Raw genomic sequence first — 72,089 nt, 5'->3', positions numbered from 1 at the left:
CGGAATGTAAGGCTTTCGGGACAGGAAATTTTGGGATCATGGAGTGCATTCAAATGTGTGACCATATAGCTTCCTACTCGATGGTTGATGAGTTTACAAGCAAAACAAATGCTAATTGTGAATTCAAAAACGAGGATGGATGTTTTTATTACTTTCAAGTTAAACTCATGGGAGAACAAGGGCTACCGGAAGTGATATTAAAAAACGGACAAAAGTGTCCCGAGCCTGAACCCGAAATTGTCCCGGAAACGACTGTCAAAGTTGGTGTTGTGGTCATGGAAGAAACATATGAATATACGTCAGAGCCAAAGCTAAAACAGCAAAGTCAACACAAATCATCATCACCATCAGCAGCATCTAGATTGACTCTCTGTGTCCTTCATGCATTATCTATACTTGCCATACCGTACACCTTGATTGTATGACCATACTCTTCAGTTCGAGATATAGACGAGTTTGTAAAATGAAAATATATAATATAAGAGTAGCAATTCTTGCTGGTATTCACACTAAGAATATACAAATTGTTTTTTCTTCATGCAAAATATATATCAACTTCGAGAAAAATATGAATGAAATGATGGGGCTTTCACCTCCGTGTTGGTGATTGTATTGTTAATCTGAAAATGAGATTCTCAACAGGAATGAACATTTTCGTAATAGTTCTTAATGCCGTACCAAAGGCTCCTTAATGTAAATCAGAGAAATCAAATGACCAACCCGTTTATCATCCTAAAGAGAGATCCTCCAGATAACTGTTTGCCATGAACTTTATTGACCGTTTTCCATCCTGTCATCAAACGATCTAGTGCAGTATGTGTTAGGGTATTTTATTGCAAACAACCTAGTGTAATATGAGTTAGGGTAATTTATTGCAAACAACCTAGTGTAATATGTGTTAGAGTAATTTATTGCGGAGTTATTAACAAGGGCCAAATGGTTCGCCTACGTATTGATTGATACAAGGTGGGCACATGAGAGATGCCGCAAGGTTATACCGGCTGATTGAAGTGTTGCGGTTGAAAGAAAATTGTGAAAGAAAACCATTTGCTGTTGATTAGCATTAATTTGCAGATGTTTGATCGACGCGCACAGCATCCTGTTTCCACATGGAATAACAATAAACAAAGCGTGACCATAGGTTTTCATACAGGATGACACGTTTGTTAGCAAGAAAGTAGTCAAATTTGTGCCTCAAACTATCAAATTAAGTTTAACAAGAAACTGAATAGTTTTAAATTAATCTGACAGCTTGCTAAAACTTTCTGTTATAACTGAATCCCTTTATAAGGGATTAAGTTTCTCAAGTCCCGAGAAACTGTCCATGGTACATAATGACGATGAAGTTATTAATGGTACAGTATAAAACACTTACAGTGCTGTGCACTAGATGAACCCTAACAAGTTTGTTCAGTTGTTGAATATTTTATTTCAAACACTTTGGAAGGTAAATTTAGATAATTGTGTTACGGGCACTGATGTCTGCCATATGAAAATAGCATCATATTTGTTTTATAGATTTCTTCATAGGGTGTAAAAAGTTTTGACCAATGTGTCACGTGACAAAAGATTATCTTTAAGTTGCCCAAATTCATCTTAGCTGGCCAAGGTTCAGATATGCTCGGCTTACCTACAGATGGGGTTAACATATTGGAATCATAGCTACCTACAGATGGGTTTAACATATCGGAACCATAGCTAGCTAAGATGGCCAAAATTATTTTTGTAAATAATTAACATTTGAAATGCCAAATGTTTTAATCTTTTTTCTTCTTTCAATTTTTCAATATGATATTTTTTATATGGATCATACTAATTTTATGGTTAGCTGGTACAACTGGTTACACATTTTGACACATTTCAAATAAATGAACCTTACAACAGGTCGTATTTGTTCAAGTTCAGGCCGATAGTGGTCACCAACTTGCATGTTTATCTCAAGTCGTTGAAAAGGAGAGCGTCTAGCTTCATTTTTAGACAATCGGAAGGACAACAATTAATGCGTACAAGCTGATTTATATAACCATTGGTTAAATATGAACAGTTGTACAAATCTTTCACTTAATTTAGTAAAATTGATATTTAAAATGTTTGTTGCAGCGTACTTTTTCTTGCGAGTCACAATATATATTTTATGACATATTCCGTGATGAATTCACTTTGTGAAATAAACTTGTATCATCATTTTGAATAGGACTTGTCATGTTTAAATAAACTTGTATCATCGTTTTGAATAGGACTTGTCATGTTTAAACAAATTTGTATCATCATTTTGAATAGGACATGTCATGTTTAAATAAACTTGTATCATCGTTTTGAATAGGACTTGTCATGTTTAAACAAACTTGTATCATCATTTTGAATAGGACATGTCATGTTTAAATAAACTTGTATCATCGTTTTGAATAGGACTTGTCATGTTTAAACAAACTTGTATCATCATTTTGAATAGGACATGTCATGTTTAAATAAACTTGTATCATCATTTTGAATAGGACTTGTCATGTTTATATAGTGTTGTAGTCGAGAAAGAAAAACGTTTTCTGTGGGTATTAATTACACTGGGAGTATTGCACCATGGATATTGCACAAGGGGTATTACACTGTGGGTATGCAAAACATACACTACCTCAATTCTAAAGCTAGCACCATCCTTAATACATGTATATCAGTCGACATGTTTGTCATATGATTATTTTTTCTAGCTAAATATATGTATTTTTTGCAAATAAAATTTAAAAAATTCAGATTCTTGATTTTGTAATATTTTGCGTAAATAACAAGAACATGTAGTTAAACTGTGTCCGAGGATAACTTGTAATCTTGCAATACGCGGATCTGTTAGGATCTTATACATGGTAGTGGTCTGACTGTATAATTCAATTCAGCTTTGATGATATGAAATTGAATCATCAACCCGACAGGTACGAGGATGGAAGTCTTGATAATTTTTTTTGTAGCTCTATAGGCCAGAGTTTATTCTGGCTTCAACCTCGCAGAGCTAATAAAAGTATATGACTTCCAATCGTATTACTGGTTAAATCTTGCCCGACAGGATATAAAAGAAAAAGCCAATCACCTCAAGGTGCTGTATTGACCATAAACAAGAAATAAACATCTACCATTTTGGTATTCGACCGTATCAGGTGACATCTATTTCGCGGTCTACCGAGATGGCAACAGCTGCATATGACATTCGAAACTGGACCCACTGTTATCGCAGTTAACAGGTGACGTGTTTGACCGAGTCGAATAGCATGCAACCGAGAGCTGCGTGCCACTCAATTGCATGCGCCACAGAGTCGAATAGCATGCAACCGAGAGCTGCGTGCCACTCAATTGCATGCGCCACATAGCATCCTTTCGGTCGAACGTAAAACAACACCTACAATCATGGTCGAATTTGATCAGTCTTATCTGTCTCAATCAGATGGGAAAATCGGAAAATGATATTTCCCACGTGATACTGTGATAAACAGAACGATTCAAACGTATATCGGAAACCACCTAGCTTAGTTACATACTATCTAGCCTGCCTGACGATACGGGTCCATCATTGAATTCCATCCATCCCCCTTTTCTTTTATGTGATGTTATTAAATCAGAGAAAATCATTTCAATATCTCCAGTTGAGATTTAGTTGTGAGAAAACGAAGCATTAAACTTACCTACCGTACAAAAAAAATATTTTTACTTTAACCTTAAGAGAGCCATTGAAATAAAAAAAATAAATTATAATGCTGGCATTTACTGGTCATAGACGCAAAGAGTGAGAGTGCCAGTTTAAACAAAGTACAGACGGAACGTGTTTGAAATCAAACATGTTTATAAATGTTTCTTTGGAATTCCAGTATTATATACGGCGGAAGGGTTTACAAACAAAAGAAAGACGGAGGCACTGAACTGTACACAGTGTATATATAGGACTTCCTGTACCAGATTACTTAGCGCGGCTGCTTTATATATATCGAACTCGAGATTACGCAAATCAAAAGCGACTTTGATTATTGTTAAATATTTCTGCTAATTATACAGCGACGCAAAATAGCTCACTTTAAGATCGTTTTTCACTTATTTCTTCACATGCCGATAACGTTTTAAATTCTTGTATTCGGCTCTTTTATGGAAACGGTTCACTTTAATTTTCGGACACTTTGTTCAGACTATCAAGATTTTCAGTAACTGTAATGCTTATTCGATTAATCAAAAGACCGATCCCGGACAAAATCGATGTTCCCAACAGGTCTAAACAATCAGCATACTGACACAAAATTGAAAAAAAAACGTCGAGTACAAAATATGTGAGCATTTGGCTTGCATTCCCAGTTTCTTTCTTTTAAATATCTTGGGAATCCGCTGCCTATCAAAGCTTAAGGCATTGATTATTTGTTTCTTATGAAAAGTAATGGTGACGTCACAATTCCAAAACGGTTTCCCAACATTTCCAGCCAATCCAACTCTTTTAATGGGAAGAATGAACGTACATCCACAAAACTAAACACAAAAGGCGACAAATTAAAACCTGGACTATTGCATGCTTGAATGCAAGGGTGAAACTTAAAATAGGAGTTACACTAATGCCAAAAGAAGGAAGAAATAACCGAAACTGACTCGAAGTGTGTAAACTACGTGTCTGTTTTGTATTTTTATTTTGCTTTGTAATTACATCCTAGTCTTACGGAGAACCAATTGTACTTCCAGGCCTTGGACTAAAGCGTGCCAATTGTACTTCCAGGCCTTGGACAAATGCGTGCTTATGGAGAACCAATTTTACTTCCAGGCCTTGGACTAAAGCGTGCCAATTGTTCTTCCAGGCCTTGGACAAAAGCGTGCTTAGGAAGAACCAATTGTAGTTCCAGGCCTTAGACAAAAGCGTGCCAATTGTACTTCCAGGCCTTGGACTAAAGCGTGCCAATTGTACTTCCAGGCCTTGGACTAAAGCGTGCCAATTGTACTTCCAGGCCTTGGACTAAAGCGTGCCAATTGTACTTCCAGGCCTTTTACTAAAGCGTGCCAATTGTACTTCCAGGCCATGGACAAAAGCGTGCTTACGGAGAACCAATTGTACTTCCAGGCCTTGGACAAAAACGTGCCAATTGTACTTCCAGGCTTTGGACAAATGCGTGCTTACGGAGAACCAATTGTACTTCCAGGCCTTGGACTAAAGCGTGCCAATTGTTCTTCCAGGCCATGGACAAAAGCGTGCTTAGGAAGAACCAATTGTAGTTCCAGGCCTTGGACAAAAGAGTGCCAATTGTACTTCCAGTCCTTGGACTAAAGCGTGCCAATTGTACTTCCAGGCCTTGGACAAAAGCGTGCTAATTGTACTTCCAGGCCTTGGACTAAAGCGTGCCAATTGTACTTCCAGGCCTTGGACAAAAGCGTGCCAATTGTACTTCCAGGCCTTGGACAAAAGCGTGCTTACGAGGAACCAATTGTAGTTCCAGGCCTTGGACTAAAGCGTGCCAATGGTACTTCCAGGCCTTGGACAAAAGCGTGCCAATTGTACTTCCAGGCCTTGGACTAAAGCGTGCTTACGGAGAACCAACTGTAGTTCCAGGCCTTGGACAAAAGCGTGCCAATTGTAGTTCAGGCCTTGGACTAAAGCGTGCCAATTGTACTTCCAGGCCTTGGACAAAAGCGTGCCAATTGTACTTCCAGGCCTTGGACAAAAGCGTGCCAATTGTACTTCCAGGCCTTGGACAAAAGCGTGCGCGGCGAAAATTCACCGTGTTAGACGAGATGCTACAGTATGTACAAAATAAAGTATATTCTGGTGAAGCTATTCGTGGAGAAGGTATGAAAGGAAACGTGTCAAGCGGGATATAGAACAAACAATACTACTACTACTACTACTGCTACTACTACTACTAATAATAATAATATAAAGAGCAGAGGGATATTTCCTTGGTGAAAATACAGTCGTAAAAATTTCTTACGTTAAACTGATGTTCTGTACAATTTTGATAACACTGCAATGGAAAGGTTAAAATTTATATATATTTATTTATGAATCCAAGTTCTCCTGAGGTTTCACAGTAACATATATCGTTTCCTTCACGTTTTCTCCATAGCAGCTCAAGGGACTGTACTGCATGTCCAGTTGAGAGGCAGTGGTTGACGTGTAGCGTTCGGAAATCAACGATTCCGCCAAAACTGTGGTTATATTAATTGCAATTTTGGTTTACACACACACACACACACACACACACGCGCGCGCGAGGAAAAGAATTACACTACATCTGTTGAAAACACCAATGAAGTGTACATATACACAGAACAAATCATTTACGTTATACGTCATCTTGACCTTTAGGATGCATTATGCGCTTGGATTATTTTGTACTGATCAGCAGATGTAGTTGTCTCATTATCTTAGTACAGGGCTCCGGAGGAGGATTCTTTTACGTCACAACTTAGCATTGGGCTCCGGAGGAGGATTCTTTTACGTCAAATCTAATTGAATGAAAGAGCACATAATCTATCTTTTATATTCGGAGATGTAATCCTTATCATATTCTGATATATATATATATATATATATATATATATATATATATATATATATATATATATATATATATATATATTCCTTAAATATACGCGCAGACCCAATACGTTTAATGTGAGAATTTATCATTTTGGAATCAATTTTTTTCCTTTTATCTTGTAATTATAACACCATCACTAATCAATACAAACACCTGATTACACAAATCTGATCTGCATCTTTACAAAGTCGTAGCTAACGTTTCTCATGTATTACTAGTTTGTTCTAGGAGAGAGAGAGAGAGAGAGAGAGAACGTTTTTATGGCATTTATCAAATCAATGAGCTTTCTCTTATCTATACGAGGTATTTATGACAACTTTATCCGTTACTTTAAAAACATGATTCATTTCATAGGTGATGATGTATACACTTACATTCAAAATGCACAGCTCAAACATTACAATAAAATCTGTAATTTGTTTGGGACTGCCGTATTCGCACACCCTCGTATTTGTTTTGTACCCCTCCCCCAACCAATTTTAAAAATAAAAGGCATCAAGGATATTTAAAAACAATGCACAAAACGTAGTCACTTGATTCATTAATTTATAATTTCTAACCTAATTGTTGCCAGGGGGTCCCAAACATTGTCAGCTTGTTAGAGTTTCGGATCAAACAAAAGTTTCTTTTGTAACACAGTTCTCATTGCAAGGGCCAGTTTATGTTTTCAAGTAACATATGTGACGTAGTTAACCGGCTTTGATAATCTCAATAATTCCGTAAAGTTTGGAGTCACATCTCTTTGAATACATGTATACGGGACTTCTTCCTTTTTATTTTTTCAATTTGTTTTAAAAATATTAAAACTATACATTGCAAATATTGGACTGTTCTCTCAAGCAGAAAAGGACATTGAGCAGTCTGTCTAGGCTTAAGTCCCTGGACAGTGAACAGTCTGTCTAGGCTTAAGTGTTAGGACAGTGAGCAGTCTGTCTTGGCTTAAGTGTTAGGACAGTAAGAAGTCTGTCTAGGCTTAAGTGTTAGTGCAGTAAGCAGTCTGTCTAGGCTTAAGTGTTAGGACAGTGAGCAGTCTGTCTAGGCTTAAGTGTTAGGGCAGTAAGCAGTCTGTCTAGGCTTAAGTGTTAGGACAGTAAGCAGTCTGTCTAGGCTTAAGTGTTAGGACAGTGAGCAGTCTGTCTAGGCTTAAGTCTCAACAGGAATAATAATAATAATAATAATGATAAACACCCAACTTATAACTTACTTGACACATCTTGAACTTATTTGGATTAGTCTATTTTCAATTAGGGATTTATAGTCGTTTCAATAACTCGTTCTATGTTGTATAGTAAAGTAATATGTTGATAAAATTACAGTGCTTGTGCATGCCATGTGGTGTTCTATTAATGTCTGGTACATACGTGAATTAACAGTTGTTCTCTATTCTTATTGTCATGAACTCGCCCTTCTTTATTAACTTAGACCATATCAGTGAGTGTTGTCTACCTGTACTGTCCTGCATACATCTAGTGGCATAATGTTAAATAATATGGACGAGTTCAAGAATTGCACAACAGGGAACTCTGGATGCCAACCAAATGCAAACTGAAATTCTCACGCATTCGTGAGCAACACGAGTGCATTACGAGATGTTCGTATACTTTCTAGATTTGGGATCCATGTGCATGCACCGCCTATAGACACACGGTACTACTTATATGGAAAAATGGGAACCAGTCTGGAAATGGGTGAACATAAAATAAAGTATAAATGGATTTGGCTGGCCAGGATTGGTTAATAATATAAGTTATGTTTTAGGAAAACGACCCTTTTGAGAGCTTATCCTAGTTGTAAATGAAGAAAATAGAGACATTGTTTTACTGATGGAATTTCAGTCCTTTATCAGTCTTGGGTTTGGAACAGTCGTTATTAAAAGTAGCACCTGACTTTTTGGTGCGGAATTGAATTGAAATGCCGGAGACCCCTCCCCCGTTTCTGTTTTTAGTCCGTAGTTCATGTCAATACTTACATTTGTGCAGAACTAGATTGCTCCAGAGAACCCTGCGTAGCTGTTGTCTAACCGGTCGGTTTAAAATCTTCGCTCGCTGAGCATTTATTACCATAGTATATTTGATACTAGATGTAAAACTACAATTTTCATTAGTATCTTGAATACTAGAACTTGGGGCCCCGAGTGGCCTAGTGGTCTAAAGCGCTCTCCGTTACGGATCACTGCCATCTCACCTCTGTATGCGTGGGTTCTAGTCTTGGATTCGGCCAATGTTGGTATGTGAGAAAGCTTGCCAGTAGCTTCTCGTGGGTCGGTGGTTCTTTCCGGGGTTTTCTCGGGTTCTTCCTCCACCATTAATAGCCTATCGTGTGCTGAAAAATGGCGTCAAACCCAGCAACAACAACAAAGATGTAGAACTTCAATCTTCAATAGTATATTGAATACTAGAAGAAGAATTAAAATTTTAATTAGTAAATTGGATAATAGATGTAGAATTACTATTTTCATTAGTATATTGGATAATAGATGTAGAATTACAATTTTCATTAGTATATTGGAATACTATAAGCAGAATTACTATTTTCATTAGTATATTGGATAATAGATGTAGATTTACTATTTTCATTAGTAAATTGGATAATAGATGTAGAATTATAATTTTCATTAGTATATTGGATAATTGATGTAGAATTACAATTTTCATTAGTATATTGGATAATAGATGTAGAATTACAATTTTCATTAGTATATTGGATAATAGATGTAGAATTACAATTTTCATTAGTATATTGGATAATAGATGTAGAATTACAATTTTCATTAGTGTACTGGATAATAGATGTAGAATTACAATTTTGATTATTATATTGGATAATAGATGTAGAATTACAATTTTCATTAGCATATTGGATAATAGATGTAGAATTACAATTTTCATTAGTGTACTGGATAATAGATGTAGAATTACAATTTTGATTATTATATTGGATAATAGATGTAGAATTACAATTTTCATTAGTATATTGGATAATAGATGTAGAATTACAATTTTCATTAGTATATTGGATAATAGATGTAGAATTACAATTTTCATTAGCATATTGGATAATAGATGGAGAATTACAATTTTCATTAGTATATTGGATAATAGATGTAGAATTATAATTTTCATTAGTATATTGGATAATTGATGTAGAATTACAATTTTCATTAGTATATTGGATAATAGATGTAGAATTACAATTTTCATTAGTATATTGGATAATAGATGTAGAATTACAATTTTCATTAGCATATTGGATAATAGATGGAGAATTACAATTTTCATTAGTATATTGGATAATAGATGTAGAATTATAATTTTCATTAGTATATTGGATAATTGATGTAGAATTACAATTTTCATTAGTATATTGGATAATAGATGTAGAATTACAATTTTCATTAGTATATTGGATAATAGATGTAGAATTACAATTTTCATTAGTAAATTGGATAATAGATGTAGAATTACAATTTTCATTAGTAAGTTGGATAATAGATGTAGAATTACAATTTTGATTATTATATTGGATAATAGATGTAGAATTACAATTTTCATTAGTGTACTGGATAATAGATGTAGAATTACAATTTTGATTATTATATTGGATAATAGATGTAGAATTACAATTTTCATTAGTATATTGGATAATAGATGTAGAATTACAATTTTCATTAGTATATTGGATAATAGATGTAGAATTACAATTTTCATTAGCATATTGGATAATAGATGGAGAATTACAATTTTCATTAGTATATTGGATAATAGATGTAGAATTATAATTTTCATTAGTATATTGGATAATTGATGTAGAATTACAATTTTCATTAGTATATTGGATAATAGATGTAGAATTACAATTTTCATTAGTATATTGGATAATAGATGTAGAATTACAATTTTCATTAGTAAATTGGATAATAGATGTAGAATTACAATTTTCATTAGTAAGTTGGATAATAGATGTAGAATTACAATTTTGATTATTATATTGGATAATAGATGTAGAATTACAATTTTCATTAGTATATTGGATAATAGATGTAGAATTACAATTTTCATTAGTATATTGGATAATAGATGTAGAATTACAATTTTCATTAGTGTACTGGATAATAGATGTAGAATTACAATTTTGATTATTATATTGGATAATAGATGTAGAATTACAATTTTCATTAGTATATTGGAATACTCTTTGTAGAAGAAAAAGTTTCTTTATGTTGGTAAATTATGTAAAGAAATGGGAGGGATGAAGAGTGGTAAGGTAAATATATATGTTACCATGAAAGTGGTTTATGTACATGAATAGTTTAGTAGTCGAGTATTGTAAATATCATATAGTACCATATTTGAAGGACAAAACGGGTACAATTGATAGATACAGCCTTGTCAAGAAAATTAAACATCTTAATTTACCCTACTAATAAGATTGAACGAAATTTAATCATTCTGAAGCTCAATATTTGTTTGATCCATTAAACTGAATCTTCCGCTAGAAGAACAAGATAGTTTTGAGCGAGAGCGATGCGAGTTTGAACCTTTGTGGCGACGGGTTGTTTCGACCATCTTTGGGCAATGTACATCAGTTCAGCTTTATAGATCGGTTGTTGTGGCAAAAAGTTAATTGAAACAAAAGTGCGTAAAATTATTAATAATTAAAATATTAATTAATTAATTAACGTACCAGACCTCATCGTGTAATATAAATAAATCGAGAAGGATAGATGGTTTTTCATTTTCATTGTAATATAAATAAATCGAGAAGGATAGATGGTTTTTCATTTTCTCTAATAGTGCAATACTTTCGTAATGGGATGGGGGCTTAGACTATATCATGCACCTTCAAAATTTAAAGTGACACTATAACACAAACTAAATGGTATACATAGTGCTTTATCTGTTGAAGATTTGCTTTATTTTTTTAGTGTATTGTTCCTGACCAACAAATCGTAGTCATACTATTATATGCACATATCTCTAAATACTGGAGAAATTTCAGTTGGAGACCCACCTTTGTCTTCTTCAAAACGATATTGAATAAGCCTGGAAAATGATAAAACTCAGTTTTAAGTTTGAGATTAAGTTTCCGCTATCAGCCAGTCAGAAACGACCTTGGGCATATGTGAAGTGCAAACACACTGCAGGCATGGAGCTGTACAGAAACGCTTTCTTATTTTACATGCCCCATCTGGATTTTATTTAACTTCAAATTGAAATCAGTGAGGGAATGGGAATGCAAACCGAGTACGTTGCTGTTGCTATAAGCAATCTTACTTGATAGTAATAATAATAATAATAATAATAAAGGCGCTCTTAACCCAGAGCTACCGTAAAATCATTGCCTTATCCAAAGTTTTAACTTGAGATTAGGTTTCCGCTATCAGCCATTCAGAAACGACATTGGACATATGTTAAGTGCAGACACACTGCAGGCATGGATCTGTACGGAAACGCATTAAAGGGGCAGGGGCCAGTTTTTATGTACAAACTTAATGCCGCAATCAGCGACCTAGTATAAAAATCATAAAAAATCAAAAACACAAGTAAGGTCAAAAAGGTCAGTATTTTTGCATACCTATATTAAAACAAAGCATAAGAATATTATCCACTTGACCAAAGAAATCAATGGCAGTTCATAGCAGAAGAAGTTTATGCACCCCAATCCCAAATTTCTACCTGCAATTTTCATGTCCGTAGGCCATTTTTGACACCATGTTATGCTCACAATGCAAACACAAGCCTTTTTCCTAGATGACAGTTCTGCAAAACAGTGTGTACTAAACAGGCTGATGCAAATGAAAATAGTTGTCATCCAAGCCGATTATTTTAGATATTCTACTTGCCCCAAACCCATGTGTTTGCTGCTATGGGAGACTAGCTCTTCTTCCTAGCCGACTATTGGTATTTCACTATCAACATACTGCAGAGTAACTATGGAGGACTCACGGTACTAATTCCACTCCAATGGTAAACATATGGAAACACTATCATATTCAAAATTCAATAACTTAAAATTTATGGGTGCTGATAATGACACCTATAATTTTTCGTGCACATCTAACCTTGGTGCAAGCTTATGTGTGGAGAACACCATATGACCCGCGGCAATTTGTTTACATACATGTGCATGAAACACGTGTTATTGATTCTGCACCAAATGAATCAGGTGCTACTTTCAGTATTGAGTACTCCTGAGTCAAGCCTGTAAAAATGCTAAAATTGCATCAGTAGAAATTTGTCAATATTTTTGTTACATTACATATAGGATAAGCTCTCAAAAGATATTTTTCCTAAAATTTTAATTTTCATTATTAACCAATTATGGACCACCAAACCTGTAAATACTCTATTATTTCTTCACCCATTTCTAGACTGGTTCACAGTTCTTCCGTATAATTAGTACCGTGTGTCCTGGAAGGTGTACATGCCTGACATGAATTTCAAGAACAACACAAACCCAAAAACACCCAGTTCGAAAATATATCCATATCGTTAAATAGTAAACAATAGTAGCTGAAAAAGTCACACCATAACCTTAAGTTACGAAACTGTACCCTGCCACCTAAAGGCTTTCTTATTTTACTTGCCCCATCTTGATTTTATTTAACTTCATATTGAAATCAGTGAGGGAATGGGAATGCAGACCGAGTACGTTGCTGTTGCTATAAGCAATCTTACTTAATAATAATAATAATAATAATAATAACGGCGCTCGTAACCCAGAGCTACCGTAAAATCCCTGCCTTATCCAGGTAAGTATGACCCAGAAGGAGAAGCCCGTGCTAAGTACCAAAGACTTTTTCGGAGATAGTGTGATTCGTATGCAGGCAATCACAGCTCTGTAAAGAAACTCGTGAACACAGTCAATAAACGATAATAACCATGGCTCCCTTAGAGGTAGCCTTGATTTACTTGAACTAGAACGATCAAGGGAAAAGACTTAAAATCTCCTCCAAGACCACATGAAATAACTATATGAGACATCGTCTCAAAAGAAGGTCATGCTGAATTACTAACCAAACTATTCAATATCTGGTTCGTTTGAGGTCGAGTACCCCAGAAAACGAAAGGCTTTAGGAGTATTCTCCTCCCGAAAACAAAAGAAGGGTTAGAAGACATCAATAACTGGCGCCCTCTAACAATCTCGGGCGCAGTACTGAGGCTCTACACCGCGAGTTCGGCCAAGAGAATACCAGACGAAGTAGCCCTGAACAAACGGCAAAGAGGATTCATCCCGGCGATAGGATGTATCGAAAATATATTCCTCTTAGAACAAGCCATATCGCAAGCGAAGAGCCAAGGGAAGATATGCGTATCACTGTTAGACCTCGCAAGAGCGTTTGACACGATGTCCCATCGGCACTTGGTGGCAGGATTGCAGCGACACATAGTTAACCAACACTGGGTTGACATCGCTACAGATCTGTATACAGAGTGTACAACCTCTTTCAAAGTGAATGGCAATCTCATCTCGGAGATTCTCCCTCCTCAATGGAGGTCCGAAAGAACTGCAATCCATCCTAGACCTGTTCGCCGGATTCGGCCGAGACAACGGTATCGCCGTCAATGCCAAGAAATCTTGTGCCTTCTCCATTACCCGACACGGTAAAAAAACATACGTGGTTAACAAAGGTAAACCATTCACGATAAATGGCGTACAAATACCATGGGTTGCACCGGGAGAGAGCACAATATGCCTTGGCGGCATGTTCTATCCGTGGACAGGGTTGGTGAGAGCAAATCCCGAGAATTTGCTTGATGACTGGTGTGGAAAATCTCAAAAGTAGCACTGAAACCGAGACAGAAAGGTGTTATCCTGACTCAAAACCTGATCCCGAAATTGCTCTTCGGTCTATCACTAGACACTACGGTCAAGGCTACGTTGAAGAAGGTGGATAGCACGGTACGGTCGTGGGTTAAGGGTTGTCTCCACCTTCCTGACCACGTCGACACACTTCATGTATACGGCTTCTTGTGACGGTGGCTTAGGCCTGCCAAAGTTTGAAAGCATCATCCCACTGCTGATTGCTAAAAAATGGAACAAGATATTGAACAGCAAAGAGACAATAAGAGATATAGCAGTCGCGGTCGGACTAAGGGAAGCGTTACAGAAATGTGTTTTTGACTTCGGTGTGGTCGACACAGACTAGCGATGCAAGGAGCAAAAGAAATGGTCTGCTCAACCCATCCAAAGACTGGTGCGGAAAACAATAGGAAAAAGACCATCTGGTCTGCTCAGCCCACCCAAGGACTGGGTACGGATAACAATAGGAAAAAGACCATCAAAGTGCCAGTATCCAACAAATGGATCAAAAGACAAAGCGCCTTAACTGAGTGGGAGTACTCAGACGCCATCAGAATACGTACCAGCACTTTCCCCACCAGAGTTACAGCAAGCAGGGGTATTCGTAAACGGGCTAGGAATGTGAGGTGCCGACAATGCAAAGTGCCCGGAGAGACCATATGCCATGTCCTATGTGCCTGCCCGTGGACACTATGGCTAAGAGTTCAGAGACATGATAAGGTAGTGCAACTGACAGCAGCCAGGTTACGACTCAAAGGCTTTGTTGTGTACGAGGAGCCTCACTACCATGTCAATGGATCATTGCTAAAACCAGATCTTGTGTTTATGAAGGAAGGCCGCTCATGGATCGTTGACCCAACGGTCATCTGGGAAGGGAACAACTTCCAAGAAAGAGCAAATCATGCGAAAACAGAGAAGAGTAGAAAGTATCATTGGCTCAGAGACGTGGTAGAAAGATAAACCGACTGGTTGTGTTGGGGCGTTTGGCTTGGTCCTTGGCGTTCGTGGCACAGCGAACGGCATCGATGACTTCAAAGAATGCATGATTGGCGAGGAGATCTTCATTGCAGAACTATGCGAATGGGTAATAAAATACTCTATCCGCACTCTAAAGGCATTTGCAGGGCTTAGCCGCAAAGACCAAGTCCTGGATATTGGAGGGGAAGACCATAACTCAGAATCAGACCAAGAGACCGAGGTCATCGATCTGGACGGAACAAGAAGCGACTATACATAGTTATGGGGGTTGGGCATGCAGCTCCAACTGTAACCGAGCGTACTGACACCCGTACTGAATCAGACGCTGAGGAACAGCGCATGCCCCCAGACCTAGCAAGCGAGGAAAATGACAGAATGACAGACTAGTGTCGATTGTAGGCTCCACTCCAAACACTCCAAAGTGACAAAGCATGGATTGCTAGCCTAAGTGCAGCACGATGGGGGGGGGGGGGGGGGGGGAGAGCAATCACACTGTCTCAAAAACGCCGGAATGACAATGTATCGATTAATGGAACACATACACCGAAAAGACACATTCCCGATTAGACAAGGAACCGGTCACGGAACAATAGCTTACCACTGGAGGGTTATGTCTTTTCAGAAGACACGACCCTCGTTAAAACTGGTACAATATATCTGATATCAGAAATGCACCATACACTAAACTGGTATATACGGCTATTGTGCAATTCCTAGCCAGAACACTGACTAGGTACCCGCCGGCTGTGCCAACCACGGCCTTGCCATGGCCTAGCCGAAAGTGTCCATGGAAGATGAGTAAGATATCCGGACTAACTATACACGTTATCGGACGTAAACCGAACACGGAACGCAAGCTCCCTTTTAATAGCCTTGTTTTACCTGAACTAGAACAAATTAGCACCAACCCTTGCAGCTAATTAGAACTGAATGTCGCTGATTCACTGCTTGACATAATGGAAGTGTGATCACATCTGGATAAAGGCAGACAAGTCACAAAACTTTGCGCAAAAGTGGCCTTTAAATGATCACTGATGTACTTAAATTTTGTTGAATATCTCCTTTACGGTAATATAAATTACGAGTCGCTAAAAGACCGATGGTAAAAGAAATGAAGCAAAAAATCGGTAAGGATTCTTATTTGTGACCGCGCACGTTAGTCACATTGTGTTGATATGGAGAAGGGAAGGCAGGTTATAAGTAGTTTTCACCTTTTTCTGACAGATACGAGTTCCCGTGAAACTTAAGGTGTCATAATTCTTCGATCACAGATAATTATGTTAGTCAGCAGAGAGAATCGCTACCCTGACTGAGTGTATTTTCCCCAGCCCACCTACCCTGATAAAAAAATCCGTACATTTATGGTCTCGCCCATGATACTCTTTTGTTTGTTTGGTTTTGGTGGGTCTTTTTTCGGGTTTAACGCGAGTTTTCAGTACATGATAGGGTAGACATGGCGGCTAACATATTTGGTGGAGGAAGAACCCGGGAAAACACCGAGAAGATCCAATGACTTACTGGCATCTACTGGCAAGCATTCTCACATACTCACGTTGGCAGAGCCGAGACTCGAATCCACGCGGAGAAGTGTGAGAGAACTGTAAAGGCGAGTGGTCAGTCCACTCGCTCCTATAGTGCTTCAGCAACCCTAGTGACGCATGGCTAATCAAGCCATGTGACCTTGAGCTCCGACCTTTCAATCACTCCATTCGTATAATATATGAAAAAACTGATAACAATACATGTATAGAAAGAAAGGATATGGCTTCGTACAGCTCTTAACAATTTATGCTGGAAAAATTAAACAATTCACCCTTCACCTTTACCTTTGACACCTGGGCTCATCATCCCCAAGGATACGTCATGTACACTAATGATTCTGGCTGGAAGTCTAATGCCTATCCACAGACACATGATATACTTTTTCCTTACAAATATACAAATCTGACCACAGTGACACTGGCCATTGTGACGTTGTCTGATGTCAATTAATCCTTGATAATGCTATATATTACACCCATTTCCAAACACTTTAGCTATTGATCACCCATATGAAACTTAAATAATTGATCCCACTGTCATTGACCTTCTAACTCCTTATCCACCAGTCTCAATGACTATTCTTCCCCTGTAATGCATTAGCGGTCAAATTCTGATGATTGTCCCTTCATAGAAATAGATTATATTGTACTTAAAAGACATAAACAAAACCATTCTTCAACACAAGCGTTTACGCCAGACGGACGTACATTGTGGCCGCCATATCTCGCTTTGAGCTTAATCTGACGCATACGAGACTTAAATGAAAAGTCCCTCACCATCTTTATTTCCATGACGTTTGACATTACTCCTTCAGGGAGATTTTATGTCATGCGTAATTATTTTGTCCGTGGCCTTACTGTCAGAACATCTCAACGGATCGCTGAAAATTACGGTATCTTCATTTCAGTCAATCAGGATATTACTATCCAGTGATCGCTGGATACATGTCTAAATATAAACGAGAGAAGTTTTAGTTTGCACATTTTTGGTTGTTGATGATGGTGTAGTCGCTTTAACAGCCCTTCACCTCTATTCTTTCGTGTTCACTCTTCTTCTTTCCTATGTCCCCCACCTCCCCAAACATAAAAAATAACCTGTTATAGTCGTTGTTTTCATCATTTTAATTATCAGCAGCCTGTTTATTTTCATCATTAATATTTACATTGCTCTCACTGTATGTCTGTGTGACTCTCTGAACCATAGACTTAAAAGTGCTCTCATCCGGACATGTACATTAACATTTATAAATGGATAATGCATTAAAAATAGCTTAGCCGATGAGTAATACCGTCTGTTTTAGTCTGAGTAACTTCTGTTTCCGTTGTTTTAAATTCTCTTCTATGAAATAGTGATGGAATTTTCCCTTGCGTCTAAAATTGGCACTCGAAACACAGCAGGTACTGATCTGTTCATGTGAACATTAAAGGCTTCCGTATTTCTGATGACTCATCTGGATTATATTTAACTTCAAGGCAAGATTTGTGAGGGACGGGGAGAGGCTGACCGAGTATGATACTATTGCTAGAATAAATCTTTCATGAAAGCAATGACAACAACAACAATGATGATGATGATGATGATGACGATGACGATGACGATGACGATGATGATGATACTAATAATAATAATTTCTGTCATTGCTAGGTCAATATTTAATGTGCAAGCTGTGATCACCAGCAGCCACATATGTTCCTAAAAACGCTGATATCACGTGTAATGATTACATCACACTATTATATTTGGCTTTTTCACAGGAGTGAGCTATAACGTACTCCGTGTCGGCAAAAGCAGTGTGATAAAATTCCTGTTGAAATTAAAAACAACAATATCATTCTACTTTGGAAAAGTACCAAAAGAGGACGCGAGTGAAATATTGGATGAAACAAAAATTAAAACCAGATGCAAACTTTATCTCGGTTTTTACACTCATGACTAGATACAAATTTCAAGGTGTGTTAAGAACGAAACAGCAGGAAATTATGTTGATTGTTGTTTCTTTATCTTGGTAACACACTGAGTTATACCACCATTGCACTATAAATTACTGGCTTTATCTATTGTGCTATAGAAATCCTAGAAATCCCTTAGAAAATGCATTCTGTGTCTTAACATGATTTAATCCCATCGGCGACATCATTAACAAGTTTTTATTGTCGCAGAAATTAATTCCATTTGAAGTAAATTCTAGTAAGTTTCCTCTTGGACCATGCAATGCTCCTTAAAACTGAAAGTTCTTTTACGTTTCCACCGATTCCATCTACCCCATTTGCATGCATGGGTAGCTAATAGGGACATGATATCATCGATAAAAGACATGGTGCACGCTACCTTTCATTATTGTTTGAGACGGGCACACCAGTTGTTTATAAAATAACTTTGTCTTGCATCAAGCTAAGAAGGACAGTCTAATACTGTCAGGCACACCAATCTATTTACACGGTACGTGCTTGACACACCATTCAGCCAATAAGGTTTACTTTTCTTCTTGAAGGTGAAAAACAGAGTCCAAATATGGAATTTCTCTTTGCGTTGGGAAATAAAATAGCTCAAGGATTCCTGTATGCAACCCCCGCCAAAAAACAACAAGAAGCAACTAAAAAAAATATTTAATTTTTTAATATAAAAACCAGTCAAATAAAGAGATTGCACAAGCGTCCTCTAATCAGCAATGTCATCGATCTGTATGTGAATGTTACATTTTTTAATGTATTCTGCATTCGTCTTTCACTGGATATAATGAACAAGCAAAAGAACTTCATAAAAAGTTGCTATCTGAAAGGACAGATGAGGTTTTATTTTTCTTCCTGCTTACGGGATCGCAAATTGAACCAACCAAGGTTTCCATATGCAGCACGGTTTATTAGGAACAAGCGTCAGATAAATAATTATGCATTAATGTCACAACGCCGATGATCCCTACACGTGTTATTAAAAGAATTCTTGTACTGATATATATATATATATATATATATATATATATATATATATATATATATATATATATATATATATATATATGTGTGTGTGTGTGTGTGTGTGTGTGTGTGTGTGTGTTTCAGTTTGCAATGAATTAATTGCATAATTCACTAGCTTCTTTCAGGACATACTCAAAATATTGGCCTCACCCCCATCCCATCCGATCTACAGCACTATATTTCGTAATTCTCGAGCGAGATTTGCATCTATTTGCTAATCAGCCGGAAAGTTCTATCATCACTCTTATCGTGCTACCATACAGCAATGCCAACACAAAATTCAATTCAAACAGGGGTTATACACTCTAAAGAAAATGTTTATAATAAAATCAATTCTACAAGGTAATCCAAACTTGTTAGCAATGAGAAGGGGAGGCATGGTCAATTTAACACATCCTTTAGAGGCCAAACATTAGGTCTCACTGGACAGCTTATCTGGTGAATTTTCATCATACAATGACCTACTGCAGAAAAATGAGAATAATTTTACACTGAAGATACAAATAAAAACAAACTAATGATTTTTGTACAAGGCATACATTTTAAATTCTGACTGCGGCAATCAGGTTAATTCCTGATGCAACTGGTGGCTTTTATATTGAACCAACACTACGACCAATCCCATAATTTTACATTCATTTTTGACAGCAAAGAGCTATTTTTAATAATTTCATGTGACAAGGCAGCTAAAGGAATCAGTATATGCCTTATGCATGAATAAAGTTCACTAGTACTATAACAAATTAGCATACTTTTCATCACCCCTCAACCATCTTGATTATTTTAATAGATATTTACTTCTGTAGCAGACACGCGTAAATACGTAAGCCATATCGGCTGCTCATTTGCAGCCAAAGTTACGCATTTGATCTCCAATGCTCGTCTAACTATGACAGGCAGTCACCAACAAGCAACCTCATTTCCAAGACTAACTCAAAGTAAATCTGAACTACGTTACAGACTTAGCTTATGTGTGAATTTATAAATGCTAGGCTTGTGATAATTAGGTTTATGCCTTCTACCTTAAAATTAGGGAGGTGTCAAAATAAATAGGTTGGAGACCCAGTCAGACCTGTAATGTGGCATGGAAGACTATTGTCTCCCACCTGCATTAGATTCAGCAAGTGATGATCAATCATTACATTAGCTTGACTTTCAACTTCAAGTCGAAATCATTACATGATATATTGTAACGTGTCAGGGGTCATGGTCAAATAAAACAGAATAGATGGACAGCTCAAACTTTTATGATTGACTAGATCTCTCCGGTGTACTGTAGTGCCAAGGAAACGATAATTTCACTGCAAAAGTCCTGAGTTAGATGGTTAGATGATAATAGCACAAAACAAAACAAATGAACAGTCAACATAATTTATTCTTTTGCTTCCAGGATTGTGCATGTTTTCTCACACATTTTAGTGTTCAGAATGGCAAAACATGAAATTTCCAACTTTGTAGAATGATTATATAAAAGAGGCGTGATAACAAAGCATGTTAAAATGAAGAAGAAAAAAAATGATGGAAATATTAAATAGCAGATGAAAAGCAGTCTAAATGTTTAATTAATCATAATTCACATAATCATTTGTTTAAAAATAATAATTTAAAAATCAGTCGAAAGTACAGTAGATTCTATTATCCGAAATATTCGTCCAGCCGTGGCTAAATTTGTTCTGTGTTTATATCTTTTTGCATCACGTTCCCTAACATAGATTATTTGAGTATACTCCTTAATCGAAGTAATTTAGCGGTTTGAAATCTTCTAAAACTATTGAAATCACGTCGCATTATCTGAAGTGTGAAAACCGTTATGAGCACCATGTTTGAGTTCTTGAATTCAAACTGTGAGCACTGGTTAATCAAAAGCTTGTTGTGTTGTTGTTTGTTTTGTCACTAATCCAATAATCCACTCTTCTTTTGATAATTCCGTCATTACTTCAATCAATGACAGTAATTTTACGTAAATTAGGTTTGAAAAAAGAAAGTCGGAATATAATAAAAATCCTTTGACGTACATGTATTTTAAAAAAATCAAAAGGAAGTCAATTTGCTGATTACAATGTATCTGAATGTAGAAAGTCATGGAAACTGGAAGAGGTACAAAGCAGACGACAGGGCCTAAATGTATATAAATGGAATACAACTCAGTCTTTAAATAGAACGGGGTCTGAAAAGCAAAGCCGAGATCGCTAAAAATCAGTACAACATCCCGGCGAACATATTATTATCATGGCTGAAAAACAAGGACACGGTTAAATATAACTCCAAGAAAAGAAATGTCTTCAACTTCACGTACACTTACACCTCACTGACCTTCAAACCACGGTATTATCCGAATGTTTCTTCTTGTCACCCAGACTTTGGATAATCGAGATTCTACGTTAGTTAATGTGAAGTACTAAAGTGATACCGGATTGAAATCAAGGTCTGGAGCTAGACCTTTGTTTGTTTTTGTAATTGATAAATTGTGCAATGGACCGTTTTTATTATCAAATTTGATACCGATACAACGTGACTAATACACGAAATCATACAAAATATAGTACATTCGTTAGGTCACAAAGTTCAACACGAGAATATCATTCATTTCCCATGGCAAGATAATGGAAACTCAGAATAAAATAGTTTACTTGTCTCAGGCCACACATTTACACATGCAAGTTGATGTTACACCTCAGTCCCCATATTCACACATTACAAATTTCATGTTGTACCCAGTCCCCACATTCACACATTGCAAATTTCATGTTGTACCCAGTCCCCACATTCACACGTTGCAAATTTCATGTTGTACCTAGTCCCCACAATCATACATGAACATTTCAGAAGTCGTTTCTGACGTATGGTGAGGTGATTTTGTCTCACTAGAGCGCATCCCATTTAAGCGCCGCTCAGTGAGGCGCTGAATTTTTTTCTTCTCATTAGCCGCTAATCCCATTAGGGCGCAAAAAATCTCACTGGAGCGCATTCACGATAGGGCGCGGAGAAAAAAAAGTAAGTTCAACAAGATTGAATTGCCATCACGTTTGATGTTATATATATATATATATATATTATAACATGTACAAAAACGGCGGTCTTGTCACTATTAGAAATAAATACTAGATAGAAACCAGAGAACCATCAATACACATAATTTTATACAACTATTATACCTTACACCGGTTTATTCTTTTTTGTACGCAAATAAATAAATAAAAAATGTAATGCAAATTAAAATATATAAAGTGGTCATTCCTAGCACAAACACGATATTACATGAATTATACAATATAGATATATATATAACACAAACACAATACTGTAATAGATTGATCCTTGGTCAAGATCACTATAATTTAGGGACCATGATATAGAAACCAGCCACAAGACCTAGTGTCTGAAGAAGGAAGTAGATGTCATAAAGAAATATACCGGGAAGGAAAACAAAGAGACCAGGTCCAGGGACAGTATGAGTACGACACATCGTAAAATAATAAAATGCAAAGATCAATGAATCAACCCATTTAAAATAAATATAAAGTTACAGTTAACACATGTGTTTTTAATTGTTCGCGCTCTAGTGATACTAGTTCTTCGCGCTCTAATGGGATGCGCCCTAATAAGATTAGCTCTAGTAGGACAAAAATATTTTTTGCGCTCTAGTGTGATAAGCTCTAATGGTTTGCGCTCTGATGAGACGTTACCGGTGAGGTTCACGGTGCAGATACAAATCCCTATCCTATGTGATAATTTTGGAAAGCATTGTATGCTAAACAAATTAATGCAATTCAAAATAGTTGTCATCCGTACTCTTTATAGATGTTCTTATTGCCTTGAACCTTTACCGACCAGTTCCGTCCCACCTCTGTCCGCATGGATCCAAGTATCAGGCTCGTCCAATGTGGGCATGTGAGAAAGCTATTGTCCAGTGTGGGAAGGTGAGAAAGCTATTGTCCAATGTGGGCATGTCAGAAAGCTATTGTCCAATGTGGGCATGTGATAAAGCTATCCAGTAGCTTCACATGGTGAGTGGTTCTTACCGGGATTTTCCCGGGTACTTCCTCCAATAGTTGAATTGGTCGCCATATATTGTCGTGTGTTGAAAAATGGCGTTAAACCCACAATAAAAATAACAACAACAGCGATGTACTTAGAGAAACCAATATATCTTCAAACAGGAATTTTTTTTTTCAATAGAGAGTTGAGAAGATAACCTATCTTAAGTGAACGATTGTGAGAGTGGAAATATTTTCGAGTAATTAAAAAAGGTATGCACAGCAGTTAAGAAAGACAACTGTTTTTTGGTATGTTTAAATTGCACTGGGAATACTTCGAATTTTTCAAATGATGGCAGAAAACGCAGATGAATTGCGGTCGTGTATTCGTCAAATGACACATTGATTTGGTCTTGGGGCCTTCCGTTTTTCCCAAAAATGTATGTACAACCAACAAATAATTACAAATAACTGTGAACAATGATAAAATACGGAGAGCGTGGTTAAAATTAATTGCCACACCTTTTCAAGCGACTAATATATGAGCAAAACAAGTCGCACAGTGAAAAGCACTCGAAAAGTGAAAGTTTTCACAGTCACATGATTCACAATAAATGCATTCTATTTAACCTCTTTAAAATCCACTTTCCTTAAGATCAAGCAATTTTTTTTAGAACACTGTAATACTTTATGTTATTCAGAATCCTGTGACCTTAGACTTGTGGAAAACTAAAAAATAAATAAAAATAAATAAAGGATGGGCAAGTGAATTCTTGGCCCCAAAACATATAAAATACTTACCTAAGGACAAGAGAGTTATTCATTCTGTAGAACTATATAACATAAGTTGTATGTCTTGATGAAAAGCATGAATGGGCGTGTCATTGGACGCATGCCACAAAGGACATCCTTCCTCCGGAAAACAAACAGAATGACTACTTTTGAAGTGTGCGGTGATTGTATTAATCGCAGTTTTTTTTTGTCTTCTCTCTCTTTTGATTATGATGATGCTGATGATGTAGACGGATATTTTTTGAAACAACTGAAGGTCTGTATCACGGACTAATAGCTGGAACACGTGCTTTCATAAATACAAATTCAATTCAAGATAAAACTGTGAGAAGGAGATGGAGATCAAACACTGAGAAAACAGATGGTCCCAATGTTTGTTGTATACTCTCTCTCTCTCTCTCTCTCTCTCTCTCTCTCTCTGTATGTATATATATATATATATATATATATATATATATATATATATATATATATATATATATATATATATATATATATATATATATATAGTTACGAGTCTATGCTCTTAAAGTAAGGGACAGAAAAGAATGAAGACAACAAGCTTTGTAAAATTTCACAAATAACTTATTTCCCTAGAATACAAAGTGAAAAATGAGAAGAAGAAAAAACTTACGGTATTGCGAATGAAATCCAAAAATAATCCAAGAATTAAAGACACAAGTCCTAGTAATAAAAAGTCCTGAATAAAACTTAGTTCAAGTCCCGAAGAGATCCAGAATTGAAGGCGATGACGTGTCTGTTATGGCCTGCGAAGTACTGATGTCTCAACAGTCGCTTGTTGAATCACATAAATAGTATTCCTGGTTTGAATTCAGTATAAATTCCAATGAATGTCTTTATCGAAGAATTTTATCAGAGCACTTTTGTATTTCCAGAGAAAATAATCATATGAATTCAATAATTTGAAGAAAATAAAATTCAGCACAAAATGGTCACAACATAATACAACTTAGAGTGCTAGATGTTACAGCACGACTGGTAAAATCCTCAGTCATAAGATAATATAGTTCTTAGCTTGACTTCAGGTCACAATTAACATTTTCTAAAAACAACCATTACCTAATGGAAAATAACATTCTTGAATGATCTAATGAGTCTTGTTTATTCACAACACAATAGCCTATAAAATTCACTTAGGAATCTCCAAAAACCTGATATTGATCAACATATTTACTCCTTCTTTGTTTACCTGAATAATAATTATGATAATAAGCTCATACATATAGAGAATAATGAAGCTATTACTAGCTGTTTACATAATGAAATAAATAAAAAAATAAACAATCAGGTCAAGCAGAATTGAACTCAGTTTTGGACAACGTCAAACCCAGCATACAATGTTAAATTACAATAATATGTTATAGAATTTAAAAAAATAATTAAAACAATTAAATTAAATATACATAGCAGTACACACACACACACACACACACACACACACACGCCAAGTTAACAATTTTAATTTCCTTAAGTTTCGAGCTAAACAATGTCATCAGAATAGCATGATGAACATACACGCATTGTGTTACAAAGCAGCAAAACTATTCAAACTAGTGAAAAAATGAAAATTAAGGAAAAGGATAAAACAACAGAAAAACCAGCTACATGTCTAAACCGTGGAACGCAGCGTCTATACAGAAGATGAACAGAGAAAACTTGTTGGGATATATACTTTTTCTTAAAATTTAGTTTTACAGTGTCCAGATATTACCGACTGCGTCTAACCAGGGGTAGACAGATAATAATAATAATAATGAGGACTTTATATAGCGCCTCGTCTTTGGAAGCTCTAAGCACTTTACAACATTAGACAACACCTATAAGATAAAAAACATATAATGATATGATTACAAAAACAAACACCATGAAATTAGAAAACATTTTTAAAAAAACATGCTGAGAATATTTAAGGTAGGAAACATTATTAGGTCTCTAAGTTTGTTCTTGCAGTCGAAATAAGTGAGTTTTGAGAGCACTCTTAAATGGGATCACTGTGTCTTTGTGTCTAAGTTCAGTGGGCAATTCATTCCACGTTGCTGGGCCCTGGTATGCAAAAGAACGCTGTCCATTTGACTTTGTTTTCATAGTGGGAATAATGAGTATACGATTGTCAGAAGAGGAGCACAAGTATCTTGCTGGTGTATACACATGGGTGAGGTCAGATAGGTATGTTGGACTAGAGTCCGACAGTGAAACGTAGCACAGAGAACAAATTTTGTGTTTGATTCTGGATCGAATGGATAGCCAGTTTAGGGTACAGAGCAGCGGGGAGGTGTGCTCTGATCGTGGTACTCTAAGTATGATACGAACGGCTTTGTTTTGAACTTTTTGAAGTTTCTGGAGCAGATATTGAGATGAACCAGACAGAATTGAGTTACAATAGTCCAGTCTTGAAAGTACTAATGAACACACAAGTGTTTTAGTGGCATCAACTGAAAGATATTTGCCAATGGAGCTGATGCGTCTCAGCTCAAGATATGCAGCCTTGCATATGTTCATGACATGTTGGTGCAATGTGAGAGTACTGTCCAGAGTAACACCTAGGTTTCGTACTGATTGTGTGAATTTAATATTGGTGTTGCTGATATTTATTGTTTGAGGTAAAGGATGTGAGTGAGAAAGATATGGAGCGCACACACAACGAACGATACAGGAAACCCATTGGGAGTTAATTCTAGATAAGAGAGAAAAAACAACAACTATATTATTAAATTCACGTATCAGTTTGTATCACCTGTACACAAATCTTGCAATAAGATTTACCAAAAGTAAATTTGCACTTTAACTGAATTATTATTATTATTATTATTATTTTTATACTGTGACTAATTTACACAAAGTCTATGCGGACTGTGGCACTCATGTGCGGTCCATACTTTCCTTCATTACTTTTTAACTCAAACTAATTATAAGCGCCCATTCCGTAATGTGCAACTCACATTTATAACTCCCATGAATCTGTTTCTCCTGATCATATCATAATAGGAAGCGGATACCCCTTCTGAGACATTACTAAATGTGTGGATTCCTATCATAATCGATCTAAATAATATAACAAAGATTCAAAATCACGTTTTACATTGCAGTTCATTTTCGGAGATAACATTACGGTCTGATCATACACGGGAAGGAAATCTAACCGAGCTAAAAGATGATAGCAACAAGAGTTCTCTCTCTCTCTCTCTCTCTCTCTCTCTCTCAGGACAGAAATGCTGCAGTCATTAATGACGGAAAGGAAGTTGCATTTGTACAAAGATTGCAACAACAGCGACCAGCGACATCAACAACTACTACATGCCTTCATGAAATTTTGAAAGTGTTGTTGTTGATGGCCTGTCTCTAAAACAAGCACGCGCACACTCACGCATAGGTTGACACATTTTAGTTAAGGTGGCAGGGATGGTTTCGTAAATTGGCCCCTGTCATATTTCTCAACGCAAGGCTATGATGTGATTTTTTTAAATAGCTATTAATAAATTTATTTTGGTAATTAAAGACATGGATATGTTTGTAAATTAAATCGTTCGGTGCTTGTCTTTATATTGAAATTGACATGAGGCATGCGCATGGTTATTTCACAGTATTAGCGAAATACTAATAGAAAGGAAGAGTGACTGATCTGGTGGCTTATTTAGAGCGTCCGCCTCAGATGCGAGAGGTCGTGGGTTCGATCCCCGGTCGAGTCACACCAAAGACCTATAAAAATGGTACTTACAGCTGCCTCGCTTGGCGCTCAGCATTAAGAGGTAAATGTTAGGACTGGTCGGCCTGGTGTCAGGAAAATATGATGCCCCAGTGCTAGACATCACTATAAAATGCTACACGGCAGACATCGTAGCGAAATGACTAAGACAGGGTTAAATCTACATTACAAAAATCAAAATAACACACACACACACACACACACAGAGAGAAAGGAAGCAGAACTAGCCACCCAATAGCAGCAGACACGTGGGTTCGTAAGGCTGTTTAGTACACAATGTTTTACAAAATTAGCACCCAGGGGAATGGCTTGCGTTTGCACCGTGGGCATCATTCGGTGTCAAAAATGCGTAAATAAATTTTGAGTTTGGGTGCATAAACTTTTTTTTGCTATCGACCTCAATTGTATGTTTTATTTCCATGAAATTCTGTATTAGGCACGTGGATTCGGCATTATACACAACAACTGTCCCGTGCACCCGAAATGACTAAACTTTGTTTTCATTACCAACAGAACTCACTACAGTCACTACTACATTTTATGTGAGTACTGCATTGCAAATGTGATGCAATAGCAAGACTAAGCACTGGCAATATTAAAACTAATTTGAACGTGCTTGCCATTGTGCGAACTTATCGCAGCTTGTTCTGGATAACTCGAACCTTCCTTCTGCGTGTCTCTTTGTATCGCTGTATTTTAATTGCCTTCCTGGTCATGGGTAGAAAGTTCAAAAGTTCAACTTTCCAACTTGAATAATCTCATCCTTGGTAGAACCTGAGGCGATTTTGTTTTATACTTCAGGCTTGCTAATTACGCACTCTTGATCTGTTCGTGACCTTAGTAATTTACCGAAACCCAAACAATAACAGCGGTAGAAGTAGAAAAATGGCTCAGTTATTGGCTGTACATTACTTTTTGGCCTCTTCAAACGAGAAGTCTGTGAACTGTTTTGTAGTTTTACTACGAAAAAAAAAAGTGTGATGGTGTGTTTAATTAACTGAATACATTTCCCAATAATTAATCAAATTGATCTTTTGTATAAAAATTGTATGTCTACTTTTTTCCTTTATTTTTCTTCTTACTAATTTGAAGAAATAATATGGTGATGATTAGCCAGTTTCAAATGTGTTACATACTGCATATTCGAGTTTGAATTGTGTTACATGCTGCATATTAGAGTTTGAATTGTGTTACATGCTGCATATTAGAGTTTGAATTGTGTTACATGCTGCATATTAGAGTTTGAACTGTGTTACACGCTGCATATTAGAGTTTGAATTGTGTTACATGCTGCATATTAGAGTTTGATCTGTGTTACATGCTGCATATTAGAGTTTGAGCTGTGTTACATGCTGCATATTAGAGTTTAAATTGTGTTACATGCTGCATATTAGAGTTTGAACTGTGTTACATGCTGCATATTAGAGTTTGAATTGTGTTACATGCTGCATATTAGAGTTTGATCTGTGTTACATGCTGCATATTAGAGTTTGAACTGTATTACATGCTGCATATTAGAGTTTGAACTGTGTTACATGCTGCATATTAGAGTTTGAATTGTGTTACATGCTGCATATTACAGTTTGAACTGTGTTACATGCTGCATATTACAGTTTGAACTGTGTTACATGCTGCATATTACAGTTTGAACTGTATTAGAGGCTGCATATTACAGTCTGAGCTGTGTTAGAGGCTGCAAATTACAGTTTGAATTAAGAATAAGAATAAGAATTCTTTATTTCAGACTACAAGGTCCATACCTCTAAATTAAAATATAATTATAAAGTAAAAACATTGTAAACATAAAAGAACATATATATCATACATACAAGTATACAGATCCATCTACACAATTGATCTTCAAAAAGCGCAGACCATCGTCCTCTCAGCTTGTATGACATCATTAGCTATCACAAACCATTCCATATATCGTGGTCTTGATTATAATGAAGAGTTTACTCCTATCAAAAACCATTCCATATAACGCTGTCTTAGTTATAACGAAGAGTTTACTCCTATCAAAAACCATTCCATATAACGCTGTCTTAGTTATAACGAAGAGTTTACTCCTATCAAAAACCATTCGATATAAAGCGGTCTTAGTTATAACGAAGAGTTAAATTTACACGTATCGTGAATGGGGTGAGAGTGTGTGTGTTCAAAAGATCACTGTCTCTAACTGCTCATACAATGATAGATAACCAGGCATTAAAAAAAAAACCATCAAATTTGCTGATGTTGAAGTTGATAGACTCATCACGTTAGATTAACTAAGAAAATGGAATCCCATGCCTTATATGTGTAGATTACACTCATTACACTACGAAAGCTGTTCCACGCGTTTCATATGTGTAGATCAACTTTAGGCTTTGTTGTAAAGTATTTTCTTGCCTATCTTAAAAATTTGGAGTTGTTCTTCGCGTTTTTCGAAATGAATCATTCAAACTATAAAATGAAGATTATTTTATACTTTGGAACCAGAGGTGCGATGTTTACCGCGGTATTTTATTCCCATAGTACGAACCAGTACTTTTTCACTCTACCGGTACAAATTGAACGTAACAAATTTAACAGCATGCTGTGATATTTCGTGACATACTACTACTACTACTACTACTACTACTACTATTACTACTACTACTACTACTACTACTAATAATAATAATAATTATTATTATTATTATTATTATTATACAAAAGAGTTGTATTTGTCGCAACTAAAGTTTGAATATTTCAACATAATGATATTTAAAATAGTTTAATCACATGTTTGATACGTGCATCGTGTGCCATGGTGATGGCTAACCGCGATGTTGTGAATGATATTCGGGCTGAATCCAAGTTTCAGATTAAAAATGTCATTGCTTAGTTATTTGATACTGAATGTTTATGTCTTAATTACATGTTTTCCTTTGTAAGATTGCGAATCAGCCTAAGATTGTCAAAGGAGCAGTTGTTTTTTGTTTGAACTTTGCATAATTTCTCAAGTCCACTAAATTAATTTTTTGTCCTTTGTTGAGTAAGTATGTTTTATCTTTGACTGACCCTCTCTGATAAGTATCTTGCCAGGGAGTTGCCATTCCACTCGACATTTCCATGCCAGGGTGTTGCCATTCCCCTCAACATTTCCATGCCAGGGTGTTGCCATTCCACTTAACATTTCCATGCCTAGTGCAAATTATAGGCTTCAGTCTCAATGCTTCGTATTTTTATTAAGGTTTCTAATGTCGGTACCACGTCTTTTAAGGGTGTCAATTAACAGTGTAAACACACTCGTTCCACTTTAATGACAGTTTTTAGACTACAGCTTACACAGCAATTGAAATGCACATAAAAAATTCATCTACTTTAAGGTACTGCACATTTAATTTTCGGGATTGGGGTTCTTTTGAGATGTGATATTTTCTTTTCCTTTATCTCAAACGTTTTCAAACACTATTTAATTGATGTTATATGGAATCTCTTTGCTCTAAACAGATAAATCAGCGCGATATTTTTTCCAGCTATTGACAGACGGAAATTTAAAAAAGAAATATCATGTCTCTGCCCCAGAACATTAAATTGTTTGTCCCTAATAAAATTGTGGTATACTGTGGTGCATATTGCGATATGTTCAAAAATACAACGATACACAATTTTTCGTATTGCCCAGCTTTATTAGGAACCATTTATTAAATACTAGGTATTATAAAATGAAATATTAAAGCAATAAAATAAAAACAAGGCTTTAGATAGTTCATGCATTATAAATAGAGTTCTTTTACTGTTAAACCTTTCTGTCTTCATATAATTCTTTTTATAATTTGCGCATACCTGAGAACGAGTTGTTCTTTATATTATTAGTCTTGGAACTGGATTATAAGAAAAGGCGTGGAAACAACAGCGATAATTGTGTGTGTGAGGTAAATTTTTGAGAAATAAATGCAATATACCTGAGTAACATCAGTTATTCAAGCGTTTCGCAGATTAATTACTTGGAAAACTAGGCTTTGTAGGACTACATCGTGTTCTTAACATTTATATAAAAAAAACTTTGTACAGTCTACAAGTGAAACAATGATTACAGATAACATATATGTTAGATTACATAGGTTATTCCGATTGTACCAGTACAACTCTTATAACAAGCTGAACTGGTTGGCATTTTTGTGCAAGGAACCACGGCAAATTTTCGTGAACCTAATCATTACACTGATTTGACTTTTTTGTAATTATGGCTACGAATTCCGTCCTTATTTGATAAGAACAAATGTACGATTCGCGTGGCAGCGGGTACTCCATAGAGTCCCCCCTCTACCAAATTAGTTATTTTTGGCTTTTTGGGATTTCGCTTTTTCTTTATATAATCTCAAAAAGCCATTTTCCATGTGCCGCGAAGCTGTCAACTTGATTTGGAGTGAGAATTAGTATGCGTAAAACAATTTGCGTACAACAGACAATGGGTAAGTGATATGTAGTCTTCGTTCTTAAATTGGTTATTGGCTGTACATTTGGACTGGAACCAACGGACCTTAATGTTTAGGTTCCCTCGAATCTTAACTCGTACCATTTTATAGAGCATTTTAAAGCCAAACTTAGTTTTTCACTCCACCAATTAGCCGGATTTCTGAGATAAATAAACACTTGAAGGTTTATATTTGATCTTGCGTATTATTGAAACAGAGAAGAGTTTATTGAAGGTACTTAACTATTTCACATTTTATCTCATGACAAAATCAGTGATTAAGTTAAAGTTCTAGCAAATTTCTCAAGAAAAATTCGTTTGGCTTATAAAAAGTAGGTCACAGAAAGCAATATTAGATGCAAATCTATCCGCTTTGACCATAGATGGCTCGGGTGGCAAATCAGACTGAGACCTCTAGACGCATAAACGGGATAGATCAATAGCGTTTGAAACGAATTCGAGGATCTATCTTTAATGAAATTCTCAAATGACGCTTACCGTAATACTGTGATTAAGCTTTACATTAAATCGAATCTGCCCAAACTCTTTATTCTCGCAGCACCATGCCTCGGATACACGTCTTAGGATTATGAGAATGAAGCTCATGGAACTAAAAGAATGTGGCCTGTGTAATTATATGTACTTTTGATATGTTGTCTTTTTAATAGATCACATGACAAGGGATCTGTACGGTCGGTAAATCGTCTTCAATTATTTTAATTCTTTTTTTTTCGTCATATATATATATATATATATATATATATATATATATATATATATATATATATATATATATATATATATATAACTCAAAGCTACACACACCCCTAAGACTTTAACGAAACGTCTGCCTTCATTTGCGTATTCTAAACATTACATAAAGAAAATCAATCAAGGAGTCTTCTTTTGCATTTGATCTAATGGAGTACCTTCAAAAGTGAAATGTTCGTCTTCCAGCCGAGTTTATCTTGATGTATATTAATGCATCTTTTCAGTCGAGTTTATCTCGATGTATATTAATGCATCTTTTCTGTCGAGTTTATCTCAATGTATTTGAATGCATTTTTTCAGTCGAGTTTATCTCAATGTATTGGTCGCTTACTGTTGTGTCGTTTCTTTTTCTCCCCGGAACACATTTTTCATTTTTATTTCATGATCATTAAATACGGCTGACTCAGAGAACCGCCTTTTGATTTGACATAATATAAATTTACTTTTGATTTGACATAACAGAAATTTACTTTTGATTGGACATAATAGAAATTTACGTTTGGTTGGACATAATAGAAATTTACTTTTGATTGGACATAATAGAAATTTACTTTTGACTGGACATAATATAAATTTACTTTTGATTGGACATAATATAAATTTACTTTTGATTGGACATAATAGAAATTTACTTTTGATCGGACATAATATAAATTTACTTTTGATTGGACATAATATAAATTTACTTTTGATTGGACATAATAGAAATTTACGTTTGATTGGACATAATAGAAATTTACTTTTGATTGGACATAATAGAAATTTACTTTTGATTGGACATAATAGAAATTTACTTTTGATTGGACATAATATAAATTTACTTTTGATTGGACATAATATAAATTTACTTTTGATCGGACATATCATAAATTTTTCAGTAAAACAACCAAGTGTTATGTATATCCATATTTACGTGTAATTCGTGGCATATAACTTTTTCTAATTTTTGTAAATTGTATTCGTAGCTGTAAATTGTTGTTTTTATCTTTAGTTGAAATTTTGTACGTGCATATATCCTATTTTAAGATATTAAAGAACGTAAAATTGCACAGGATCTATAAATAGATGCTTACGTATGTATTGACAGTTGCTAATAATAAAATTAATATTAAATATATTGACAAAATTCGACCTTTTTCCCCATTGGACAGGTCTGTCAAGTGATATCTTAGAAGAAATAAGTTAACTCCCATTGAATGTTTAAATCATATGAGTTCTTCTACGATGGTTGAAATTTGCGGTTTTTCACTTATGTAGGTAGTAGTGATAAGATGCGTGTTTTAGTTATTTCACTTGTATATACGTAGCTCGGACTTGGTAGTATCTTATTCTGTTTATTGTGTTCTTGTTGTAACATCAAGTCTGCACACGTATTTTGTGTTGTATTCTGATAGTATTTGAGAGGAAAACATTTGTTTGGATTATTCAGTGGAAATAGAAGTGCCCATTCGACTATATTTACTGGAACTCCTGTAAATTATTCAAAGGAGTTCTGAACAACGTCATGTTGACAACGTACCAATTCTTGGCGGACCAGTATATTTCCGGTTCTGAAATATAAAAATAACTTTTCATTCTTTTGGACTTTAATATAATAGAACTTTTCAGGATTATTTTGGATTCACTTCATAATGCTATAATGCTGTACGTTCCTCTCACATTTTCATTTGTAACTCTGATAATTAATTTATTTGTTAAGCTTTATAAAACTTGATGGTTTTGCTTCATTCTGTTACTTAGTTTATGACCAGAGTCGTAATACCAAACATGACTTAAAATTCTCATTAATACAATAAAATAAATGCCCCTGCCCCCCCCCCCCAACAACATGCAAAGGAATTTCTTTAAATAACTCATCAAAGAACACATCCTCGTACACAGGAAAAAGAGCCGTTTTCTGCCTCTATTTTTAAAAAATTAAAGTTAAGTATGTTAACTGTTTTCGTCTTAAGCATCATTCTTTGGAAAAAGGCCAATTCAGAACGTACTGGTTGTTGGTGCTCTGTCAAAACACAAGATTTACTTCGACCTGTTTCCTAGTTTTCTTAAAATAATCCCCGTCTCCAGCTTCCAAATTAATGGAATCAAAAATTGAAAAACAACACAATTAATGCTGAGTCGATTTATATGACATGTACTTTTTGAAAGGCTTTATATCTTCATTCCCTTTGTCTTTTATTTTATTTGCCATGTAAATAATTGTAACATATTTACCTTTTACCTTGTAATATTTAATGTTTACGTTTAATTACAGGTTGTACCTTCTAACAGTGTGTGCGTGTGTGTGTGTGTGTGTGTGTGTGTGTGTGTGTGTGTGTGAGAAATCCCAATATTGACATTTTAACTGAATTTTTAATCGGCACTATATATATTTTTTAACTTATGGGCACATTATAGCCATTGTTGCATTGCCATACATATATCACCTCTTGAAAAAAGGAGGAAAATACACCTGATTGGTTAATAACTTTAAAACACATCCTAAGGGTTAATGCAAGGACTGAGTGGATGCTGCTGTAATGTATAGTGTGTAATGAAGACTGTTATCTTAAACAACAAAAGACTTGCATTATGTACAGCCATGAACATTAGCGTTTTATTCAGTTTGTTTGTACTGTTTCTTGGGACAATTTTGCGCGGGACATGGGTGTTAAATTTATAATGAATCACCAATTTTAGTTTAGATTCACAATGTACCACATAAAATAATCTACGAGAAGTGTAAGCGCACCATGAACAATATATAGTCTGATAAAAATATATTGTGCAATAAAGGGGATATTACTGAGCAAGAAACATTTCTTTTGTAGGTATACGACCAGATGACTTTCATCTGAGTCATATCTGGCAGGTCGCTTTCATTTATAAGCATAATTGAACCGCAGCTTTGACGAAAGTGCGGCTAAATTGATATGAGGGCGGTCAATAAAACGACTCCCTTTACTTTGGCAGATAAAGTTCTACTTCCAAATAGCTATGCTGTGATGGTAAATTATAGCCAATACACATACTCTGATGTTTACAAACAATATTAGGATGTTTGGCTGAGTGGAAAACAAAATTATCTATGGTAATTTAGGTGAACAAGGTTAGGGTTGGAGCCAAGCTTTTGATGAGACATGCATTATATTAGACAACAGCACGAAGTACGGTATGTACGAGTACGAATCTGATTTCTTGGACAAAGTGAGGTACTGCATGTACGGACGTACAAGTCTGGTACAGTTGAAATAACATAGACCAATACATGCTATCACATAGATAGATCATGGAGTATGTCATTTAGCAACTTACATACATCTAGAGCTGTCGGCGCATTATGCAGGCCCGGCCTGTACTTGAGTATGTACGGTTTACTGAGCATTTATCTGTATTGTAGTCGTAAGTCACTTACAGTGATAAGACGGACAATTTAAAAGCGGCAAGAAACTTTATTTTCCCCTCACCAATATAGTGTTGGGTATTTCAAGAAATTCTGTCATTCCGTCTCTAACATTGGTTGTAGGTGGTGTTTACGATTTGACAGCGACAAAACAAACATCTAATCCCGGGTGACAATGGTACAGCGCGGGTGAACTGGAACATAACACTTCTCGGTAATTCTTTGACAGAGCGTAACGTGAAGCTTGAATGAGCCGTATTAATGCGACTGATTGCATGATTTCCACTGGAGGGTTCGTGAACCGGTCTGCTCGGTTTATTAAGGGACATATGTGCATAAAACTTCGATAAAATCAACAAGTAGTAGATAAAATCCATGTAAAGTGTATTAATGTAGCTTTGACGTATTAAGAGCTCTGCACTGTGTTAACCAGCTTGACAGAATTTTGGCATCTATAAGAATTAATTGTCGTTTTGCGATGGTCCTAATTAAGGCATATAAATATATGTTGTCTATTATTCAGACTAGGACATTAAATGACATTCACAGAATATTGTGATTAAAGCTCATTCCCCGTTCATCGATCTTGGGGTGAAAAGTGCACAGACTGCGGCATACTGTCAAGCACAAAGACTTGACTCATCACAAACACGTGCCGTTTGTCTGCAGCTATGAGAAGCTGCAATGCAGAAGACCTAATGTGACATATCGATCTTCCGGTTTTCCTGTTGATTTTGCAAACATGTCATACTACTCTATCAAGTCGTCGTCGGTTAGATTGTAAAATTAAAATCAGCCTGTCATGTTTGTATGGATATGACACTGCATTGATTCACGGTAACAAACACCATCCTGTGTCCATTCTTTCTGGAATCAGACGACAAAATGGACCTATCGAAAAACAGTATCCGAGCACATTTAACACCGTACCAGAGTCTTCCCAGGTTAAGTTTATCACAAACATCCTTGTTAGAGGAGAATTTTAAGCAGAACCGAAATCCCACTGAGCTGGAGGTTGTACTCTATGCTGCAGAAGTTGGTATAACAGAAGAAGACGTTAAGGTAAATGATAATAACCATATTACAACTCGGCATAATCGAGCCTTTCTTGTGACCATTATTTGTATTTTCTTTCGTTGTGGAAAAAGCTGAAGATTTCCACCCTTCCTTTCTTTTAGACTGTAAAGTTGGACGATTCTGGTAAATTAAAAACTTATTTTTGAAAGGATGTTTGATTCGAAATGAATGTGGCAATACTGGATTTTATTTATTGAAAATACGCCTTAATCAGTGAATGCAAAATTTGTTGATGGTATCAGCTGAAACATGTTGAGACATGGAAGTCATACAGTTAGTGATGGGATAGTGCGATATATATATATATATATATATATATATATATATATATATATATATATATATATATATATATATATATATATATATATATATATCATTTGTATTGTTTGTCAGGTTTTTATTAATTTTTTAAAATTTCATTATATGTTTTGGGTAATGTAAAATTTATAGCTGTATAGCTATAATAACAGACGTTTTAATTGTAAATAAGATTTTATCTTGTAAACATTTGCAACCTTCTAGAATTAAAATTTCCATTAGGTAATAGTTTTATTTTGAAATGTTAAACGTGACCTAAGTAAGGTACAGAAGTAAACATTTTGTTTACGGAAAAATTAATTATTCCTGCAATAACATCTGAACTAGAAATGATTTTTTTATTGTTGTGTCCAGTATTTAATTTGGGCTGGGATATATTTATTTAAATTATTTATTCACTGGGAATACAAGTTCTCATCTGAATTATACTTTTTTAAATATAGACTTTGGTTGAAAGTGAAATTCAAATAAGGATAAATTCTTAGATATTATTATTGTAATTAAACAAAAGACTGCTGGCACATCATTATAACTCAGGTCATCACAGACTGTGATTGAACAAAAGACTGCTGGCACATCATTATAACTCAGGTCATCACACTGTGATTAAACAAAAGACTGCTGGCACATCGTTATAACTTAGGTCATCACAGACTGTGATTAAACAAAAGACTGCTGGCACATCATTATAACTCAGGTCATCACAGACTGTGATTAAACAAAAGACTGCTGGCACATCATTATAACTCAGGTCATCATAGACTGTGATTAAACAAAAGACTGCTGGCACATCATTATAACTCAGGTCATCACAGACATATAATCACTTTCAGCGTTGGATTTATTTTGGAATGCGACTAAAATGTATTCAGAACTATAAACATTAGGACTTGTAATAGTAATTCTAGAATTATTTGGGATTTAATTCGCAATACCGTCTTTTTTCTTCACATTTTCACTGTGCATTGTAGGGAAACAAATTATTTGTTTAATTTTGACAAAACTTTTTGGTTTTCACTCATTTATTTTACTTTGCTTAAGACCAGTGATTTATAACATTACATTGATGGGGTCTTACAAGTGTATATGTTATGACTAAGTTACTAATGGGGAGACTCAAGTATTAATGTCAGTTGTTTGCATAACTGTATTTTGTCACGCCCATTAAGTATGTATATATGGTTGTCTGGTGGAGATCTCGATAGTTTCTACACTATTACCCATGGGCTAAGTGTTTTACGGTAGGGAAAGATCCCTCACTATTACCCATGGGCTAAGTGTTTTACGGTAGGGGAAGATTCCTCACTATTACCCATGGGCTAAGTGTTTTACGGTAAGGAAAGATCCCTCACTATTACCCATGGGCTAAGTGTTTTACGGTAAGGAAAGATCCCTCACTATTACCCATGGGCTAAGTGTTTTACGGTAAGGAAAGATCCCTCACTATTACCCATGGGCTAAGTGTTTTACGGTAAGGAAAGATCCCTCACTATTACCCATGGGCTAAGTGTTTTACGGTAGGAAAAGATCCCTTTACTTGACTAAGGGATCCAAACCTGACATGTGTTGACACATTGTTGAAAACCAATGCCAGTTCTCAGACATGTGAGACAAACAACTCGAGTCATATAAACATTTTAGTAGAATCACCTCAACCCCTATAGCCCATTCCCAAGAGCAAGATCAAAATTCCAACAATACTGGCACAACTTACACATATAGGACCATAATTGAGCACAAATTTCATGTGTTGAGCTTCAACGGTGCAGAAGGAGTTCAACAAAACTACACACATACGACGTACTGGTGCACCCAATTGTATGGACTCTGTCGTAAGACCTTACTTTTCTTCTTGTTGGATGAAGTATACACATCCATAGCTAAATCAACAATTGTATGTACAATATGTTTTATATAGAGATTTATCTTGAAGACGACGTACGGCTTTTGCTGACAATTGTATCTGCAATGTGTTTTATATAGAGATTTATCTTGAAGACGACGTACGACTTTAGCTGACAGAGAATTGTCAATGTATAAAAGAGAAGTACAAACCATCTAAGTGTTATGATTGTATAGTAAACAGTGGGTAGAGATATTGGCTATATATTTGAACCTATTTAGTCACTGAATGCATGTCTAAATATCCTTTAAATAAGTTTGTACAAGCCTTTTCGATGGGCATTAATCGATTTTCAACTTCAAAGTGATTGACAAGTGTAATAGCTTGTACCTTTCCAGGAGCACTTATGAAGAATGAAAACCTGGACAAACATAATTTCCGCAAACAAAATAACTCAGCAATGCAAGTAGCTGTAGCCAGTTTTTTTCGTTATATAAGTAGTGTAGTCATGTTCGTTTAAATAATAACGGGGCACATATCATCAGACATAATCGTGTGTATGTAAAACACGTATCTCCCCGCTTCCATGGGTTTGATTCACATCCTGATCTAGGACTAGCGAACTTGCAAATGGCGTTGTTTTATTCTTAATTGCATGTAGTTGCAACCAATATTTATTGTCGTTAAAGTCACGTAATTATATTACTTGAAACAATAGTATAACCAAAAATGAAATATGTGTTTGTAAATCACGCATCCCCGATCTTTCCTGGTTTGATCTTCACCCCAAACGTTTGAGCCTCTTGGGTATATCCTCGAGGTAAAGGACTGCTCTAGGTACAAATAGTAGATGGTATTGGGCTTTTGTCTTTTCATGATCAGTGATTATATAAATTGTTATTGTGTGGGGATCTCAATATCTGCCAAGCCATTTTCTTAGGGGCAAGTCCCTTGGTGATAAGGATGGACAACAGGGACGGTGTCTCTTGCATGAACAATTTGTCTTTCTGTGCCAATTTAGTGTAAACAATTTTAAAGGACTGGGTTCTCAATAGTTTATATCATGTGTACACACACACACACACACACACACACACACACACACACACCCACCCACCCACCCATCCATCCATCCATCCATCCATCCATCCATACATACATACATACATACATACATACATACATACATACATACATACATACGTACATACATATATGGTGTAGATCTATATAGTTTCTGTATTATTACTGGTTAGGGATTCGTTTCATGGGGGTATGGAAATGTCTCGGTCGTCTCAGTCTTGCATGTATTACTTAGATAATTAGATGACAATTAGTTTATTGATGATACATGCCAATTTTCAGACACGTGAAATAAACAACTCAGGATTTGTATTTGAAATTTGTATCAAGTCACCCCGACCTCTGTTGAAATTTGTATCAAGTCACCACAACCTCTGTTGAAATTTGTGTCAAGTCACCACAACCTCTGTTGAAATTTGTATCAAGTCACCACAACCTCTGTTGCCCTCTTCATAGTAGCAAGATCAAAATTCCAAAATATTGGCACAATTTTGTACCCATAGGATCATAATTGATCCAAGTTTCATATGTACCCATATGATCATAATTGATCCAAGTTTCACATGTACCCATATGATCATAATTGATCCAAGTTTCACATGTACCCATAGGATCATAACTTATCCAAGTGTCACATGTCTAGCTTTACGGTGCAGGAGTAATTCAGTGATTCCATGACACACGAAGTTTTATTTCGTCCTAAAGGCATTAAATGTTCATAAATTTTATCAGTTAATGACTGATAGAGTTAAAAATGTCCATTTTATAACAGCAAATCTTGCAGCTAGTTCCTCTTTATAGCTACCTTTACTTGCTTGCCGGTATAACGACTTAAATTGCTTGCCAATAAAACGACTTAAATTCCTTGCCAGTATAACGACTTAAATTGCTTGCTAATATAACGACTTAAATTGCTTGCCAATATAGCAACCTAAATTGCTTGCCAATATAACGACTTAAATTGCTTACCAGTATAACGACTTAAATTGCTTGCCAGTATAACGAATTAAATTGCTTGCCAGTATAACGACTTAAATTGTATACCAGTATACCGACTTAAATTGTTTGCCAGTATACCGACTTAAATTGTATACCAGAATACCGACTTAAATTGCTTGCCAGTATAACAACTTAAATTGTATACCAGTATACCGACTTAAATTGCTTGCCAGTATAACGACTTAAATTGTATACCAGTATACCGACTTAAAAGGCTTGCCAGTATAACAACTTAAATTGTATACCAGTATACCGACTTAAATTGCTTGCCAGTATAACGACTTGAATTGTATACCAGTATACCGACTTAATTTGCTTGCCAGCATACCGACTTAAATTGCTTGCCAGTATACCGACTTGAATTGTATACCAGTATACCGACTTAATTTGCTTGCCAGCATACCGACTTAAATTGCTTGCCAGTATACCGACTTGAATTGTATACCAGTATACCGACTTAATTTGCTTGCCAGCATACCGACTTAAATTGCTTGCCAGTATAACGACTTAAATTTTTCACTGTATGTATCAACCAACTACTTATTTAGCATCGATATATCTACCAGGAGCCACACCAGCTCAGTTGGAAGAATGTCGGACTAGTAATGCAAGGGTCGCAGGCTCCTGGGTTGGATGCCTCAGTGTGTTCATGGGAAAGGCACTTCGCTTACATTTCCATGCCATCATGTAGCCAATATTGTGTCAAAGTGCCAATAAAACAACCAGCCAACACACATTATGCATATTTTAATCTATACTTAAAATGAAAAGTTTATAATACAAAATTTGCGTAATTTATCTTTAAATTACTTTTGCTCCTATTTCAGAAATGGTTTCAGCATCGGTTGGCAGTATGGCGACAACAGCAGGGTCTTCCTGCCAACAGTGGTTACATTAACAACTAGAGTGTGAACAATCCAACCACTTGCGTAACTGGTCCCGATTGACAGCGGTCTATATGACTAACATACATTTCAGATGCACGGAAAAACTATGTCAAACTTACTCTATACCTCAGTATTGATGTTGTTCCAATATACGACTACACATTGTCTGTCTGTCTGGTCATGTTCAGACTGTCATTTTGTGTTATGAAAAAGTATGACCTAGCTAATATTCGTACCGACTATGTTCACATTATACCACGTGTTTAATTCACATGGCTTAGTCTTGTGAACGTGTAACTATCTGAACTAAATGTGTTCTTATTTACGGCATTAATTATTTCCTTGATGTATTTTTTAAATTTGTAAATATATCGTATGTTTCACGTGAAAGAAATGTTCCGTGTCTTTCCAAACCGATGCGATTTATTTTTATTTTTCGTTGTTAAATTTCATGATCGAATGCAAAATAGGTTTCCGAAGTATTTTCTTAGAATGTAAAGGTCTTACGACACTTTGTTTAGCAGACACTTCGTCAAATGCTTTAACTTAGCCTATCGCTAAAATAATAACCATAACAGGGTTAAACATGCGTATGAGTTTTTCGACAAGTCGTTGAAGGCGTTGAAACTAAATCTGTCAGTAAAGTGTCTGTAGACGAAGTGTATATACGAAGTTTTGACGAAGTTTCGTGCATCCGGTTTTAGTTTTTATTAACCTTGTAGAAACTTGATGATGGAAAAAGTGTGTTTTGCTATGATTTTGACACCTGTTTATAATGGGTTTTTTGAAAAACAAAAAAGTCTTTTTTCTATCTAATTTCAACATTATTGCGTTACTGTGAAATAAATTTTGTGTTCAAATGCACATTATTTTATTGTGTTTTGCTAGTCACCAATAAATGAATTACGTGCACAAAAAGCACGACAGTATGATAGAATGTGTACTTGACATTTACTGCTTGCATAATGTTTAATGATTAAATATCGTTAGCATATTAAATAAATAAATAAAAACGTTTCTTACACATTTCCAGTTAAGGAACATTGCATTTCAAGATGACAATCAAATACTACATCATGTGGAAGATTACGACAGGTTTTGGAAGTGGCATGAAGTGTACCCAAAATGTGTTTGTTTTTGAAAATCAGATTTGGTCTCGAAGCTTTGAAAAACTCGTGCTAAAACATTAAATTGATTATCATGTACATATTTAATAGGGCGTATCAATTTCTTTGTTAAATACAAGTCGGATCATTTTCTATGTTAAATACAAGGCGTACCATTTTCCATGTTAAATACAAGGCGGATCATTTTCTATGTTAAATACAAGGCGGATCAATTTCTTTGTTAAATACAAGGCGTATAAATTTCTGTTAAATACAAGGCGTATCATTTTCTATGTTAAATACAAGGCGTATCAATTTCTATGTTAAATACAAGGCGTATCAATTTCTATGTTAAATACAAGGCTTAGATTGTTCAGCTCAATCACATAAGTTAATTCGCCGTATCTGGAGGCAGCTGTGATGTATACATGGCTCGTATATAAATTACAATGGTTTTACTTCTGCCGTATCTTCCGGTACCTGGATAGACTAAAACTGTGTTCCAAATCGGAAGCGTATCTGTCTGCAAAAAGGCATATCGCTGAAAAAGAAATCAAAATAACCAGATCGAAATTACAGAAACTTATCATCAAGACTACAACGTTTTCAAATTTTGAAACCACATACAGAAGTTGTTCATCGTGGTTAGCGTTATGAAAATGTGGATCATGAACTAGTTTGTATAATTGTATGTAATTTTTTTATCAGCCATATGAAAATGTGGATCATGGACTAGTTTGTGTAATTGTATGTAATTATCAGCCTTATGAAAAGTAATTTAAAGATTAAACTTTAGGTTTATATCGGTTTTGTAGTTTGAAGGTCTTCAGACAACACTCCCCATCAACTTGTAATGTGAAAAGCTTTTATTTCTAATTATTTACTTGTGTGCTTATTTTTATTTATTTTTATTCTTCATACATCCAGTAGTTTTAATTTCACAAAATTCGAAACTTGATCACATAAGTTGTGACTTGTTTTCTTATACTCTTGAACACTGTACCGGATTTATGGGCCTGTAATCTATATGTATTTATACTTAAAATTTAAAGGGCTGTCTTTCACTTTTTGTAATAACAATATAATTATATTGTGAAAAATAGTCTAAAGGTTGAAATTAATTTAATTTTGTGTAGATGGGGCAGTGCCGGATTAAGCTAGTGCGGCGCCTGTAGCATATGCTATAATGGAGCCCTAAATGAAAAAAACTCACATGAATATTAAAACATACATTTTTAACTTGCTTAGTAAAGTAAAAAATTTTTTTTTTCATTGGCTGTATAGTCAGATAATACGACAAATTTGTCTGACAATTGAGTAATAGTATTATTTACATATAGGCAATTGATAGCTTGAAAGAATTTAGCGCGGGGCCCTTGAAAGTGCGGGGCCCGTAGCATATGCTACTTTTGCTACTAGGATAATCCGGCATTGATATGGGTGATGATATGATAATGACAACTACTTCTCTCTCTGTTGTCCAAATCATGTTCACAATTTTTGTAAATGAATTTTGTGGCATGGGAGGTAACTTTTGTTTTAAGAAAATCTGAGTTGCAATAGGTGTTTCCCCTTCACATGTCTTATATCTCTTTGAATAGGCCTTGTCGCGAAATGAATTATCATAAATCTCGTGTAGGAATGGGCTCAGTAACACTGATTATTTGAAAAAATTAGACGTACAAGTTTAAAATGACTTCAGAAAATTGGAACCACGGCTTGCACTTACACTGTAAAATGTGAAGGTTACAATTATTAAATCCCTGCAAAGAAATCATCTGCATTTATTATCGATTTATTGGACTCTGTTAGAGAAGTTGAAATGGCACTGTCAAACTGAAGATCAAGGTCGTTTTAAACTGTGGATTAATCTCGACATTGTAAAATCTCTCATCTGGCTCTAATTTAGTACACATGGAGTGTTAACCTTCCCACAATTCAACATGTGCAGCAATCCAACGATGAGTTTGACATGACCAGTGGAAAAGCTAGCCTTCATTTGACACACGTTTCAGCTCATTCTGGCAGTAGAAAAGTTAGTTTTATCTGTGGATCAACTTTCGAATGCTCAACGAAGTATCATTAAGACAGACAACAGTCAGGATCAGCCGTGTTTAGCACGCGCGATTTTGGTAGCTAAAGCTTATGAAATGAACACAGAAAGGAAACGAACACGGGGAATGCCAAACAGCGAAGAGAATCATATATTATTTTGGAACTAAATGGATAAAATTCAAGAATTGCTATCTCCTCGATATACGTTTAAAGTTTACCCTCACGTCATTCGCATAGAAATCCTGTATCGAGGAACCCATTTTCGGTGACGGAAGGTTTATTCTAGTTCATAATCACCAAAATCATTTCGATGCCTCTGCCAGTTAAGACGCAATGTTGCATCAACAATATTACACTCAGAGATATTACAAGGAACCAGATAAGTCATTGGATCACCAACACAAGAAAGGAAACGGGACCATTGTTTAGATTTAATCTTTTTAAGTTAGACAGAGACTCACAGTCATGACGTTTGTATCGTCCATTGCACTTGCATCGACTGTATTCTGGAACCTTAATTTCATCAGTGTTGGAAGTGTAGAGTACCCATAAGTGGATATCTAATGGATCTCATGCTCTTTTTGATTTCGCTCAGTGGGTTTTGCACTCCACGGACGACGCCTGGGACGGAGATGAGGTCGGTCTTTACGGCAACTGTTATAAAAACGTACAAATGTCTTTGAATTTTTTTTAATAGAACATTGGACCGAATCTTCAAAACCAGAATTGAATTGAGTCAAAATCATTTACATCAGTATCGGAAACGTATAATTTAAAGATTCCACGACTTATTTCGCTAAGCCTTTCAGTAAAATGCGTAAAACATTTGGAATGACTGAACAGGCTTAATTAGTTTTCCTCAAAGTTTTGGCGGTAAAGGAAATAAACACGGTGTGTCCCTGCATTTGCTTGAAGTCCATTACTAAGACCCCGACGGCAGGGCCGTATTATACAATAGGCACAGTAGGCAATGTGCCTAGGGCGTATGAATCCATGTTTCTGTAAAGTGTATACACATAGATGCAGAGTCATGTCAGTGTCAATCGTTTTATTAAAGAAGTACCGAGGGCCTACGGAGACCTTGGTGGCAACCTACCAGACGGCATGAAGACCGAACAACGATAAGCTATCTACGCATGGTACCAATCTCACTAATCAGTCCCTTTGCTTTTCAAGAAGAAATGTTAAAATATTGTCGGTCCGAGGTCGACATATCACGACCTTTCTGTAGATAATGTCGACAGTTAGTTTTTGAGATCGGAATTTTCATTTCCTTGAAGAAAGTTTCCACCATTGCTAAGGATTGGCGATTAGTGTGCAGAAAGACGTTAGTGCTCGAAAAATAACTAGCCATCATACTTCCTCAGTCATATCAGCCTCTTTTCCGTCCATATTTGGTCCAAGTTTTGAATTGGTAATATTATTTGAGCCACACAGACAAGTGGATAAAACATACCAGAAACGGTAGAGACAAAAAGTTTGGATCTTATTTAGTTGGTGGTTGGGACAGATAGTGTACAGATTTCATGGATGTATACTTCATGAATGTCCCACATGTTATCCAACTCAGAACTTAAATAAATCCATCGACAGCGTCCACTATAGTAGACTGGTACGACAAAACTTACCAGCGAAGCCAGAGTTTGGTTATTCAAGGATACAGTGTGATGGAAATGTTGGAACATGAGTACGATCAATGATTGAAAGCAGATCCAGACTTTCGCACGCATCGTTGAAGACAATGATGTGGTGGACATCGAGCCATTGAATTCTCGCGACATTTTATTTGGCGGACGGACCAGTGCAACAAGCTTGTTATACGAAGTAGAAAAATCTCAAGGAAGACAAAGCAGATGTATTGACAGTGCGTTCGCTGAACTTTTGGGAGTGTTAATAAGCGTGAGTTTCTACTTGTCACCACGAAGTAAGAAGGTTTGATTAAACGTAAAGTTATTTCACTGTCGAACGTATTCCTTCCCGTGATGCCTTATCATTACCTCGTAAAAATGATATTTCATTTATGCCTTACGTGTGCTGAAACATGTAATCAGCACCAACGTTGTCGATACGATGACAATTAATGCACCCTGACAGGATCCTGGGCGAGTGTAGAATTATTTCATGTTCTCGATCGTTGATACTTATTGTTAAAAGTTTACTTAATTTGGCAACTTCCTACCAAAGAACAAATACCAATTGGACGAGGACTCGAATCAGGGATTTTATCAGGTTACATCAACGAGTTCCTCAAATTGAAACAAGAAACCAGCGGTTATCCCTCTTTGTGTCACAGTTCAGAAGAAAACACAATTCAAACAATGTTCCTGATCTCAAGAAGGTGCCGGCTTCGGAAACGTGAACGGTTATTTGCTAAAGTCATGCTGATGTTGCCCAAGACTGAATACTTGGTAGATCTAAGACAACACTTTTGAGCACACTGACGTTAAAAGAAGCACGTAGAAAGCATCTGTGAAGATTTGTTCTTGGTGAGTTATGAAGAGGTAATAAAGCTAGTTACACTGTATGGGTTTGGCTATATCATTATTGCTGCTAATGTGATTCCCCCGAATCGTTTTCTTCGCTCTCGTATATGCATGCACATATCAATAAAGACAAAAACAGTGAAAGTGACATACAAATTATATATCTTGCATGCAAAGTGTGCATAACTTTGAAAACTACTGTTTCTTTTGTTGCAGCCCTATTGACACCATTCTCTACTATATCGAAGAGAGAAGAAATCTTAATCCATTCTGAAAGATTCCCATTCTTTTCTTCGACAATCATAGCATCAAATTCAATTTGTCGAAAAATATTTCTTGAATTTTCCATTTCGTTGATATTCATTATGTTGATTTTCATTTCCTGGTACTAAATTGGTTCCATCGTTTCATCGAAATTATTACGTCAATAATGTTTAAGTCGCCTGTAATTTTATCGACTCTACTTAAAATACTGTTTTTATTTATTGCTACAATTACCGTGGAGCACACATTGCAAAACATGGAGACGCATTCAGGAATCAGGTCATGAGATTCGGTATGACTCCGATCTTGAATTCACTCTCAAAGCACGAAGTTTGGCCGCCGTCGCATTTCTACCACCAGAAGAGGGGGCCCCGAGTGGCCGAGTGGTCTAAAGCGCTCTCCGTTATGGATCACTGCCATCTTACCTCTGTCTGCGTGGGTTCGAGTCTCGGATTCGGCCAATGTGGGTATGTGAGAAAGTTTGCCAGTAGCTTCTCGTGTGTCGGTGGTTCTTTCCGGGGTTTTTCTCGGGTTCTTCCTCCACCATTAATATTGGCCGCCATGTATAGCCTATCGTGTCCTGAAAAATGGCGTTAAACCCCACAACAACAACAACAACAACAACCACCAGAAGACGTTGTCAGAGGGTATTAACTACTTTCTCACACGAGAACTTTCCAGATGAACTAGATCAAGTCGTTGATTATTTTGAATCAGATTATTCGGAAATATAGGCAGAGGATCTCGTCGACGTCTTTGAACGTTTTCACATGCAATGTTGTTGCAGTCTTTATGCGTCAAGAAAGATCTGCCAAGAATGACCAGTTCATTAGAAGGATAGCATATCTCTTTGAATGGTGTGATCAACAAAACACATCCTACAATATCAACATTACTCATGAAGTCACACTATCAACCAGTTGCTCACAAACAAAAGACGACACTGGATTACTTTCTTATTACACTGAAGAGAAATTTGAACGACTGCGCAGAAAATCATTGAAAATTTATCAGTTCAATTGCTGTTGTGCTTGGGGCAGATTGTTGCTTCCCTGAAAGAATTCAAGAGGGATTTTTCGTGTAAATTTTCCCAAACCCAAAGCCAAAATGGAAAATTAATCAAACTGTTTTAAAATAATATGAGTAATTGTTGTGCTTGTAAAAATTGTAAAAACAATTTCATACTAAATTTACCCATATGTTCAATTGCATATCATGTCTGAGTCAAAATATAGGATGCGGTGTAGAAAATGTGTGTATAAGTATTGTTTATGTTTGTCTTGTATTACCATGGATGGTTATTTTTTTAAAGTACCTTTTGAATATTGGAATCCTGCATCATAATTTCATTAGTAGCTTGTGTAAAGATGAAGAAGAAAAAAACATAACCCTATACATTAAGTTCTTGAACGGCCCTGATCCAGTTCAGTATTCATACTTGCAAAACTGGATTTTGACATCATTTATTTCAAAATATTTTAACTTGAATTTTTTTAAATACAATTTTTATTATGAATGTTTGTTTTGGTCACAAAATATCTTAACTTTATGAAGAGGTTAAACTGATAACAAAATAATTTGTCTTTATTAAGCATGAGGCTTTAAATAACAGCTAGCTATGCCCTTCCATTTATGGTTGTTTCATTATGTTGACTTCAATTAAAATTTATTACTAACAAATTATTGATTTTAAAACACCTGCAAAATGTTTTGACATCAGTGAAGTAAAACAGAGCGAGTCACACTAATTAATGAACAAAGGAAATAACGGATGCCAATATATATCTTTTCAACGTGCCTATAGTTGTGAATTTCTTCGTGCCTTTATTTTTCTTTCTTTCTCTCGAGAGTATGATAAATGGACGTTTCACATGGATGCACTGGGTTACATCATGGGTAACACGATATCCTCATGAAATGGGTAACATGATATCCTCATGAAATGGACGTTTCACATGGATGCACTGGGTAACATGATATCCTCATGAAATGGACGTTTCACACGGATGCACTGGGTAACATGACATCCTCATGAAATGGACGTTTTACATGGATGCACTGGGTAACATGATATCCTCATTACATGGACGTTTCACATGGATGCACTGAGTAACATGATATCCTCATGAAATGGGTAACATGATATCTTCATGAAATAGACGTTTCACATGGATGCACTGGCTAACATGATATCCTTATGATATGGGTAACATGATATCCTCATTACATGGACGTTTCACATGGATGCACTGGGTAACATGATATCCTCATTACATGGACGTTTCACATGGATGCACTGGGTAACATGATATCCTCATGAAATGCTTTTATCAGCCCAACTGAGGATACATGATAACGCTCTCAAAGGACGTACACTTTCTTCATAACTTAGGCAACATTTTAAAAATTGATTATTTATTTATTGTGACTTAATGTTTTTTCCCCAATTTTAATTATTAATTGATAATAATATTTTTTATCGTAGATCAGAAAAAGTACCTAAATTTTATTCTCACATGAAAAAAATACATGTATGATATAAATTTAAGGAGCGCGAATTCGTGAAGAAAGCTTTATTTAAAATTTAAAAACAAAAACACACTTTTTTGTTTTACTGAAGTCATACTAGAAATTCTGATTTAATTAAGACGCATACCAAACTTTGCAAGAACAGAAAGATTATGTTACGTTGTCCTCCTGTAGAGAAATTTCATTTTGAAGTTTGTCAGGATAGTCGTTCTTCTTCCAGATCGTGGACCCCGAGTGGCCGAGTGGTCTATAGCGCTCACTGTTACGGATCACTGCCATCTCACCTCTGTTTGCATGGGTTCGAATCTCTGGCTTGGCCAATGTGGGTACGTGAGAAAGCTTGTCAGTACCTTCCCGTGGGTCGGTGGTTCTTTCAGGGGTTTTCCCAGTTTCTTCCTTCACCACTTATACTGGCCGCCATGTATAGCCTATCTTGTGCTGAAAAATATGGTTAAGCCCCATAACAATCAACAACAATACTCGTAGATCGCCAGCATCGTGCTGCAGCCTTGACCTGATTTTCGCCATCGAAAATCCTAATTTCGTGAAAAGTTTAAGCTTTTTTTCTTCTTCAGAAACGTTCTGAAAGATTCTTTTAATAATCAGTTAGGAAAATTTAAGAAATGTCGGGAATATTTCGTAATGAATATGTTGCTGATGCTACTGAATCCGCTACTTTGACGATAGCTTGGGAGCCGGATCAACAGTAACTAAGTGGGTCTTATCTCTTTATCTCGGAACTATGCATTCTCTCCCCGAGAACGAGGTTATTGATGGTCCCCCAAAAAGGTTCTTGGCATTTGGGCGAGGAGAACCTCAAGAACATCATCTTGGTGTTGTGGTTGTAAAGAGATCTGTACTACAACGATAACCATACATCAAATTTTCATGGGTTGTTATACAGTTTGCATATACCAGCAAACACCATTACTGAATGAAAACTACATTTAGTCTCGTTTCTATTCCATTAAAATGTCTTTCTTGTACAACTCTAGCACAAATAGTAACGGCATTGGGCCACTCCCACAGTAGTTTCTCAGTACTAAATATGATAACAGAGCGAAACGGGTAAATATAGTCTATTTGTATATTGCTTTGTTTGAGGTCTTTCTCGATCATTGATTTCTTTATCAAGGTCAGTAATGGAACTGGAGATCTGTTCAAGTGCTATTTGAGACATATTGAGAATTACGCTGTTGTCGTCTGTAGTTTAAATTCTCGTCAGTTCTATGAGATCAGATCTTGGCATGAAATTACTCAACAGCTAGTCTTTTTAATTAATAGTGAATCACCAAACAGAAGGTAAGTAAAATTAGTAGAAATGATAGTATTATTAGGTTGAAGAATTATGAAATTTTAATGACAACACTAGGAGTAAGAAGCCTTTATTAACGTTATGGTTTGAATATTATCCATGGGCCTAAATCGATAACAATCATAACGCACATTTAAATATTGATCTTCAGGCATTCTATTGTTTAAGTCTGTATTTGCGTTGCTGTTGTATAAAACATCATTACTAATTAACGAGAAGAAATATATACCCTGGATCCATTCCGTCCTCAGCCTTGCGTTTGTTAGTAGCTACAGAGAGCAATGTTTGGGACTTTATTCGTAGAAATTTAAGTTTGTGAACCTTCTTGGTGGTTGGATTTTTAATTTTTTTTAAATGTTTGATTATGTTGCCTGAAAGGCGTCATAACATAATTATAACAGCGAATTCATTCCATAAAGGACATTAAAGGCACCAAGTATTATTTTCTTAGATGGACAATGATCATTTAAATGAAGCTGAAATGTACAGGTAAGCTGATGAAAATCAAATCGTAAATGTTATTCTTCATGACCAGGTGCCTTCTGCATAGCTGTATCTCCTACGTAAGGGTCTCTCTATATTGAAATGCGTCTACACGTATTCGCAATGATTTAAACTATACCTTTCCAATAGAACAAGTTCGAGTACATATTTTATCTATTATTTTCTTTTGAGATAACGAATATGTATCAAGTTTTCAAGATTATTATTATTATTATTATTATTATTATTATTATTATTCATGTTATTCTTATAATGACTATGATGATGATGATTGTTGTTCTTGTTATTATTGTAATTGTCATTTTGATGACGACGACAAAGATGATGATGGTGTTAATGATTATGAAAATGACTAATATTTTTCCTATTATAATTGTTTTAAAATCATATTTCATATTATATTAGTCTTTACATGGGCTTTAATTATATTTATAGTTTCATGACACCCATTGAGACGTGTAGTAAACTAAAGACATGAAAAGAAATATGAACTTTGTATAAATAACGATGTCGAAGTAGAATTTACTATTTTCTTAAACTGTCCAGGATATATATCACCCATAAATCTAATATCGATCCCTATTATTGGCAGAAATCAAGTGTGTATAAACTACTAAAATTATTTTAATATGAAGATTCCGTATAAAAATACCCAGGAAAATATGTGTTCCAGCTTGTATAATTGGTCTCCCTCCCTTACTCTCTCTCTCTCTCTCTCTCTCTCTCTCTCCCACACACACACACACACACACACAATTCATGTCTCTACAAAGATTTCCTATCACCATTACTTATTCCTTTATGCATTAATGCATCATATCTTCATTATATATTGTTTTGACAGTGTGCCTTTTGCATGCATGAAATGAATGAAATTCTATTCTGTTCTTTTTTAATCTTTACAAATACGGGCCAGTCGGTGACATGCTATAAGCTTTCCTGAAAATCGTAACGCACGAGAATGCGAAAAGGTGATATTTATTATCTTTCAAAATGGTGGGGATTGGGGTGGGTGGGAGGGTGGGTGGGAGAAAGATTCCCATTCAGCAACTTCTTTTTGGGAGGAGTGCTACCCAAATTAAATTTTTCGGTGAGCGTGGATGGGTGTAAAGAATTTGGTAAGAAAGTAAGTATGTAGAAAGAGAGGTTAGTGGGTACTTAGATATATAGATGACATATAATGGTAAAGATAGGACAGTAATCAGCCACGTTTCTGTTTGCCTTAATTGAATTAAAAAATTCAAGTTTTAATATCATATATTTGCCATATATATATATTACATATATGGCTGATCATATCTCGAACTAAATACACTGGCCCCACGGTTCCTTGATTACGCTTTTCGTTCATTGTAGGTAGCATTCTTGTTTGTAATATAATACCACAGGTACCAGTCTTCCTCAATTGACCTAGTTCTCACAATGAAAGATTAAAACAGCTAAACACAAGAAAAGATAAAACCTACGAGGTCTGCATGCCAAAACAGTGGAATGCGATATCTATAATTAATGCTGAAGCAGTAATTACGTAGTTTCAATCAACACTATGTAAGGTCATAGCGATCGTCCAACGTCTTGACAACTCAAGTTGTTGAACTGTTGGATACAATCATATTATTATTATAGTAGATTAATAATAAATACCATGACAAAGAAATTCTCTCCCCAACCCCAACCCCCTTAATTCTGGGGTCACTCACAATAATGCATAAAAAGCATTGTTTGACGGGAGTTTGTGCCTCTCCCCCAGCCTCGCCTTCTTGCAGTTACGGGGGTTACTTGGACGTGGAATATATATATATATATATATATATATATATATATATATATATATATATATATATATATATATATATATATATATATATATATATATAGTAAGCCAGTCCCAATTATCAGTTGCATGTCGTCAATTCAGCAATTTACCAACCGATTCCTACCGCTCCGGTGGCCTAGTGGTTACAGCGTCCGCCTCGGATGCGGGAGGTTGTGAGTTTGATCCCCAGCCGAGTCATACCAAAGACTTACAAAAATGGTACTAACAGCTGCCTCGCTTGGCGCTCAGCATTAAGATGTTAGTGTTAGGACTGGTCGGCTTGGTGTCAGGATAATGTGACTGGGTGGGACATCATGCTTAATGTCTGCAGCATGATGCCCCAGTGCTAGACTTCACTATAAACTGCCACACTGCAGATATCATAGCGGTATGACTGAAAAATTGTTAAAGCTACGTTAACAATCCAAACCACATCACATCACACCAACCAATTCCAACCATATTACGACTGTAAACCAGTCTCAAACTTTACTGTTTTTGCTGGTTGATTTCCGATTATAATTTACCCATCAACCAACCCCAAGAGAGTCACGCGGGCACAGTAGTTAGTATGCAGGAATCACGAACGAAAGGGCGTGGGTTCGAATCCTACTATCTAGACCAGCCTCAGGCAGATACCGTGGTGTGTCCTTGGACAATGCACATTATTCACAATTGCCTCTGCACTAAATAGCTTACCAATCCAAAAATGTCAATCGCTTTCAGGAAAATTCCAAAACATCACCTAATTGAAATAGGCCTACTTCTCGCATATCGATTTCGAACCTCCTTCTCTGTTTAACCTATTTTGTAACAGGCAACTAATTAGCGTGTGAAGTGCAGACCCAGCATATTTATTTGTAGAATATTTAATAAGATATTTATAAGAATGAGGACAGCTGACTGGGTGATAATAATAAGTGGAAAATATTAGCTTTTGTCCAGAACAAGAATAACAGTCGACAAATTATTCTCAATGGTAGGCTTGAACATAGAAACATTTTCATTTTATCACTTCTGCTGTATAGATACTACCGGAATATAACGAATATGTCTTTACCAGTAGTGGGCGCCTATAAGTGAATTTTCACACACACACACACACACACACACAAAAGCGCGCACACACGCACGCACGCACACGCACAACCACCACCACCAATAATAACATGAACGCACATCATATCATTTTTATCGTTTTAGGGGTTTATCGTGTATTGAATGGTAGCGTGTTTTTGATGGTTTTATACTAACGTATTTTTGAAAATATTACCAGTACAGTCTACGTGGAATTGACTTTAGCTGTCTGTCCCATTTCTAAACACTAACTCGCTTCCCGGTCAAAGGTCACTTGATGCGACCAGACTGAAACCTTTTCCATGTTTGTAATTGTATCGTCGAACTTGTAAGAAATCGGTAAAATAATTTGGAGACGGTTGCTATTATGGGTATCAAATTGTTGTTATGCAAATTTTCATACAGCGCGTACATATGCACACTAGTGAAATATATGTTATCACAGTTTTACAATTCACACTTTTCTCTCTTTCACTCTTCTTTTAGACAAGTCGATTTTTCTTTGATTCCAAACACAAAGATTAGCCCATGTTTTGTTGCTTTAAAAAGAATTATTATCAACTTGTCACAGATTCGTTTCTCTATTCGCTGATTTTCATTTTACGTTATCAGAGATCATAATCTCAATCACGAGTGTACGAAACTGAAGCACAATTATCTCAAAATTGCCTTGACCCCATAAATTTGAAGCAAAAAGCTCCAAACAAACAAAATCAACACCCCCTCCCCAAATAAACTGAATTAACGTGTAGGGAGGTCTGAGTTTTTTAAAATTATGACAGTGTTAGAAATGATTATATTACGGGTATAAACTTAATTGATACTAACTATTGCGTTTTATTTTATCTCGGAGTTGTCATTGTTTATTGGCGGATTATAGTATGATTTGGGATTTTTTAAAGAAAGAATTGTTTACTTACGTATTGAAAAAATGTAGGGTACAGTTCTCCGTGCAAAACTGAAACATAAGTGTCACTGAATGACGCATAACAGGGCATACCAATTTGTGCATCAGCGTTGTTGTGGGGGTGGGTGGATCGTCCAATATATTCCATGTACTTTGCATTTTCCCTGCTCCTGCTTTCACACCAGTCAATATTGACTGCCCCCTTATATTTTACTATTACGGATATTGTAAACAATGTTACTCCAGATTTAAGGCATACTCAAGCAATCCAAAAATCAGTCCCATGAAAGAATAATTTTTTAATCTATATAACTTTTTTCTCTCTTACTCATAAACACATTTACACATGCACACAAAAATTCAAGCGCACTTGCTTTGCCATAAATGTGCGTGTGTGTATGTGTGAATTGTTAGTTCGTATATCTCTGACGAATGTGCCTTTATATCAGAGAGCTGTTTTAAGAAAAAAGGAATCTTTCAAAACTTCAAATTTTAGCGAATCCTTTGGCAGCTGCATTTTTATTGGTTACGTGTGAAACATTTAAGGCATGCACGTGGCTGTTAACCTTGCTGTCATAAACGTGATAATTACACAAAAATTCAGTTAATAATTTGAAGTGGTAGGCTAACACATCAGCATAAATGAATTTGTGATGGCTTTATGATTTGATGACAACGATGGATGTGGAAATGATAAATATTTCATTGCGAGATAATTTCCAATTCTTTTTATAAATAGGGCACTACAACTTATTTCCAAGATCAAATTCAATATCAGTGCTACCCCATGTGTTACAGCTTATTCAGAGATATTCTTCATTGTTGTTTAGCGAATACAGTAAGATAGTTGTAAACACGCGTATTCATTCACGATAAATTCTTTCGTTACAAAACGAATTTTCAAGATGTCGGCTAGGTATAGAGAGGTTTGTTTGCAAAAACACAAACTAGGTTAATAGTTTCTTTTATAAAGGCGAGAATACACTCATTGTTAGCTAGGATATTTTAAATCTGATGCGAAGTTTTGGTGAGACGAATCTTGCTACTTTAGACAAGCTATACATGCCCAGGTCTCTCTCAGCAGTGTAAATTCATTTAATAAGACTCATAATCTGGAATACAAGAGAGGTTTCCAGTGTTCTTCAACGCTGGCTCATTTTTTAAAACCGAAACAGAAGTTTCTGTGACTTTGTCCAATAGTTAACAATATTTTGGCAAGTCACAATTTGGCATAAAAAAAAGATATTCCAACTGGCGTCGAGCAAGTGCTGCGATCATTGGGTTCATATGAAAGACAAATGTAGATTGTGATGGGATAGGGTTGAGGTGTGTGTGTGTGTGTGTGTGTGTGTTTGTGTGTGTGTGTGTGTGTGTGTGACATATCATGTGCATCATGCACATAGCATTGTTAAACAGCATCCCTACGTGCACAAATTATGTGTGACCGAGGTACGTCTCGCTTTGAGTTGTTATCAGTGTAATTTTTAAAATTCAGTTTTGAACGAAGACAATTAGATAAAGGTTATGATATGCAATTCAAACGGTATTTTACGGTATCTTAGGTAAACTCCTTGTATATTTTACGGTATCTTAGGTAAACTCCTTGTATATTTTACATTATCGTAGGTAAACTCCTTGTATATTTTACGGTATCTTATGCAAACTCCTTGTATATTTTACGGTATCTTAGGCAAACTCCTTGCATATTTTACGGTATCTTAGATAAACTCCTTGTATATTTTACGGTATCTTAGGTAAACTCCTTGTATATTTTTCAGTATCTTAGGTAAACTCCTTGTATATTTTTCAGTATCTTAGGTAAACTCCTTGCATATTTTACGGTATCTTAGGTAAACTCCTTGCATATTTTACCGTATCTTAGGTAAACTCCTTGCATATTTTACGGTATCTTAGGTAAACTAATTGTATATTTTACCGTATCTTAGGTAAACTCCTTGTATATTTTTCGGTATCTTAGGTAAACTCCTTGTACATTTTACCGTATCTTAAGTAAACTCCTTGTATATTTTACATTATCGTAGGTAAACTCCTTGTATATTTTACGGTATCTTATGCAAACTCCTTGTATATTTTACGGTATCTTAGGGAAACTCCTTGCATATTTTACGGTATCTTAGGTAAACTCCTTGCATATTTTATCGTATCTTAGGTAAACTCCTTGCATAATTTACGGTGTCTTAGGTAAACTCCTTGTATATTTTACGGTATATTATGTAAACTCCTTGTATATTTTACGGTATCTTAGGTAAACTCCTTGCATATTTTATGGTATCTTAGGCAAACTCCTTGTATATTTTACCGTATCTTAGGTAAACTCCTTGTATATTTTACGGTATCTTATGTAAACTCCTTGTATATTTTAAGGTATCTTAGGTAAACTCCTTATATATTTTACGGTATCTTAGGTAAACTCCTTGCATATTTTATGGTATCTTAGGCAAACTCCTTGTATATTTTACATTATCGTAGGTAAACTCCATGTATATTTTACGGTATCTTATGCAAACTCCTTGTATATTTTACGGTATCTTAGGTAAACTCCTTGTATATTTTACGGTATCTTAGGTAAACTCCTTGCATATTTTATCGTATCTTAGGTAAAGTCCTTGCATATTTTACCGTATCTTAGGCAAACTCCTTGCATATTTTACGGTATCTTAGATAAACTCCTTGTATATTTTACGGTATCTTAGGTAAACTCCTTGTATATTTTTCAGTTTCTTAGGTAAACTCCTTGTATATTTTTCAGTATCTTAGGTAAACTCCTTGCATAATTTACGGTATCTTAGGTAAACTCCTTGCATATTTTACGGTATCTTAGGTAAACTAATTGTATATTTTACCGTATCTTAGGTAAACTCCTTGTATATTTTTCGGTATCTTAGGTAAACTCCATGTATATTTTACGGTATCTTAGGTAAACTCCTTGTACATTTTACCGTATCTTAGGTAAACTCCTTGTATATTTTACATTATCGTAGGTAAACTCCTTGTATATTTTACGGTATCTTATGCAAACTCCTTGTATATTTTACGGTATCTTAGGGAAACTCCTTGCATATTTTACGGTATCTTAGGTAAACTCCTTGCATATTTTACCGTATCTTAGGTAAACTCCTTGTATATTTTACCGTATCTTAGGCAAACTCCATGCATATTTTACCGTATCTTAGGTAAACTCCATGTATATTTTACGGTATCTTAGGTAAACTCCTTGTATATTTTACGGTATCTTAGGTAAACTCCTTGCATATTTTACGGTATCTTAGGTAAACTCCTTGCATAACAAGATAAAATCCAGATTCTTTTCTCTTCTTCTTTTTGTGCAACACTCTTGCAGGAAGGAATCTATTGTTGCAGTTACTATTGGAGAGAAGCAATAGTACCTGACGGCTGCAGGAGTGATTTTTGGCACACGTTACCATAGCTATAATATGATCGAAATAAGCACTTAGATATTTCGGTGATCTTGGTTGAATTATTTCTAACAGTGAAACAGTTTTCTGATCACCGCGCCTAAATACTCTGAACTTCAACCTTGAGTCTTTACATAATCGGAACAGTCGTACTCTTTCCTTATCAGATATATCTATTTATAGGGTGCACTGTCGGAAGGGTTCTACATAAAGGCAAATGCCTGGTCCATATTTGTGTAACCACTTTTTGAAGTGCGTTTATTTAGACAGTAATATACTTTAACACAATATATGTAAATAATTGTTGATGGTGTTACGGCTCTAAGCAACAGAAAGAAGCGAAACCCAAAAGTTTTGTCAAATTCAACAAAAAATTTATTTCCCATGAATACCAAATAAAAATTTAAAAGACACACACAGTACTGTGAATTAAAATCTCAAATAATCCTAAATGGTCTATCACAAGTCCAAAACAATTAAACGTTCTGATTGAATTCCAATAGTCATGATTGTCCTGATGTGCCAAAATAATGTGATCCAAATTGTTTTTGAATGGGTTTTCAGTAATCCCAGAGTAGAGTTTTATTCCAAAAGTCAAAAAGATTTTGTAATTCCAACGAATAACTTAAATAAATGATTCCTCAAAATATATCTGAACACAACTGTAAATGATTCCATAGACTGAACTTAAAACAGGAATAAAGACTTTGTTTACAAGACCTATATATACTATTTCACTTGACCTAAGACAGAATAGAATTTCACAGGGAAAAGGCTGAGCGTGAACTCATATCAAAGTAAACATGTACAAAACAATGACAAAAGTCAGGTAGGTCAAACCTTTATACTAAGCCATGGACTAAGGTCAAGTACACAATATAAATTAAATATACATAAGAATGGCGTGTCATCGAACACACGTACAACGTTATCCTTATGTTTTGGAGGTGGTTGGTTGAATGGAATGTACTGGTATTTCTATTCGAAATCGTAAGTTTATGACAAATATATAACCTAGAAATAAAAAGAGACATTAGAAGAAAGAAGAAATTCGGTCTAATTAATATCGAATAGGACAATATATCATCTCGTTCTGTTTCGAATCAGTTACATACAAACACGATAGTAATAAGTCAGCAAGATACACGCACGCACGCATACACCCATTTCGTCTGACAGCCTCCACGTTGGACGTGTTACCGGATCTTACCATAGTCTCAAGCGCTGAAAAACATTTTGCACCTAGGAATGCACGAACTAGAAGAAAAAGATCTGTTTAATACAGTAGCATGTTTAGACATCATATTGTATTTTTGAACAGAGAATTTCTGGGTTTTTTTCTCTACTAGTTTACGTCGTCTCATATTTAATGGAGTTTTATATGACAACAAGGAACGTAACTATATTTAGTTTTTGATACTGTCCTGCACCATCTCGTCAACTTTTAAAATTTGTTGAAGGATGTGTTGCTTTTACCTTGTCACTCACTACAGTAGCTTGAGTTAATGTTTGTGACACAGTAACACATTATTATTATTATTATTATCATTATTATCACTTTGTCACCTGAATACTCATCTGTTCATTCAGAAGGAAATGTATATGCAGTGGTAGAAAATGAGTTAGCTCACCTAAAAATGAAATATGCTGACTAAAAAATAATAATTACAGGTGGTTTTATTGCCTATTCCGGAACGGGGCCAGATTTATATTATATACATTAATTTGTAAATATTTAAAGGTCTACAAGAGTCAGATGCACATTATATATCATAATGTTCATTTTTTTTGCTAAATAACTCAGAAATGTGCATTTTAGATGTAGGTTTTAACTCACAGAGGAGAAAATTAAGATTATTTGAGCATACATCGATGCTTTACGGAAAACGCTCCGGAAATATTTATACACTTCCTGTGAAAAATCGGATTTCCGGAAGTGACGCACAGTCGGGAAGTCACGCAAGTTTAGCGTATGTGATGATAATGGCTGATAGTAACGACACTAGCGAATTTATGGCAAATTTGTCATGCTCATCTTCGTCGTTTGAGGAAGGTGAACCCCTTGAAGATGGCCAGCCTCATGAATCTGAAGAAAATTCTGCTCGTTATGAAGTGAGGTCGTACATCAATTTCAACCCGAGCGAGACGATGATCAAGGCCCTGAGGAGAACATAGTGCATGATCAAGCTGAGCAGCACTTGGGCTCTACATTCTGGTAATTACTATTATCATTATTGCAGTTATTACTAATTATTACTAATCTTATTATTCTTTCGTTAATGTTATTTAAATTCAATAATGAAAAGAGAAGTAAACAAATTTGAGCAAAAGCTTGTTGGATGTCTTCAGAGAAGATTTTCATTTAGTTTAGTTCATCAGTAACTAGTGGTGTTACATTTTAACATTTAAGACTCGGCCTACGAGAGGTGACGAAATAAATACTTTATTAATTTTATGACTCAAGTTTGTCATTTTAAACCACGATGAAATGCAGACATTGAATGTACCTTTTAATCCAGCTAATGGATACACATTTTTCTACACCCCCCCCCCCCCTGGACTGATGATTAGCCAGCGTATTTTTCCATGTCGGTTAAGGTGCACAGTACTAGTGGCAAATAATGAATAAATGTTTATAGGGAAACTCATAATGAACATAATATAATACATTTCTGATGAAATGTGAATTTCAGTATTGTGGTACAAAAGGTACAACAAAAGTCTTAACATTTATCACACACACACACACACACATATATCTGTGCGTATGTGTGTATGTGTTTTGCAAGAGCTACAAGTTCTCTAACACAATAATTGTAACAGAGCGTATTTACCACGTATATTGATTTATTCAGGTGTTTGTGTGTAAATTGAGACAGTAAAGAAACAGTAGATGAGTGTAGATGCTGTAATAAGATCAATGTGATTTTCGATAAAACTGAGGTGCTCAATGTAGATTGTATCATCGATCATCCTGGATTTCAGACAGTTTGCTTGGATGAATATTTCATGGAAGCAACATACTATGCCTACAGACAGCAGTATGGAAATCGCGAGGAAATTCTATCAGACTACGTAAACAATTATGGGCAAAATGTACTCACAATATTTATGGCGCAAATATCAGGTCCCTTTTGGGAAAAGTGATTCTTTTATATTTATGTGTATACAGCAAAGTCACTCATAAATTCATGAAATCCCTCATTCAGTGAGAAAATGTGGAGTTTTCACCGAAACCTTTCCAGAATAAACCTTGCTAGCATCATTTGTCTGTTATACTGGGAATTATCATGAAAAACTCTAACTTCACTCCAACAATAATTTCATTTCTTGAACAGTCTCTGCACTATGACATTTAAAACATATTGTTGTCTGTTCCTATTCACTTTAAATTCATTTAGCTTCCTACCATTGGTCGTAGTAAAATCTAATTTTATACTAAAGGTCTCGACTCTGAAAACGTGAAATAAATACGTTAAACCAGAATAGGTGACATAATATAACTTTATTCATATTTCAAGTCTAAAAGATGTTGCATATTCTATTTTCAGTTGTAATAGACAAACTGCATACAGACAGCTGGTAAGATGGTGCTGGAGATATCTTGGCCGTGAAATCCGAGTTGCTTTGCTATCTTGTGAAGTAGATGCAATCAGGCAGAAGTTCCCAAGTGAAGGTGGTAACTCCACAGGTTTCAAGCACTTGTAGTTATCTTGCAAATCGTGATGCGAGAACCTGGACAGCCATCGACTTGTCTGGCCTCAGGGACTGGCTGCATAGAGATGGTGGTAACTATCAACTGACTGGTTTCCTAACCATTTCCTCCAGTGCTGCCATCAACTCTTCAATATATTATGAAAGAAGAAATGTTTCCCGCCATAATTTAAGAAAGAAGAATTTCATCCACTGCCTATATGCACGCTGAAAATTTTATCACAAATTAAAAAAAAAGGAATGAAAGTTAAAATGGTATTCATTGTAACAAACATAAATATTATTTGAATATATAATTATTTTGTTACAATATATGATTTTGAATATGTGCTACAAATATAAATCTGCACCAACTTTATTTCGATAAAAATCCAGGACTTTGTTTTGATTAAAATAAATTAAATCAAGCTGCTTTGCCATCATTTTGAGTGTATGCGATCAGGTGGAACTTCTAAGTGAAAGTGTTAGGTACATTCACTTCAAGGATTTGTACTTTGCGTGCAAATGGGATGTGTAAGACTGGACAGCATTCGACTTGTCTGGCTTCTGGCGTAGAGATGGCGGTAACTATCAACATATTAATATTAAGAATTTCATATCAAATCAGTAATGATTTCATGCATGCTGAAGTCATGCAATTTACATTACCCTTTTCCAGAGGTATTTGAGTTGAAGCTTGGATCAATAGGGTCACTCTTATCTGGTTTGTAGCTTGAAACATCGGACTCCCTTATCATGGAACACTCATCATCAGTATCATGAACATCAGTATCAGGGTTTGTGTCCGGTTGATCAAAACTGTCTATTTTGTTCTCCATTTCACTGTCTATGGGGATGTCTAAAGAACTCTAAATGCCTTTGCTCCATCTCTGTGCCGGACATTTACCTGACAACCTGTGAAATGTGAAATATCTTACATGTGTATACTGATTATCATTGTTTTCACACAGATGAGTAATTCTCATGAATATGCTTATCAATAACAGTGTATTATTGCTCAGGAACAAAAAGTGGACAAGTGCTTGGTATACTGAGACAATTGCTTGCACGATCATACTGAACTTAGGTAATAAAATGTTACCTGTGCCATTTGCTTGTTAATTTTTAATGGTGAGATTATAACTGAGTCACTTTAATCATTGAATTACAACAGTACACATGCACAGCATGAACGAAAGATATTACTAAACTTGATGAGTTGAAATATCTAGCAGTGGAGTGTGCATTCATTCATGGAACTAGTTACATATGTATTATTATTACCAAAATCAATTTGCTTTCCTCTCACTAATGCTTGAATTCTCTTGGATCTCTTAAGTATCCTGTCAGTCTGACATTTCAACAGCAATACTGCATGACGGTGTGTCTAGTCCCTCAAACAAAAGCAATATATGAAAAATGTGTTTGGCAAATTCTAGTGAATACGTTTGCATTAGATAAGGTAGTCACACTTTAAGTTTTATGTATGTTTGAACAATAAATGACAAATGCATCAAACCTCTTTCGTTACGTATAGAAACTATGGCTGATCATAATGTATGGCATATAAGCAACACATTGCAGAGCTTTTCCGCAATAAATAATGACAAATATGTATTGATTTACTAGTATGCTATCATATATGAGGTCATATGAAGTCGTATGAAGGTATACCAACCATTTGAGCATTGGAAATGCATGGAAAGTTTTCGGTGACATCAATATGCACACCAGGATATGTCACACCATCTATTATTGACTGTGTGATAGGTGTCTTTTGGGTTCTCTCTTGTACAAAATTTTCTGGATGCCGGTTCTGAAAAATCTCTTTTAACACCTTACATCATAAACAATATCAAAGGCTAAATTCTTGTTATATTACCTTATATCATTCTGTACACAATGTGAATAATAATAATGATCATAATAATAATAATAATAATAATATACTTTCCACATCGAGCAAACATTACCATTCACATTTGCAATCAGTGGGTTGTAGATGTGAATCCAACCTAGACCAGGATCCACTGACACAATAGTGTATATCTAAGCAAGGAAGGTAATTTACTCCCAGAGCCTCAAAACTAATTAGTCCTTACAATTAAAAACAATCAACACACCAACTATTCACACCACTTAAGCATGAGAGGAACACTTGTGATATATCATTATTATTATTGTTGAAAAAAAGCAACAGACAGGAAACGTACTACGGCACCCACAAGTATTTTTTCTAGGGTGAGGACCAAACAATGCGGGGTATATATACACACATAGATATGATAAAGCAGGTTTCATATTTGGGGGTGGGGGGTGGGGTAAGGGCGGACTTATCACGATTTGCAAACTCACTCCCACTAAAACCACACTCTCGCATTAATCGATAGTAGGCTAGGTATATTTGTTGCAAGAGTTTAGGGTTGACAACAAATAATACAGTATGCTAAAATATAAAAAATTTGTTACCCTTGCTCGCTCTTGTTTTTGAAAAGCTCCTCTCGGGCTACGTGTTATTAGGCCTGCTGTAACCTTGATTTTTGTTGATCTGGTGTGCATGTACTCTGGGTTATCGGGTGAGAAAACACACTTGGAACTGCAATTGGCAGGAGTCGTTGGCAGGAGTCGTCTAACGGTCTTAATCCCAAATGACTATTTCAGTTTAGGGGCGGGATTAAAATCGTCTTCTCTGAAGTGGTCACTGCAGACAACTTGACTATCTCTCCTTTCACGTGTCGGCTCAGTCCAGTCTTTTCTTGTCGTTCGTATCTGTTTAATCCATTGTTTCCTTGAAACAGGATTAGTAAGAAATGAGCGCAAACTCACTCCTTCTCGTGTGTATTGCTACAACCTCCAACAATACACCTTTTTGCCATTTTTTTCCACACACTGCTCCACTTGTTGAACGTAACTACAAAGAAATTGGAAAGCTGTGTTTCCTACACGGCGTCACTTTCGCTTTGCATTACGGAAATTACCGAGCGCGAAATCAGCTAGGAGCGTTTTGCCTCCAACGATAAAAAATCGATGTTCTGTAGTCATTATTTTCATTAATGATGAGGTATATGACATAATACCTATACAAATCGCTTCGTGAAGGTTAAATTTATAACATAAATAAAAGTCGTTTGAGTGCACTAGTAGACCTTTAAGAAAACGTAGGGGTAGATTCTATGCAGTATTTATTGGCTTTGAAAAGCATTTGATAGGATAGAGAGACGTTTACTGTACCAAAAGCTAGTTAGTGAAAATATTAATGGAAAACTATTAATACTCATTAGTACAATTCATATTGATGTAAAAGCATGTGCTAAGTCCAATAGTTTTATTACCGATGTTTTCAATTACTCTTTGTGCGTGCGCCAAGGTTGTGTTTTAACGCCTTTACTTTGTTCTTTACTTTGAATGATTTGAAATCCTTTTTAGCTGAAGGAAACAGGAGAGTGTCTGTAAAAACCTTAGAACTATTTTCACAATTGTATGCAGATGATTTAATTGTCTTTGCTGACACTGCTTACCACTTGCAAAATATACTCAATAGGTTGCATACATATTGCTTAAAGTGGAAATTAAATGCGAGTATGAAGATAGAAAAAAACGAGTGGTTGTATTTCGCAGAGGTGGCTATCTCGAAAGTTACGAAAAGTGGTACTAAGGCCATACAGATGCAACAATTGAATCATATCATAAGTATTTAGGATGCATATTTTCTTCCAAAATACTCTTGGTATATGTGCCAGAAAACTCTCTCTTTGCAGTCGCTGAAGGCTGTGTATATATTGAAACAAAGTCTTTCAAAATTTGGCAGATTTGCTGCAACTGGATTGCTTCGTCTGTTTGACGCGAAGATACCTCCCATTCTTAACTATGTGGCTGACGTTTGGGGTTTTAATATGCCAATGATATCGACAAGGCTCATTCATCATTTTGTAAAAATATCCATGATACATCTAAGTCTATTCCAAAAGCATTCGTATATAACGAATTAGGAAGAAATAGTATGCAGTGTATAATATAAAAACGGAAATATTGTTTAAGAATTCTAAAAATACCAGAAGACAGATATCCTAAACAATGCAACGATTTATAGTTAAGCTATTGGAGGGGGGGGGGGGATGATTACTGAGCTAACTATCTTAAAAAGCTTCTATTTACATTTGGATTTTTTAATGTTTGATGCACTCAGGGCGTAAATTATGAAAATATATTTCTTAGATTGTGTGAAGATATTTTTAGGCAAAAGCTGCATAATGAGATTAAGTTGATGGAAAGACTGCGTTTCTATAGGTCATTGGGAGTAGAATTTACTTGTCAAAAATATCTGGAATTCTTGGGAAATAACGATCTTTGTTATATAATACCTATACTTAGAGTAGGGAACTTGCCAATCAGAGTAATACGGGAAGATATGAAAGTATCTGCTATGAGGAAAGATTGTGTCAAATTTGTAACGTTAACATCGAAAATGAATTTCATTTTATTACTGCTTGTCCGCTATATGGAGAAATACGAAGAAAATTCTTACCCACCTTTGTATATATAAAAATCCAACTTTATAAAAATATAGGTCCTTTATACACAGTGATACTAGCAAAATTATGATGACTAATTTAGCAATGTTTACTATAAAAGCCTTAAAGATTAGATAAACCGTTTTATCAACGACTCCTGCTACATAAGACTTTAGATCAATATCACAAATCTTGCTCCGTGCCAGTTTTAGGGTTACCCTTAAATCCTTTTGTTTGAATACTGTGCAGTAGATACCTGTATCTCACCTATATCCGAAAAGAGCAATAATTATTACTTTCATGTATATTACTTCTTATAAATACGATGTTCTTTTGTTACGCACTATAACGTCTTTTTGTACCGCATGATGTATGGGCATGTATCATGGGCCAGTGGCCTATATTACAAAAACACTATTATCATTTGCATTATTACTATTATTATTACTATTATTATTATTATTGCAGAGGAGGATGACTACATGAAATCACGAGTTACGTCATCGAATGTGAAAGCTGAGGAAAGACATTCGTAAAGTGAGGTGTCGCGATAAAAATCATGCCTTGTCATTGGGGTGCTTTGTTTCGCTTGGTAAAAAACTCCAACACCACAATATCAGAAGAACATGTTCAGTCTTATTCAGTCAGGAGATACAAGAAAAATGACAGGAAGACAAAGGTCACTTTACAAAGAAGACACCTTCTGGACGAAGATGAAAACATTGGGAGTGTTGATATTGATGGCGCGTCCTATCGTGAGAAGAGTGGAAGTTTCTCTGGGTCATATGCTGGAAGCGTTCATAGCAAGACATCACAAGGCAGTTTCGTCCACAACGACAGTGTAAGAAGACTTTTAAGTCAAGACAAAAAGCAAAAGAGAAGAAAGCTTCAAGATGTCTTCAACAGTCCATCTTCTGAGAAGGAGAACTATTCGGATGAGAAAAGTTCAATTTGGGACCCTTTGTGGTTAAAAAGGGTCCAAAAAGATCCTTATGAATGTACCCAATATTCATCAAGTCACAGTGGGTTCTCTGCAAGAGCTGCACCTCGATCAGCTCATTCTTACATTCAATCCAGAAACAGCAAAAATTCCTCTTTAGGGTGCAGCAAGACATCTGAGGAAGATGGTCAGAAAAGCAAGAAGGGTCATATATACAAAAGAAATGTCAGTATGTGTGGCTACGTCCCGAAGGCGGTGCGAAACCTTCAGTCCTCATCAGCGTTAAACGGGGAGAAAATTGATGACTTCTTTCTTAAGTGCAGATTAGATGATGAACAGACAAAATTTGCAAGTACAGAACAAGTACGTCCCAGAGTAGTCTCCCTTGCGCCTCAAATGGACATTTTATCAGAGGATTCGGAGGTTATGAATGATGAATTTCAAAATGATGCGCAAGACGAACAGCCAATAATGGACGGAACAATTTCAGAAATACACACTGTTTCAACAAATCCCCACGAAGCTTCCCCTGTACATGATATGCATAATATTGTTCTTCATGGATTTGATTCTTTTTCTTTGCCAAGCAGGTACGCAAATGATGCACAACACAAAAACAGTATTGCTGTAGATAGTAGAGAACGGTACATATATTTGTTTGACCCGGTCGGCACGATTCGCTCAGAGGATATTTCGGACACAAGTGGATTCACAAAAGAATCTCGAGAAATTTGTAACCAAGCTTGTGACACTAGAGAGGTGAAACTTCCGACAGAAAAGGGTTCAACAGATAACACCAATTTACTGCTGGGGTATGCTACACCATACAGCAGCCAGTCCATGGATGGTACTTGTAACACTACAGTAAAAGTGCTGGCACAACCAGGAATTAACCCCAACGCTTCAGAAGTCACACCAGATGTAGAGATGATGACAAGAGGCGATAGTGTGTTGCATGATGGACCTATGGGAACATCCGATGAGAAAATGTCGTCGGTACAAACTTCTACCAATTTCACATCGGACCATTCGCTTGATCATTATACAGTGGTACCATCGTCTTCCGCAAAAATGGAAAATGGTCCTGTTCATAAATTGTCCCGTGATGTGCCGTGGAAAGGCAATGCCGATGTTCTCTATTAATCCTATCCATAAATCTTGTGCATAACTAAGAAGCGTGTAAAACAAAAAATACGATTGATTTTGTACTCTCAGACATGGTGACCAAACATGAACGTTTGGGGGGAAAAATTCTCAAATTCCATAACTCTGGGGGACTGTGAATGTCCTGCAATGGGTAGTGGATTGTGAAGAATTGCATGTTTAAAGACCCTCAGAAATTAAAAATGTTGAAATGGTTATATAATATAATACTATACATAAAGAATGCCGGCACGTTATACTTCTATATTACTTATATTTGCATTTCATGAGATATTGTCGATTTCCGTCGTAAATGTACAGAAACAAGAATTATGCCATCGACAATAAATCGGCAAATGAGCTCAGGCTTCTTCCCTCAATTCTTCTAAATATTAAAATTGATGAATAGTCCACAAATCTAACTAAAAATCGTCAGTTAAATCCTCACCCTCCCCTTTTGACCGAAACGATTGTAAAATGAAGGGTGAAGGTATTTTACGTATTTAAAAATTAGGACTTTACATGTCATTGGAACATTTTATGGCTCTTTTCCTTCAGAGCTGAAGACATCTGTGAAGGAGTCTATTTAGGTCATTCATAAACGTGTGTTGTGTGTTTGAGCTATATTAGACTTTCTTTGAACTCATGAAATTGCAGTACCGTATATACTCGCATCTAACTTGGATCCAGCTGCAAACAAAATTGACCCTGACCTACCGTCTCATATTGCTGTATGCAGTATCTTGTTTATTTTACTGCTACACACGAGTGAATATGACACCGACTGAGTAGCTCACAACTTTTGGTGATGTGTGCTTAGTCATGGGGAATAAGTGCTTGTGTGTGCAGGCAAGGCGATGGTTGCCGTTTGTGCACGGACCTGGGTTCGAATCTCTGTAGAGTACGAATTAAAATTTCTCTAACCTGTATGATAGCATTATTTGTATTAAAATATTAATTATGCCTACTATTACCAAACATTCTTCTATAGAATCCAGGGATAGCACTTTCCGCTTTGTCTGGTGTCTATTTGTAATTCTCTCTCTCTCTCTCTCTCTCTCTCTCTCTCTCTCTCTCTCTATATATATATATATATATATCGATTGCAGGTTCTGTGGTATCGCGGTGAATATTGAGGTTTTCGGTAATTTTCTGTCTAG

At 35.8% G+C, this 72,089-nt stretch overlaps 2 protein-coding genes and 1 long non-coding RNA gene across 7 annotated transcripts; 2 read left to right on the top strand and 1 right to left on the bottom strand.

The window, feature by feature from the left end:
• The first annotated feature begins 36,808 nt into the window (after window positions 1-36,808).
• On the top strand, window positions 36,809-44,013 carry LOC149787431 (homeodomain-only protein-like). The gene is made up of 2 exons (XM_089978044.1): window positions 36,809-38,001; window positions 43,090-44,013. The coding sequence occupies exons 1-2, from the start codon at window positions 37,825-37,827 to the stop codon at window positions 43,165-43,167; spliced, it is 255 nt and encodes an 84-aa protein (XP_089834170.1). The 5' UTR covers window positions 36,809-37,824; the 3' UTR covers window positions 43,168-44,013.
• An 8,668-nt stretch (window positions 44,014-52,681) lies between these two features.
• LOC149787429 (uncharacterized) lies at window positions 52,682-71,858 on the top strand. 2 transcript variants are annotated; one of them, XM_089978041.1, is made up of 2 exons: window positions 52,682-52,888; window positions 69,315-71,858. In XM_089978041.1, exon 2 carries the CDS (start codon window positions 69,406-69,408, stop codon window positions 70,927-70,929), a length of 1,524 nt encoding a protein of 507 aa, XP_089834167.1. In that variant the 5' UTR covers window positions 52,682-52,888; window positions 69,315-69,405; the 3' UTR covers window positions 70,930-71,858. The 2 variants fall into 2 exon arrangements, with proteins under 2 accessions (XP_089834167.1, XP_089834168.1); XM_089978042.1 differs by lacking the exon at window positions 52,682-52,888 and adding an exon at window positions 53,185-53,390.
• On the bottom strand, window positions 64,129-69,361 carry LOC149787430 (uncharacterized). Of its 4 annotated transcripts, none has more exons than XR_016425165.1 (3): window positions 65,620-69,319; window positions 65,005-65,250; window positions 64,129-64,484 (listed from the first exon to the last, which is right to left on the bottom strand). It is a non-coding gene; the product is annotated as an uncharacterized LOC149787430 (long non-coding RNA). The 4 variants fall into 4 exon arrangements; XR_016425166.1 differs by having other exon boundaries at window positions 66,014-69,319; XR_016425167.1 differs by having other exon boundaries at window positions 66,805-69,319.
• Window positions 71,859-72,089: the final 231 nt, after the last annotated feature.

This window comes from Sinohyriopsis cumingii, chromosome 12 (assembly GCF_028554795.1).
Source record: "Sinohyriopsis cumingii isolate HCF-2022 chromosome 12, ASM2855479v2, whole genome shotgun sequence".
NCBI classification, from domain to species: Eukaryota; Metazoa; Mollusca; class Bivalvia; order Unionida; family Unionidae; genus Sinohyriopsis; species Sinohyriopsis cumingii.
The sequence above is the reverse complement of the archived record's forward strand: the minus strand, read 5'-3'. Positions and strand labels throughout refer to the sequence as shown.

What these genes read in the sequence shown, in the direction of transcription:
- LOC149787431 (XM_089978044.1), top strand. Translation starts at nt 37,825, where the DNA reads ATGGACCTATCGAAAAACAGTATCCGAGCACATTTAACACCGTACCAG. An exon ending in TAACAGAAGAAGACGTTAAG is followed by an intron (nt 38,002 to 43,089) that starts GTAAATGATAAT and finishes CTCCTATTTCAG; the next exon opens with AAATGGTTTCAGCATCGGTT.
- LOC149787429 (XM_089978041.1), top strand. Translation starts at nt 69,406, where the DNA reads ATGCCTTGTCATTGGGGTGCTTTGTTTCGCTTGGTAAAAAACTCCAAC.